The following is a 72,089-nucleotide window of genomic DNA, read 5'->3' as shown; positions in this document are numbered from 1 at the left end:
GTTCATTTTCACGTGTCAAGCCTTACCCATCGATGTTGAACCTTAATGGACGGTCGCCATGAGTTCCCCCAATAATATGAGCCGAAATCATGGGAGTTCCACGTAGTTCCATCACCATGCCAATGGATGTCACAGCTTTCCGGCATCCAGGGCACCCCCAATAATATGAGTCGAGCCCCGAGTACGGGTAGCGTTCATCATGCACCCATTGTCGATGGAAGACATGGAAATTATAAACACATTTATAATTCCCCTTTTCGGGCTTGATATTAATTTTGAATCTTATTCAAAATGAGGTTTTTTTAATTTTGAAAGGTGTCATCATTAATTTTATTTAAAAAGCTCGTCATGTTTGATCGTATGTTTGCCGGATTCATGCAACTTTGTTATTATCATAATAATAACGCACATACTCATTATTTATAACATATCGTGCATATATTATAAACAGTAAACAAACAAAGATGATCAATTGCCCCAATACTAATGGCCCGTGAGAGCTAAACACGGGCCTAAGTCTAATCCTAGGGAAATGCATGGGATGCAAATGCAACTATTACATTAGCTTCCAATATTTACATGTCTTCGATCTTCATAATCATCATCGCCACCATCTTCCACTATACTAATATTGACAAATAAATATCCATGGCAAATAGGGATACATCACATGGGGAGTGGGAACGGGCCATAAACCAAGCCCACTTTAAATTTGATAATTATTAAAATCATTCAACACAAAATATCCTAGCATACACCTAGCAAATTGGGCTTGGGCTTTTGATCATCCTTCATGCATAATATCACATATCATACACCATCAATTAATTATCACAATAATTAATTGATCCAATATTATATATCTTGAACCAATCACTAACCGCCACGATTATAAACTAAATTAACAAAGTATACCAACACCTTTGTCTACTTTCCAATTAATTTATTTATAACCGAATTTCTTGTAAATCACAATTTACTATAAATAATTAAAGTCCAACTTCAATTATTTATTTTATGAGAAAATATTTGCAACTTTTGTAATTTTAAACTTAAGGGCCCAAAAAACTTATTTTTCACCAAAAACATTTTGGCTCATTTAAAATTCACAAATATGTTAACCATCCAATGACCCAACAACTCAAGGCCCATGACACTTTGATATTTCAAAACACCTTTCGAAAACCCTAGTCGTCATCACCGTCGCCGGATTCCGGCCAACAACAAAAAAAAATTATTTTATTTTTAAAGGGGCTGTTCGGGCAGCCCGAGCTGCCCGAAATGGGCAGCCCCTCGGGCATCCCGAGCTGCCCGAAATAGGCAGCAAGTTGCTGTCCGAAATTCCCCTTGCAATGCGTTGATTTTTGTTGCAAAATTTCATCTCATGTGGTTAGAAATCGACCTCAATATAATATTATGTATATGCTACACAAAAACTAGTACCCTTAACTCTTGATACCACTTGAAAGGGATCGATTTTAGGGTGATCAAATGTTCAACGGAAGCAACAAAATGTTTTCAAGCAAGAAAACCGAAATTTTATAAGAAAAAATTGGAACACCATGTGTACTAGCATGTTGCATATACAATAACACAACTATATGACATTCATAGTGTGTTTAGAAATTATACCTATCAACCTCTTGAGGTTGATGATGGCTCCAACCAAGTTGTAAACAACTTGGCTTTTCAAAGGCAAGACAATCTACAAGCTTCCTTCCTTCAAAATTAGGCCCACCACCAACTAGCTAGAGCCCTTTTTATTTTGCACTAGAAAAGTAAAAGGATTTTTCAAGAAGAAAAAAGTTGAGAGAAAATGAGGTAGGTATTCCCTCAAGAATTTCGGCCAAGTGAAGTCTAGAATGGGAGAGGATGATTTGCCTTGGTTGTGAGAAAAGCTAAAAAACATTTAGCATGCCAAGCCTTAGTTATACAAAAAATTGTCTCCCAACCTTTCATCTCCCATGCATGCAAATCTTATTTGATTTTTAACAATTAAAAATCCATGGACTTAATTTAATTATCTCAAACATATTTGAGACTAATTAAACATTACTTGAATTTACTCAAGTCTACTAGTTAAATAATTATTCCAATTGGAATCTACAAGACCCAATGTTATTTAATTAATTCAACACTTGAATTAATTTAATTATTTGGACTCTAATAGGTCCACTAGTGTTTAATTAATTCAACACTTGAATTAATTTAATTTAGTCCATAATAATGTTATGAAAATCACAATTTTCAAATACATTATTTACTTGGCCAACTATTAATTTAAAAACACATTCATAAATTAAAAATTACAATTCTTTCATAGAAGTCATACTTCTATTTTTTTTCTTACGCTTACAAACTCATTTATAAGCCGTTCAACACATTGAACTATTTTAACTTCTCAACGGGATCTAAAAGCTAGCACTTGTGTGGCCCTCAATGGTTCATTGATACAACTATCCGTGGGTTCACATCTCCATGTGATTCGGACTAAACATGTCCTTATATGAGCATACCCCAATTGCCACATTCTTACTTATCAACTCCTTGATAACAAGAATGTCATAACTCAAGTCTGATATTACCCAACCAATCATGTTAAACGCCTAGCAGCATCGCTGACATGATTCCCTAGGTATCAAATGATAGTGCCTGCAAGAACCATTCAATTATGGTTAGCGTACAGTACGATCCCTTCAACTCATATATCCGGACCGATTCGACAACCATTGGTTTATCGAGAGTTGTCAATGAATCGATACTATGTGTCATGTCGTAGTTGCATTGATGGTGTAATCTATGAAACCCTTTTCATAATTATCACCATACTCTGATAAGAGATTTCATAATACATACACAGAGGATATCCATACCCGAAGGTAAGCGGTGAATCCCCGACTACAATGCATCGACTCCTATATGTTTCGAAAAACACCTAACCTTGCCACCTGATGATCCCTTTAGAGTCGGTAAACAAGTCAAAGTACAATGCTAGCACATAGAGTCTCAATGTTGTCCCGGGTCATAAGGACTAATGGTGTACAACCATAAACTAGGACGTTTCCACTCGATAAGTGAGAACCACTTGGAAAGTCCTTTATGGAGGGTTGTTCAGTGCACTCTACCAGGAGCACCTATCTGCATGCTCGGACATCACAATGTCCCCTACCAATGAAACATGGTACTCACATCGCAGATACTAGTCTCGAACTCGAGCGGCCTATATCCTTCTTAACGGCGGCTGAATCAACTAGGAACTGTTTAAAATATACAGTATTCCAAATATGAGTTTCATGATACGCATCACATGAGCATCTCATAGTATTTCTACTATTTGTATATTCAAGGGCTTTATCTATGCAACTAGCATGGGTATACAGATAAAGATGTGCCAAAACAATAATTTCAAATATTATTAAAATAAAGACTGTTTATACATAGAGTTTCATTGTGAATACTCGGCCAACACTTGGCTCGACGTGCACCTACTCTAACATGAACTAAAGTTCTTTCTTGGTCTGCAAGTGAAGCAACTAGAAACTGATACATTTATCAGTCAAACAAAATATACGAAGGATCTGCCTAAGAAATTTGGCATTGAGACATGTTCAGCTGCAAATACTCTTCTGAGTTCATCGATTAAACTAGATAAAGATGAAGGAGGAATATCAATTGAGACGACACTTTACAGAGGTTTAATAGGTTGTTTAGTTATCTAATTGTTAGTCGTCCTGATATTGTGTTTGTTGTTTCCATGTGTGCTAGATTTTAGGCAAATCCTAAACAATCTCATTTTTCAGCTACCAAACGAATATTGAAATATCTTAAAGGCACGCAAAATGTGGGTTTATGCTATGCTAAGAGCTCATCTTTCAATTAATTCGGCCATTCAGATGCGCATTATGCAGGATGTAAACTTGATCAAAAAAACACCAGTGAATCATGTCAGTTTCCAGGAAACAGATTGATTTCATAGTTCAGCAAGAAGCAAACATCCATAGCAACTGAAACAGAATACCTAGTTGTTGGATCCTGCTGTGCCCAACTGCTCTATATTCAGTAACAACTGAAAGACTATGAAGCCATTGAAGAAAAATCACCAATCTTCTGTGATAATACAAATACCATTGCAATTGCATGCAATCCAGTTCTTCATTCAAGGACCAAACTTATTGATGTCACACATCACTTCATCAGAGATCATGCTCTCAAGAAAGAAATCAGAGTGGAGTACATATCAACTGAACAACAAGCAGCTGACATCTTCACCAAGCCACTTCCCGAGACTAAGTTTTCTTACTTTCGCAATATTCCTTGCTTAATTGATTTTTGTTAATATTATTCCCATTATTATATATTCTTATTGTTATTCAGTTTTCCCAGTTTGAATGCAGAATAACAAAGTAGTAAAATATTGAACATCAATGAACAAAATATGAATTTTATTGATAATATTGAGCTGCTATTACACTAACAGTTTCCTATCTACTGCATCATACCAAAGGGACATCCAACTGGATATCTCTTCGGAGGAAGTTCTCCTGAAGCCTTCTGAAAATGCAATTCTTTCCAGAACTATATGCTCCTTCATGAGCAATCAGGTAGTAGAGACCTTCATCTATGGAGAGTTCTGAATTATGAACGATGTAGAGACGCTGCATATATTTGATTTCAGTTGCCTTCTGTTCACTTGTGGCAACTAGTCCTTCTCTTTGGAGAGACTGCAGCTTCTGAATCTTAGTACAGGTGGCAAGTCTTCAATCTCTTTCTTCCAAGATGCTTATAGCCTCTTCTTCTATGCAAGATTGGGTTTCTTGGAACTGCAAGCTTTGTCTATCCTATTGATTCAGATTATCTGCTGAATTATTTTTCCACTAATGAGTTTGATCTTATTTATAGAGATATTCAAACAGAAGAATATGAAGAGACATCACTCAGCCGTCTACATTTAGATTATCCGAGGATGAGATTCTCTTACTTTATTTTATTTCATGCATTTATTTAGGGAGAATGTTGATTTTTAAATTGGTTGACTGATAAGACAATTATCAGTTGGTCTTAAACTGAACTGAATCAGTTTTCAACTGATCACTCAGTTATTGACCAAACTGATCTTATCATGTAGGTTAACTGATTATCAATAAATTCCACATTAAAGGTTGTGGCTGTCAAAATTACTTCATTAATTATAATTTCTTGTAAAGTGATTGACAGCGTAGCCCCGTGTAGTCAAATCGACTTATATACAGTTACACATAACACACACACGTTTTTATTTATTCAAATTAATCTTGGACTAACACGCAAAAATTTGAGCAATCACCAACATAAGTAATCGTGTCGCCTTTATTCAGTTTTTCTTCGCGTCATTTCATTATCTCAGAGCTTCTATTCACTCAGAGCATTCCAACTTTCAGAGTATTTTTCATTGCAAAAAATTAAAACTCGAGCAAATGGCAAGAAAAACACCAGCTTTCATTCTCCATACTACGGCTATCGACTTTGAATCTGTTTTATCTGTAAGGTCCAAAATTAAGATGACATAATCCAACTGCAGGCAAATCTAGAAAATATGAAAACAAAATGATTAATTGATGTTAATTGATAAATTGATTTTGTGACATGTTTATATGATGTTTTAGTAGTTTTTCTACTTACATGTATTAAAATGTATTTTTAAGGGTTATTCGAGTTGCGATCGAGGAACGGAGACCGAGGGTTAAAAATTGAAAATGTTTTTATGAAATAATTTTTTTTAATTATTTAACATATGATGATGTTTTTTCTTATTTTTAAAAATAAGGGGTTTTGATGTGATTTTATACGCCGGGACGTAAATTTTATCGGTGTTGGATTTTCAACAAAAATACGAACGTGTTGGCAACCCAGCTAATAAATTCAAAAATTTTTCTACTCAAAATAATTTTTATATTTTAATTAAGCACTAATGGACCTAAGTAACCTTCTTAATGGGCCCAAGGATTGATTAGTGTATTAATTAAACTATTTAATACACAAAAAACCCTCCCATAACCCTTCAAAACCCCACGCCCCACACCCCATCAGTTTACAAACTCTCACCTCAAATTACGTGAAACACACACACATCATATTGAAGAGAAAAGCATCGATAATCGCTTAGGATTTCAAGCCAAGGCTCTCCTTGTGGTCGTTCTTCAATCGTCAACGAATAATCGTGCGTTAAACACGCAAAGGCATGCTATATTATTCCCTTCTACTCATCTATCACACCATAGTAATTGCTTGAACACGTTTTGCGTGAAAAATAAGGGACACTTGGTTATATTTTCGTTTTTTGCATCAAGGATGGTTTTTAAATCATGTGTGTTGATCCTAAATTATGGTTAACATGATCCTAAGGGGCTGCCATGATTAGGAAAGGTTTAAGTGTGATTTATACATGCTTTAAAGAGTCCTAAGACAAACCAATCATGTTGCACACGCACATAACAGAAGCTAGAACCGAAATCTGATGTGGGTTGATCAAGGGGTACGGTTGCTTGGCTTGGGTTCGGTTGGAACTAGGGCTGTGCTAGGGCCTGGTATGAGTCGGGGAGAGGGTCTTATCCATGCTAGGACTCGAGTTAAGAGGGCTGGGGAGGAGTCCTAGAACGCTAGTGTTGGAACTTTTCAAGTTCGCAGTCTTGATTTTTATGATAACAAAACTTTTTAATTGTGTTACTAATGAACTACCTTAGTTGTGCAGAATCTAGGATCACTCACGATCATCTTTCTCCTCCTATATAAATAGAAGAGCGGTGAAGACTCAAACAAGAGAGGGAGTACATATACAATACTAGAGAGAAAAGGGCACACACTCAGTTGAATATCAGCTTTCAGAAGCACTTAAGCCTAGAGGAAATTCTTCATCGTTGTATCAGCTTAGTTTAGAAGCTACTTTCCCTCAGTGTGTGAGAACATTCTTGTTCATTTCTCACACACATATTTACTCTCAAAACCACCCAAAACAGTCTTGCACAAAGACGTTAAACTTGTGTATGTAGTCTTTCTCAATTAGACGTTAAATAAGTGTTGACTAAAGTTGCTGCTTTCATTCGTAGCTAGGAGTTCAGTTTTTGCAGTGGATAAGTGCTAGCTGAGTGGGCTTGTACATTTATTTGTATAATTCAAAGTCTTCTAGTGGATCCTATCCGTGGAGATAGAAGGGGTGATATAGGAGCAGTTGAAGTCTCCGAATATCCATAAACATATCTTGTGTATTTAACTGATTAACTATTGCTTTAAAATTGTTTTGATCAGTTAGAGTGTTTGTGTGTTCAGTTGTTACCATAACTGAAATACAAGAATGCAAAAACTAATATGTGTTCTTCCAGTTAGTCAGTTTACACAAGTTAAAATATTTTCTAACATTTCAGCTTTCTTTACGAAGGATTACTTCGAGTTTCTTCCGCTTGGTTTAAAACCAAACTCGATTTAATTCATCGATGTTAATATTCTTATAACACGAGCTATTGAAGCTCATTGAAGGTTATTGTGTGCGAAATGCATTCGAAGGCGTGAGCACACACGATCCATCAGCTAGGACTCACACCCGAGAAGAAGCATGCATCGCACGCTGGTTGTGCAGGCTTGCAGGGTTAAGGGGCTCGGCCAGGGGGCTCAGGCTGGGCTAGGGTGACTCCTTAGGGTCCTAGGTGGGTGCACAAGAGGCTGGTTCAATGGCTGGTTCGATGGCTAGAGTCCTAGACACACAAACTTGGAGTCCACTCACAAAATGAGTCTCGGCCACTTCATGCATCAGTTTGTGTGTTTTGGTTTTGGGGCTAGGGTCAGTTTCCTTTGGTTCTTAGGGTCCAGTAGGGTCCAAGGGAGGCTTGGCTCATGATGGTTCGAGCATGGCTCGACAAAAATCGGAGACGGCTCGAGGAGAAATCAAGGCGTGAACTTAAGGTTTCCTTGTTGAAAAATAAATCGAAGCATGGCTCACAGGGGTCGAGTCATAGTTCACGAGGGCTAAAATAATATAAAAAATCTATGTTTTTAATTTATGAATTTTATATTAAAGTTCGAAATTATTCGGGACTAAAACGCCTAAAATACGAATAATTAAAGATTAATTAAAAAGTCTACTATTTAAGCTAAGTAAAATTATGAAAAAAATAATTAAAACTTAAATAATTATTTGGTACATGTTAGAGTCAATGAAATAAAGAAAAAATCAAAAACGTGAAATTTTACGCATAGGGGTAAAACGGTAATTTTACACCCAAAAATTAGTAAACGTCATGGCAGTGCTCTGAATGTTGTTTTATATTCTAAAAATTTATTTTAAATGTTGCATGCTTGTTTTTAAAAGAAAAATGATATTAAATGCATGATTTTTATAAAGTGATGAAAATGTGAAACATTTGAGGAGGTAAAGTAATTGTGATTATTATGATGATATGATGATATGAATGGGGATGTCGTGAGGGAAAAGGCCCCAAAGGGAGCCCATTTACGAGAGTAGGGCCCAGAGGAGCCCGTCTATGGGAGAAGAACCAGAGGGAGCCCGACGATCATATATCCGTATGATGAGAATAGGCCAAGGCTCAGTTGACAGGTGAGAATGTCGCTTATGTCCCCGCCACCTAGTACTGTGGTTACATGTAGATGGATCAATCGACCTAATGAGGAGAGAAAAGTCGCGATTAACGATCCAAATTCAATAAAATGAAAACTTTTTATGCTCATGATGAAAATATATATGATATGTAATGATAAAAAGGAAAAATGTTGAGGTTTAAGTTATGCATGTTCATGAAATTTTATTTTACGTAAAAGTATTTTCCTTGTTACATGTGAGCTATATATGTATTACTTGTTATAAAGATTATGATGTGTTGAGTCTTTAGACTCACTAGGTGTGATTGATGCCGGTGAGTTTGATGGAGGTATTGATAGTTGACTTTGCTGGGCTGTCGGTGCAAATAACCCGAGGACCAGCGAATCTATTTTTCCGCACTTATGATTATGATTTATGTTAAAGATTTTAAAACTATTTATTTATGCTTTTGAAAGGTTTTTAAGAGGTGATAGTATGGGCTATACTTTTCAAATTATTTCTTTTTAGGTTTGGTAAAACGTTTGACGATTTCATGATTTAACTATTCCCTTGGATTTTTAAATATTAGTTCGTTGCTTTATTGTAAAAATGGTGCAAATTTTTTTTATATATTTTTATGTGTGTTCGGCCGATGCAGTAGTTAGGTTTTTAAAAAAATGTAATACTTTTTAAGCAAAACGAGTAGTGGACGTTTCATTATCGGTGACAGATAAAGCAATTCAGAGTGTATTTCTGAAACTTGAAGTTGCTGGTTTGAAGAAATTTCTTGGGCTGGCAAACCAGGTGATTTACCCAAAGGAAATTCAAGAAATCTATGCCAACAGCACTATCTCCGATGACGGTAAAATCATATGAACAATCAGATGTTGACAATGGATGAAGACTTTTTCAGCACCTCTTCCAACTACCCTATGATGGTTTATCTCATTTCTCTAAGATAAAAATTGCTGATATTGAGGAAATGCAGGCTCTGCTATCTGCTGATGGGAAGAAGATCTAGGTATCTGATCCCAAGAAAGAACTGAAACCAGAGATACAGTTGCTGGCTGACATAGATGCCAAGGGTGTTCTCGCCAAGGAAGGCTCATGTGCTGCCCTCACCCTTGAAAAATCTCAGGTATGAGAGCAATCATGAATGGCAGGAGACTGAAATAGTCGACCATCACCTTCAACATACTGAAAAATATGGTTCAGTCTTCCAAACATTCCAATGGTTTTGTTGTGCCACTCAGCTAACTGCTGAAGAAATCTGGTTTGGTATATGACTCAGCTGAGAAGTCATCCAAATTCAAGGTCTTCAATACCAAGAATGTTCAGCAACCAAATATAAAGTTGAACATCTCTCTTGAGCAGTTTATCAAGATCAAGAAGGAGATTGAGATGCTGGCAGCTCCCAAATCAGCCAAGAAGGCCAGAACAAAGGATTTGGCGAAGACAAAAACAATCAAAAGGAAATTGATTGTCAGCGAAACTGAATCGGAGAAAACTCCATATCCGAAAATTGTTAAGAAGCCAAGGTCCCAGAAGACCAAGCCGGTTGTAGTTGAAGCTATTTCAGCTGATCGCCTTATGCCAACTGGAGTTGAACCGCCGATAGCAGTTCCAATTGCATCATCAGCAGAAGAACCTCAGCAAATGAAGACAACTGCTCCTCCAAAGAAGATTATCACCGAATCTGATGAAAAACTGACATTGGTTGGACTTCACGCACCATCTATCTTTGTCGACAGACCAACTGTTCTACCAGTTTCTCGACCTAAGGGTATGGTAATTCGAGAGAAGGTGGATGCCACCACCACATAGCTGAGTATTTCTGATGCCCTAACTGATTCAAAAGGTAATGGCAAGTTGATTGAAGAGCCCAGACCTACCAACCCAATTCAAACTCACATAGATCTTATATGGAATGAAATAAATGAGTTTTCTGAATCGATGTTGGAAACTTATGATGAATGAATCATATATAAGACTGAAGTGTTTGTCAGGCGTTTGAAGAAGACATCAGTTTTAAATAAGTTCATCGCCCTGGAGACAATAGTCCTGAAGACAGTTAAAGCTGTCACAATCGCTCAAGCACTGGAGAGGAGAACCTACTTTTTTGATCTGATGCGGGTGAAAAAGCTAGTTGAAGTAGCAGCTCAGCTAAGAATGAATTATGATCGGATCAGTCCAACTGCCTACAATGACAGAGCAGTTTTTCAGCAGTTGGACTCTGATCTCTTATCGTTGCAAATGTGGATCAAAGCTTGGGAAATGGATCAACAACTGTACATACAGTTAATTCCCAGAGCCCAACATCAGTGGAGCAGGCTGAAACATCTACAGCTCAGCCAGAGCCATCCAAGGAACTAGTTGCTGAACAAATTTATGAGCAAGTGGTTGTTCCTAATTCTCAGGATGCTCAACCATCATCTTCTCCTACAAAATATCCTCCAGTTAGTCTTCAGCTGTATATAGATGTTGAGTTATAATTGGCAAATGTCGACGAACTAATATAATCAGTTGCCACTGACATCCAGCTGAATCTTATAACTGATCAATCAGTTGAAGACCAGAGCACAACAGAACAACCAGCCTCAGAGGCTGTGTTACAAGAAGCTAAAGAACTAGTTCAGTCGGCTGCCACGATTGAACACCAGAATCAAGCTGAAATGGCTCAGTTGCACTCAGACCAAATAGAAGTTGTGCAAGTGCCTACTGAAGAGCCAACCAGCTCAACTACGGCTAAAACCTCTACCTCAGCTCAAGACCCTCAAATGGAAGCAGTTGAAGAAATTTCAATAGAACAAAATCAAACTGAGACTGAATTAAAAAAAAAATTAGCCATGGTAATTTTCAGTGACGAAGACAAGGGCAAAGCTCCAGCTACATCCGAAGTCCCATCTCCTGAAATACCTATAGCTACTGATCTTATGCTTGAATATATCAAGTCCGGTTTGTACAATCAAATTTCAATTGTTTTTTATATGAAGTCAACCCAACTGATGCATACGTTAAAGATTGATTCTATGAAAGAGAGTACTATGAAGAGCCTCCAGCATGTTACTAAAGAGATCACTTCCTTATTTCTCCTAGTAGATCAGTTGAAGAAGGATAGAGTGACCGTACCAGCTCTTTTCCAAACTCAAAACATGCTTATCAATCAGATTGATTTTTTACAAACAAGCATGACAAAGAGAATGGATTTGATGCAGGAACAAATGTTAAATGCTATATCCCAAGTCACTTCAGAAGTCCGTATTTTATCCAACCAAGTTGGTAGTGTTGAAAAAAATGGGAAGAAGAGCAATAGCATCAATCAAAGAAGAGACCGAGTCAACAAACTAATCAAGAATCGACTGATAAAAGAGCTAAGAAATATAGATTAGTTAGAAGACAGTCTCTATTCATTTATTCTTTGATTTGACAAAGTATCAATTAGAAGACAGCCTTTCATTCTTTTATTTAATTCTTTCATTTGTGCGAATCTGTACAGTGAAAGATTATTTGCAAATGGAAGATTATTTTATCTACAAGGTTCAGTTCAGTTCAGTTCTAGAATTCTAAGTTTTTTCGAACACCAAAAAGAGATAAATTGTTGGAATCAGAATTTCGGAGTTTGACAAATTGAGTGTTCGAAGAGTACAGAACTGGTCAACTCAACTAAACGTAACTAAAATTAAATGATTTGAACTGAAGTTGCCTGATTGATAATTAATACGCTAAACAATCGAAGGCAACTGAACTGATTAAAGCTGACTGCAGCTTGGAAGCGAACTGAACTATCAGTTAAGACTGATCAGTTATACAGTTAGTTCATCGAATCGGCTACAGAGTCAACTGATAAATCAGCTCGACATGTCATCAGTTAAAGAACGTAGACAACAACCGACAATTTGTATAAGAGCAGACTGCAACTTGTAGTGGGAGCACCACATATCATAATTCCACAGTGTACAATTTTCATAAGAATGATGACGTGTCTACTCAGGAAAAATCAACGGATATATGACATTTAAACATGTTCAACATTACCGTTGATAGCAAAGCCTATAAATAGCCGAGAAGATGAGCTAAGAAAAGAGTGATAGTTACCGAGTTAGCAAGAACTAGAACAAGAAAATCATTCTCAGTTACAAAAAGCTCATGCTTTATCAGATATATTCATAGCTTTCAGGCTATATTTCGAGCACTAGTACAAGCACAAGCACTTATTGTTACTATATTCGATCTTTTTATATCAGTTGTACTTAGAAAAATATATCAGTTGCGTACTGATAAAATTATAAAGATACGAAAAGTTTCAGTTTGGCAGTGTTTAAGACCAAATTGAAGTGGGTTATTACAACCTCTATATTTAATCAAAGTCTTTTATTGAAAATCATATCCTTGAGATAGATGGGGTGACGTAGAAGCATTTGAAGTCTCGGAACATCCATAAATCTTTGTGTTTTTTTATTTCTGAAGTATCCAATCTGTCTTTCAGTTTATTTCCGCCTTTTAAGTTAACTGATTGACATTGACAACAAGAATATCGAATGCAGTTTATCACTAAACTGATTCACCCCATCGAAAAGAATTGAAAATCGTAAAATGTTTATTCAAGCCCCCCTCTTTAAATACTTTCACTCACCCAATCGATCCTAACACATAGGTCTTATACCCATTGCTTTGTGATGCTTCTCAAACAATGGTCCTGGCAGGGGCTTCATCGGTGGATCAGCAACGTTATTTGCGGTGGCGACTCTCTCTACCGAAATGTCTTATCTTCCCACAATCTCACGGATTATGTGGAACTTCATCATTATATGTTTACATCGATGATGATACCTCTGTTCCTTCGCTTGTGGTACAGCGCCGGTGTTGTCACAGTATACCGAGACTGGATCAACTGTTTGAGGAATGACACCCAACTCTTGGTTGAATTTCCTCATCCAAACACCCTCCTTTGCTACAGCCAATGCAGCTATGTATTCGGCCTCGGTGGTTGAATCTGCTACGGTGTCTTGCTTGTAACTCTTCCAAGAGACAGCACCACCATTGAGCAAATCCAGAGGTCGATTTCAAATCATCCACATCTGATCGGAAGCTAGAATCAGTGTAATCTTCCAATTTTAGTTCTCAACTCCGTATACCAAGAACACATTCTTAGTTCTTCTCAAGTACTTAAGAATGTCATTCACTGCTTTCCAATGCAGTGGACCGAGGGGATTCGACTGATATCGGCTTGCAACACTCAGTGCATATGCAATATCAGTTCGAGTAGATATCATATCGTATATAATATTGCATATGGCAGACGCATATGAAATGCGGCTTATGGTTTTCATCTCTTCATCAGTCTTAGGTAAATATGCTTGGATAGATTCACACCGTGAGACATTGTGAGATATCCTCTCTTGGACTCCTCCGTAGAGAATCTCCTCAGTATGGTATCGATATATGTGGATTGGATGTACCCTAGCATCCTCTTTGATTTATCCCTATAGATCTGTATTCCTAATATATATGATGCTTCACCTATATCCTTCGTGGAGAACTTACCAGCTAACCATACTTTAGTTGATTGATACATCCCTACATCATTCCTAATAAGTAGTATGTCATCAACATAATGTACTAGGAATGTCACTGCACTCCCACTAACCTTCTTGTATGCACAAGGTTCCTCAGGATTTTTGGCAAAATCAAACTCTTTGACAGTGTTGTCAAATCTAAGGTTCGAGCTCCTTGATGTCCATAAATGGATCTCTGAAGTCTGCATACTTTATGCTCACTTCCTACTGATGTGAATCCTTCAGGTTGAGACATGTAAATCTCTTCCTTAATATCTCAATTAAGGAGCATTGTCCTCACATCCATCTGCCATATTCATAGTCATACCATGCTGTTATGGCTAGCAGTGACTTGAACATTACGACTGGAGAAAAGGTTTACTCTCAGTCAATACCTTGCCTTTGAGTATATCCTTTTGCTACCAGTCTAGCTTTGAAGATCACCACATTTCCATCTGCTCCAAGTTTCCTTTTGTAAATCCATTTCATTCTATGGGAACAATTCCCTCAGGTGGATCTATTAATCACCCTCCTTCGTTTGAATAATTGGATTTCATCTCGGACTGCATGGCTTCAAGCCATCTAGATTAATCGACATCAGACAATGCTTCCATGAAATTTCTTGGATCACATCCAGTTCCTTGACCCTCTTCAAGAAGCAGGCTCAACCTATTAGGTGTCCTTGAGATCCTTTCGGATCTTCTAAGAGCTTTTGTTTCTTTGATTGGCTGTTAGGGTGTGGATTCTGCTATTTGTGTATTAAGTGGTTCTCAAATCTCACCGAGTTCTATCATCCCGCCTTTTCTATCCAATAGAAACTCCTTCTCTAATAAGGTGGCATTCCTCGAAACAAACACATTTGTTTCACTAGGATAATAGAAGTAATATGTGACAGAGTTCTTTGGATATCCCACAAAGTAGCACAAATTTGCTCTACTATCCATTTTTTCTCACATTGCCTGCTTCACATAAGCAGGGCATCCTCATATTCTTGAGTAAGAATATTTGGGCGGCTTTCCCATCCACATCTCATATGGAGTTTTATCCACTAGTTTTGTATGGACTTGATTCAACAACCTTTCCGCTGTTTCAAGTGCATATCCCCAAAGGGATGGCGGCAACTCAGTGAATCTCATCATAGATCGGACCATGTCCATCAATGTCCAATTACAACATTCTGACACACCATTTAACTAGGGTGTGTCAGGCGGAGTCCACTGTGATAGAATCACATCTTTTAAGGTAGTCTTGAAACTAAATATTCAAGTATTCTCCACCTCTATCTGATCGTAGTGTTTTAATACTCTTTCCTAACTGTTTTTTTTTACTTCTGCTCTGAATTATTTGAACTTTCAAAGGCTTCAGACTTGTATTTCACTAAATACACATAACCAAACCTCGAATGGTCATCGGTAAAAGTAATGAAGTGGGAATGGCCAAATCTCATGCTAACACTTAGCGGGCTACACATATCTGTATGGATCAAATTCAACAAATCATGTGCACGTTCCACTTTACCTAAGAAAGGGGCCTTGGTCATTTTTTTCTTTCAAACAGGACTCATATGTCTCTAGAGATTTTATGTCTGACGAATCAAACATGTCTTCTCCCACTTGCTTGTGCATCCTTATTTGGGAAATATATCCTAGCCTAACGTGCCATAAATGTGCTTGGTTTAGACTATATTGTTTTCTTTTGGTTGTTATTGAATCGTGTTTACTTGTACATTCACTTATCATTGACAGAACATTTCCGGCCTAGATAATTTCTTATGTCCAAAATTCTTGCAGTGAAACATACATGTTCTGAATTATCGGGTCTTTTGGGCATTTAAGTGTCTTGTGGAGCTTGTCTCTTATTGGGCATGTTTCTCTTGTAAGGGGCAGAACATTTCTTCCCCTTACTTTGTGGGCCATTTTCGTCCCTGACGAGAAGCCCACTAGAAACTACATTTCTCTACTTTATGGTGGCCTCATAAGTCATAAATGTTTGACTAGCTCTTCAAGGCTATCATTTATCTTATTCAAATTGAAATTCACCATAAACCTGTCAAATGAGGAAAAGAATTACAAAAATTGATTTCATGTAGTAACTCATTGGGAATCACCTATTCCAGGCCCACCACCTTCTCAATAAACCCAATCATATGTACACCACGCTCATGGGCCAGATGCACATCTTTCATGTGTGTAGTCATGAGCTCATTTGAAAGTGGTGTGCTTCATTATACGAGTTTCATGCACCATGCAACTTTTGCTATGAATTCGAATGTCAGCAGCATTCAACATTTTCTCAAACTGTCTCTACAGTTCATTTGACATAGAAGCAAGCATATAACATTTTAGCTTGCAATTTAGTGTTCGGTTAGCTTGTTTTAATAACAGAAATGAATTATGTGACGAAATCATAAATATACTGATATGAAAACAAAATAAACGTTACAGAATATTTTAAAATATTTTGTAAGACATAAAATATGAACTTTCGTTTTTACGAATTGCCTCCCACTATTTTGACATTTTCACCACCCTCTGGTGAAAACGGAAAATCCAATTTCCTTATTGAGTACGCAAGGCCCAATTGCGAAATTATGATCCTGAATAATATCAGCCAATCATAACTTCCAAAAAGTAGAGCCCAATTGTAACTCCTTGCAACCCTGGCGTAATTTTGCCTCATATTTGAGGAGGGTCCAATAATATGATCGTCTTTCTCTTCATGTGTCGAGGCCGGCCCACCAATGTTGAACCTTAATGGACGGTCGCAATAAGATCCCCCAATAATATGAGCCGAAGTTATGGGAGTTCCACTTAGTTCACATAAAATATGTTAATGGAAGTCACAGTTTTCCGGCGTCCAAGCCTCCCCAATAATATGAGTCAGACACTGACCATGGGTAGCATTCATCATGCAACTAGCATTGACGGAAGGCAAGGAATTATTAAACTTTCTTTTAATTATCATTTTGATGGGCTTGATTTAAATTTTGGATCTCATTCAATACGAGGGATTTTAATTTTAAAATTTTTTCTCATCATTAATTTTAAAACTCGTGACATGATCGTTTATATAATTGCCGGATTCATGCAACTCTTGTTATTATATTAATAATAACGCACATATTGATTATTTATAAAATATCACATACATCATAAATAATAAAAATTGATCGATAACCGAGAGCTAATTGATCCATACGAATCACATACGGATCAATATCCATAACCTAGGTAAATACATGGATGAAAATACAATATTCCATAAGTTTCCAATATTTTACATGTCTTCGATATTCAAAACTCCTTCCGAGGATCATTCCCACCTTCTTCAAATCTTGATCTCCCACTAATTCTAATATTTACATTAAATACTCATAGCACATTGGGATACGAATTTAGGGGGTGAGAACGTACCATAAACCATGTCCACTTTTAATTATCAAATAATCAAAAATTACAACAAATAAAAATCCTAACATACACCTAATACATTGGTCGTGACTCACGATCATCCTTTTACCATATAATATCATATATTATATAAATTCGATAATATCATATATTATCAATAAATCTTGTATATCGTAAATATCACTAACCGTCATAATTATCAAATTAAATAAACACTTTTATTTAATTTCAAATAATTAAACTTCTTGTAAAACACATTTTACCATAAATAATTAAATTTAAATTATTTATTTTGTAAGAAATTGATTTTATCAAAATTATTGTATGGGTAAAAAATCGTCCATATTTTCATAAAATATCGATTTAACCAAAAATTTTGAAAAATAAGAAAATCACTCTTAGGCCCGAACAATTCAAGCCCACGACCCAACGCGGTGCCCGAGACGTTATCGGGAACCTGCCCATGCCGCCCGATCCAATCGGGTGCTAGCGGCCGCGTTAAGGTCATGCGCGTGCGCTGGGCCATCTGCCCGGAACATTTCTGGGCAGAGCCCAAAAATTTTTAAAAAAAAACTGATTTTTCAAAAATAAATTTTAGATGTGTTTTTAAAAAATTCTTACGTGGTTAGAAATAATATGCTCAACATGATTTAATTTAAACACACGATTGAGAATAACCTAGCTCTGATTCCAATGTTGGGACATCGTGTTCTCGCACCTAAAAAGCAGCATAAGTTTAAAATTTTTTTTTTGGGCTTCGTGTGTTTAAAACATTTATAGAGCATTCAGAATGTGGGGACTCAGGCTCTAACTCGACTATCTTTGGGATTAATTGGATCTTTGCTAGAAAATGTGGGTCATAAAAAAAATTATTTTAATGTCATAAACAATTGTATATAAATCATACACAAGTGATAACTCTATTTTATTTCAAACAAAGTAAGTACATGTCTTGTTTCATTACAATCATACAAACTAGAGTTTATAACATACTACATATCAAATGTAAACACTACTAGTTCATCTGCTACGCCCGTGATCACCACGCTATCTCGATCTCTCATCTTTGTCTCGACCCTGATCCTACCCCACCTGTTGTCATGCACACATACAGACACAACAACAGCCGGAAACTCCGGTGAGAACAAATCCCAGTATAAAACATGTATACATGCATATCATGAAATTTCATACAAAATCATAACACATGATTCAGTAATTATGACACATTAGTGAATACAGATAAAGCAATTCGACTCTTACTCTTTAACTCGACTCATATCTAAATCTAGGGATCCCGGTGTGAATAAGACGTAACAAGTCTCCCACCTACTCTCCCGATCGGGGTGGCGGTACATCTTATTCCTAGACTTTGGCCATGTCTTTATCGAATATCTACAATCGGAGTCGATCTTCTCCTATGCCTCGATACCACCGAACATCTAGAAACTTGGCATATCTGCCAATGACTCTCCTATCTCAATGCTTGTATATAAATCAATATAAAGCATAAACATAACAAAGTATAGAAATCTAGTATGTGATTTGTGGGAAACTCAAACCGCATCTGATTCGAGTTATGTCTCCCCAATCAAACATTGAATTATACCTTTCGTTGTTCAGTCTTTGTCAAGATCGGAGTCTAGAAGTCAAATCTTGCCAATATCAATCTGAAATGGCAATGTCAAATAGCACAATATCAATTCACAACTCAAACCGATACATGTACATATCAATATTCAATCTCGGCACATTTCGACGGCATAACAACGTAGTCTCGCGATACCGGTCATCTCAACAACAATAATCAGTCACAATAACTCACAATCTTCATCATAAACACCTATCAATGCTGAAATCTGCATATCTCAAATTCGATACATGCTGAAAGTTAATAAAAATATCATACAATGTCCGTTCAACGATCCGGTTGCGAATATCATTTCACCATAATCATAAGAACACATGATAGTACTCAAAATCTGATTTCTCCAATCATCTCACTTCAAAACATGCTGAAATGTAAAAATACTTATGTCCTTTCGAAGCTGGTGATGAGAGGAACACGAATCTAGTCTCGGATCGAAAATCGGATGGTGAGATCTTGTGCAAGCTAATTTCTAAGCTAGGAAAACTTTGAAGCTTTCCTGGGGTTGTTCTCGGTGGTCTGATGCTGAAGGAATGAAGAAAATGCATGTTATATGTCTACCAAGCTATGTGTCAAGTTAATATACATGCTGGATTTCTCGCACCACCCTACCGCTGCTGCGCTACCTTGTAGACCGCGGGTGCGCTGAGAGTACTGGATCACATCCAACAATTCAGAAGGAACGACCGCGGGTGCGGTGCATTTTGTACCGCGGGTGCGGTGACTCTACTGTATTACTTCCACAAAATCAGAAGAAACAACCGCGGGTGCACTGGCCTTTGGACCGCGGGTGCGTTGCCCTCTCTGTCCCAACACCGCAGGTGCGGTCACTTTTATGGCGCGGGTGCGGTATGCCTACTGTAAACCTTCAACATTTCATGATAAACGACCGCGTGTGCACTGTCTTTTGAACCGCTGGTGCACTGTCTTTGCTGCCCCACCAATATATTTTGCACTAAAATCGAATCGCAACGTCGCTTCTTTGACCTTCGATAAATACATCAAATCATGCATTAATAATTGCTGATTACCAACTCACATCTCGGGCATTAATTTCTCCCCCTCTTAGATATAAGTTCTTCCTCGAACTCGCAGGCAATCAATCAAAACAAGTAAAAGAAGCAATATAATCAAAAACTGAATAAAGACTCACATCATGTAAATAACTCGGGATATCTTTGTCTCATTTCTGATTCGGTCTCCCAAGTTGCTTCTTCAGTGCCATGGCGACTCCACTGGACTTTCACTAGCGGAATGATCTTCGTTCTGAGCTGTTTTTCTTTCTGATCCAGAATCCGAATCGGCTTCTCAAAATAGCTCAAGGTTTCGTCGAGTTCTGCCTCGTTAGGTTGAAGAATATGAGAAGTATCTGGCATATATCTACGCAGCATCAATACATGAAAGACATCATGTATCCCAGATAGAGAAGGCGGAATGGCGATTCGATAGGCACGATCGCCAATCTTCTCAAGAATCTCGTACGGCCCGATGTATCTCGAAGACAACTTCCCACGTTTGCCAAATCTGACAACGCCTTTGAATGGAGAAATCTTCAAAAATACTCTGTCTCCCTATTCAAACACTAACGGTCTACGTCTGATGTTCGCATACTTCGCTTGTCTATCCTGCGCCGTCTTCATTTTTCTGGGTCAGTTTTACTTTATCAGTCATTTCACGAATCATATCAGGCCCCAGTTCTGGTAACTCTGAGATGTCATCCCAATACAGTGGAGATCTACACTTTTTTTCGTATAAAGCTTCAAACGGTGTCATCTTAATGCTCGTCTGATAGCTTGTTTTTGTACGAGAATTCACAAAGAGGTAGTGAATCTTGCCAACTAGTGCCAAAATCTAGCGCTACAGCTCTTAGCATATCCTCTAATATCTGGATAGTCCGCTCTGAATGTCCATCTGTCTGGGGATGATAAACAGTACTTATTTGCAATGTCGTACCTAGAGCCTGCTGCAGACTGTGCCAAAAGTGTGAAGTGAATCGTGGATCACGATCTGATATGATCGACTTCGGCACACCATGTAATCTGACTATCTCTCTGACATATATCTCTGCCATCTGATCATGTCGATACGTCATTCTGTACGAAATAAAGCATGCAGAATTGGTCAATCTGTCTATCACAACCCAAATCGCATCGCAGCCCCGGGATGATCGTGGTAACTTCGTAACAATATCCATGGAAATGTGATCCCATTTCTATTCAGGAACAGATAAACTCTGAAGTAAACCTCCGGGTTTCTTTCTCTCGGCCTTCACCTGTTGGCAGTTCAAACATTTAGATACAAACTCTGCAATGTCTGATTTCATCTTTTTCCACCAAAACTGTATCTTGAGATCGTTGTACATCTTTCTGCCACCATGATGGATACTGAATCGACTACAGTGCGCTTCTGATAAAATCTATTGTCTCAACTCTGAAACATCTGGCACTACAAGACGGTTATTCACATACAGAACATGATCATGTACCTGATACTCTGAATTATGCCCTGATCTGACCATCTCAACTGACTTCTGAATATTCTGATCAGTTCTTTGTGCTTCTTATTCTCAAAATCAAATCTGTCTCAACTTGAATCGTAGCAAGTCGTAGTGGTCTACTATCTATATCAAATGCTAATCCAGACAAACAGCAATCTTCAATCATATTCGAAACACCTATCGTCGATAAGGATAAAGAACATACCTTTCGACTCAAGGCATCCGCTGCTGCATTTGACTTTCCTGGATAATATTTGATCTCGCAATCAAAGTCCTTTAATAAATCGAGCCATCTACGCTGTCTCATGTTCAACTCTGACTGTGAAAACAGGTATTTCAGGTTTTTGTGATCAGATTAGATTTCTAACTTCTCGCCATAGAGATAGTGTCGCCATATCTTCAGTGCAAATTCAATGGCCGCCAATTCAAGATCATGAATTGGGTAACGAGTCTCGTGTGGCTTCAACTGTCTCGAGGCATATGCAATCACAGGTCCTCGCTGCATAAGAATACATCCTAACCCTCTATGAGACGCATAACAATATACAAGGAAATCACCAGTACCTGAAGGTATCGTCAACACTGGAGCACTGGTCAGTCGTTTCTTCAACTCCAAGAAGCTATACTCACAGGCTTCAGAACACAAATGGCACATTTTTCTGTGTCAACTAGGTAATCGGCTTCGCAATACTGGAGAAATCTTTAATAAATCATCGGTAGTACCCTGCCAAACCCATGAAACTGCGTATCTCTGGCACTGAGGTCGGTCTAGGCCAACTGATCACCGCCTCGACTTTGCTCGGGTCAACAGATATACCGTCTCCAGATATGATATGCCCCAAAAAGACAACTTGTTTCAGCCAAAACTCACACTTTGACAATTTAGCATACAGTTTCTCATTTCTTAACGTCTGCAACACAATTCTTAAATGTTCGGCATGCTCGATCATACTCTTGGAATATACCAGAATATCGGCAATAAAAACAATAACAAACTCATCCAGATACTTCTGAAAGACACGGTTCATCAGTCTCATAAACACAGTTGGAGCATTCGTTAAACCAAAAGGCATGACAATAAATTCAAAATGTCCATACCTGGTTCGGAATGTTGTCTTCGGTATATCAACATCCCGGACTCTTAGCTGGTGATATCCCGATCTCAAATCAATCTTTGAATAGACAGAGGATCCCTGCAACTGATCAAATAAATCATCGATACGAGGCAAGGGATATTTATTCTTTACCGTTGCCTTGTTCAGTTGTCGGTAATCAATACACAATCTCATTGATCCGTCTTTCTTTCGCACAAATAGCACCGGAGCACCCCAAGGAGATACACTTGGCCTGATATATCCCTTGGTTAGCAAATCTTCTAACTGCTCTTTTAATTCTTTCAACTCTATCGGCGCCATTCTATACGGAGCTCGCGATATAGGAACAGTACCTGGTATGAGATCGATGCTAAAATCTACCTCTCGGACTGGAGGTAATCCTGGAATCTCGTCTGGGAATACATCCGCAAACTCGCATACTACTGGCAGATCTGCCAATGCTGGGCTCGATTTCAGTAGATCTACTGAATACACAAGGAACCCCTCTGCTCCTTTCTGTGACAATCTCGTCATCGTCAAAACAGATACTAAAGGAATCCAAAATCTAGAACCCTTACCGTAGAATTTCCACTCATCAGCCATCTCTGGTCTGAATCTGACAATCTTCTAGAAACAATCTACAGTGGCTCTGTACTTGGTTAACATATCAATCCCAACAATACAGTCAAAATCAGCCAATCCAAGTACAATGCAATCTAAGTCAATCTCATGACCTTCAAACTGTAATATACAATGTCTAACCGTAGTCACGGATATAAGACCACTTCCCAACGGAGAAGAAATAGACACTACAGCAGATAATGACTCGACAGGCAAATCATGTATCAATGCAAAGCGCTGAGAAATAAATGTATGAGATGCACCCATATCTATCAATACATAAGAAGGATAACCGCAAAGAAAACAGTTACATGCTATCACATCGTCTGGTTCATCTTGGGCCTGCTCTTCTGCCAGTGCAAATACTCGACCCTGCTGTCTGGGGGGGTTGGCTCACTGTCTGGCTACCTCTGGCTCTGGGCTGGGTCTGTGTAGGGGTTAGCTGAAAGGAATGAACATATGATGCTTGCCTCTCAGGCTGAGTCACTGAACTAGATGCTCCTACACTCTGAGTTTGTTGTACCCTTTTCTGTGGATATACTCTGACGAAATGTCCCTGCTGTCTGCAGATATTGCAACGACCCATCACACCCTGACACTGCTCGGTGGCATGTCTGCCTCCACAATAACTGCAATACACACCGGTATACTCGTACTCTGACCAGGACCTCTCTGTCGTGATCCACTGGAGCTCGACGAACTGCTCCCTGATCTCTTGAACTGTTTGCCCTTTGCTTTCAACTGATCTTTCCTCCCGCTGCTACTGCCACCACTCTCGAATCTGCGAGGGGGTTGAACTGAAGGTTGTGGCGGTCTCGGAGCCGGAGCGACATAAGAAGTGCTTCATTGCCTAAGCAATCCAGCTTCTGCCCCCTTGGCACGGTTCAAGGCATCTGAAAAATTGTTCGGTCTACTGGTATTTACCAAGGTAAAGATATCCGGATTCAAGCCATTGTTAAACTGATCTGCGATGGCCTCGTCATTCTCTGAGACATGAGGAACAAATCGGAGCAATGTCGAAAACTTTGCCACATATTCTTCAATGTTCAGATTCCCTGTCTCAAATTGGCAAACTCGGCACCTTTGTCTTTTTGATAGGACACGGGAAAGAATCGCTGATAGAACTCTGCTTTAAACACTTTCCAAGTGATCTATGTGCCACGATGCTCCAATGCTCTCTTCGTGGTAAGCCACCAGTTCTTTGCAACTTCTTGCAGTTGATGTCCAATGAGTTTAACTCGTCGCTCATCGGTGTAGTCAAGGGATTCAAATAAAATCTCGATGTCATCGAGCCAACTTTCACACTCAACTTCACTTTATGTTCCCTTCAGTGTCGGTGGTCGAAACGACTGAAACCTTTTCAGCAAATTCTCCATCGGAGTAGCGGTCACATCCATCGGATCGTTGGAAGTACTGCCTTGTTCTGGTGCTCAACCTGCTACTTGTTGCGGTACTCGTCGAGGAGGCATATCTGATTATCAAACGGATTAGTACACAATTTATACAATCTGTCTCAGTCCTCCTCTGATCATATACCTTTGATCCAGAATTGGTTTTGATTCAATCTTTGCAAATACATGCTGTAATCAACTCAGGTAACAAGACAACATGTAATAGTGAAAGCAATAAATCATGCTAGCACAAAAAAAGCAAGGAAGAGAATTCAATCTACCCCCGCTCATTCAATTCTATCTCAGTCTAAAGGATCTATCACTCTGATACCACCTGTTGTGGGGACCCGGGCTCTAACTCAACTATCTTTGGGATTAGTTGGATCTTTGCTAGAAAATGTGGGTCACAAAAAAACTTTCTTTTAATGTCATAAACAAATGTATATAAATCATACACAAGTGATAACTCTATTTTATTTCAACCAAAGTAAGTACATGTCTTGTTTCATTACAATCATACAAACTAGAGTTTATAACATACTACATATCAAATGTAAACACTACTAGTTCATCTGCTACGCCCGTGATCACCACGCTATCTCGATCTCTCATCTTTGTCTCGACCCTGATCCTGCCCCACCTGTTGTCATGCACACATACAGACACAACAACAACCGGAAACTTCGGTGAGAACAAATCCCAGTATAAAACATGTATACATGCATATCATGCAATTTCATACAAAATCATAACACATGATTCGGTAATTATGACACATTAGTGAATACAGATAAAGAAATTCGACTCTTGCTCTTTAACTCGACTCATATCTAAATCTAGGGATCTCTGTGTGAATAAGACATAACAAGTCTCCCACCTACTCTCCCGATCGGGGTGGCGGTACATCTTATTCCTAGACTTTGGCCCTGTCTATATCGAATATCTACAATCGGAGTCGATCTTCTCCTATGCCTCGATACCACCGAACATCTAGAAACTTGGCATATCTGCCAATGACTCTCCTATCTCAATGCTTGTATATAAATCAATATAAAGCATAAACATAACAAAGTATAGAAATCTAGTATGTGATTTGTGGGAAACTCAAACCGGATCTGATTCGAGTTATGTCTCCCCAATCAAACATTGAATTATACCTTTCGTTGCTCAGTCTTTGTCAAGATCGGAGTCTAGAAGTTAAATCTTGCCGATATCAATCTGAAATGGCAATGTCAAATAGCACAATATCAATTCACAACTCAAACCGTTACATGTACATATCAATATTCAATCTCGGCACATTTCGACGGCATAACAACGTAATCTCGCGATATCGGTCATCTCAACAACAATAATCAGTCACAATAACTCACAATCTCCATCATAAACACCTATCAATGCTGAAATCTGCATATCTCAAATTCGATACATGCTGAAAGTTAATAAAAATATCATACAATGTCCGTTCTACGATCCGGTTGCGAATATCATTTCACCATAATCATAAGAACACATGATAGTACTAAAAATCTGATTTCTCCAATCATCTCACTTCAAAACCTGCTGAAATGTAAAAATACTTACGTCCTTTCGAATCTGGTGATGAGAAGAACACGAATCTAGTCTCGGATCGAAAATCGGATGGTGAGATCTTGTGCAAGCTAATTTCTAATCTAGGAGAACTTTGAAGCTTTCCTGGAGTTGTTCTCGGTGGTCTGATGCTGAAGGAATGACGAAAATGCATGTTATATTTCTACCAAGCCATGTGTCAAGTTAATATGCATGCTGGATTTCTCGCACCACCCTACCGCTAGTGCGCTACCTTGTAGACTGCGGGTGCGCTGAGAGTACTGGATCACATCCAACAATTCAGAAGGAACGACCGCGGGTGCGGTGCATTTTGTACCGCGGGTGCGGTGACTCTACTGTATTACTTCCACAAAATCAGAAGAAACAACTGGGGGTGCACTGGCCTTTGGACCGCGAGTGCGTTGCCCTCTCTGTCCCAACACCGCAGGTGCGGTCACTTTTATGGCGTGGGTGCGGTATGCCTACTGTAAACCTTCAACATCTCAAGATAAACGACCGCGGGTGCACTGTCTTTTGAACCGCAGGTGCACTGTCTTTGCTGCCCCAACAATATATTTTGCACTAAAATCGAATCGCAAAGTAGCCTCTTCGACCTTCGATAAATACATAAAATCATGCATTAATAATTGCTTATTACCAACTCTCATCTCGGGCATTACACGGAATTATACATTTTTGTTCTCAATGCTGGACTCTAACTATTCCGGTGTTTAGGCGGTATAGCCCTTCTTGTATATCCCTACGAACAGCTCTTCTCCTTTGATCGCCTAATTAGGTCCACGATCGAAGACTATCGATCGAAGACTATCTTCCTCGCTTAGTTTTCACTAAAAAATCCAAACAATTTACGCGTTGAGACTATAGCCTCTGAATTTTCAAAATCCGGATACAAAGCGGTGCGATAGTGGAAGACACAAAAGTGGCCGAAATTTTCCTTGATTTTCAACAAGGTGGTCGTGACTTTGCTTTTAAAATATGGGAAGATTTTGTTAGTTTTGTGCTTATTATTCTGAATCAATAATTAAACAAACACTTATTGATTCTTAATCAATAATTGAGAAAATATGATTTTATTGGAACATTTCATGTTCGCAATCTTGATTTTGATGTTAACAAAACTTATTATTTTGTTCCTAATAGTTTATCGGAGTGCACAGGATACTGTAACTGAGCAGAAGCCAAACTGATCAGTTATATCGCCTAACTTAAGCTTTCGAGAACGCCAACTGATAGTGCCAACTGATTGCCTAAGCTGAATCAGTCCAACTGATGTATCGAAGAACAGTTCCACCGATTGATCAGTTGTTAGGTAATTCAGCAGAAGGCCTTCAGAAGCCCGGCCAGCTGATGAAGTGCTCAACTGATGGAAAGTCCAACTGAACAGTTCAACTGAACCAGTGTAACCAGTAAAGATGACGAGCCAATTGATTTCACCAGACCAGTTCAAAGCATCAGTCAGGAATCAATCAGTATGGAGAACACGACAAGCTTATTCAATGGAATCCAGGTGTGCGCACTGGGTAAAATATATGTACTATCAGTATTACAATTAATGGACGTTGCAGGAAAGATTAAAGCCGAGAGATTCCTGGAGACATGTCGGAAAAGTCGAGACACAAAGTCCTATGAACGAATTGAAGCTCCAACAGATGCAAGTATTGAGTCTCATTGTATAATCAGTTTCCCGTCAATAAATAGAAGATCAGTGAAGACCAATAATAATAAATGTGTGGAAACAGAGAGAAAGGGCACGCACATTGCCTATTAGCATTCAAGAAGCAATCAGCCCAAAGGGAACACTTCATCGTGTTATCAGCTTAGATTAGAAGCACAATTCCCTCAGTGTGTGAGAACACTTTCGTGTTGTACCCAGAAATCAGTTCTCACATACACACACACCACCACCACTCAATTATAGTCTTGCACAAAGACAATAAACTTTTGTATGTAGTCTTTGACATATAGACGTTAAACAACTGTTGGCTGAAAGGTACTGCCTTCATTCTAGGCTATGAGTTCAGTTGAGGCAGTAGTGTAAGTCCTAAGCTGAGTGGTTTGTACAAGTAGTTGTATAAATCAAATTCTTCTAGTGGATCCTAACTGAGGTGGTAGAACAGGTGACGTAGGAGCAGTTGAAGTCTCTGAAATCCATAAACATATCTTGTGTACTTAATTGATTAACTATTGTTTTCAAATTAATTTGATCAGTTAGAGCATCCGTCAGTTCATTTTTCAACATAACTAAACTGACATATGAGAGAACTGATTCTTTGTTTTTCAGTTATTCAGTTTACACAAGCTAAAATGTTTTCTAATTTAACAGGTTTCTTCACTAATCATTACTTCGAGTTTCTTCCGCTTGGTTTTAAAACCAAACTCGATTTAATTCATCGGTGTTAACATTCTTAGAACACGAGCTATTGCAGCTCATTGATTTATTGTGTTTGAAGCATCTTTGAAGGTTGTTGGAACATTCATGTTCGTAATCTTGATTTTGATGTTAACAAAACTTGTTATTGTGTTTCTAACATATTTACTCAAGTGTGAAGTTGCAAACACAAGAAGCAAGCTGAAACTGAATTCTGCACAAACTGAATTTCTGGCAAGCTTCTGTATTTTGATGATATCTCTCAGCTGAATGATCCAAACGACAATCCGCCAACTGGACTGATCAGAAAACTCAATTTGGAACAAGTCGTATTTCACGTTAGTTGGGAAAAATCGAATGTTATCAAGGGCTAACTGATCGCTGAAGTGACGAACTGACTGCACGAAAACAGCAATCAGTTGGGTTTGAGCAGCTGCGGTATTTTGGTCATATCTCTCAGCTCGGTTATCGAAACGAAGCGATTCAGTATGCGTAGGAAAGATAAGACAAAGATCTACAAATCATTCTTATAAGTCAAAGTCTGAATCGAAGCTTACGATGCTGATAAATGACGATGAAGCTACTGGTTCTGCACAAACTGAAATCAGCTATACTGATTTCAGCAGACCAGCTGAAACTGAACCAGCTGCTGAAGAACACATAAAATGCTTCAACAATGCATCTTTAAAACTATGAAATGATAAGTAAATGCAATAAAGAAATAGACACGAATTTGTTTATGGATGTTCGGAGATTTCAAACACTCCTACGTCACCCCTTCTTCCCCTTGGGAAGGATCCAATAGAAGACTTTGATTTATACAACTCATTGTACAAACCCATTCAGCTAGGACTTACCCACTGCCTAAAACTGAACTCCTAGCACTCAAGATTGTAGGCAGCACCTCACAATCAGCATATTGTTTAATGTCTCATATGCAAAGACTACAAATACAATGTTTTACGTCTTTGTGTAAAGACTCACTCAACTAAACTTTTCAGCTCAAACTCTCTGTATATGTGTGAGTGATTGTGTGTGAGGAATTTATCGGTTACAGTGTACATCTCAAATGTTTCCTCACACAAGGGCTTGTGCTCTCAAATAGCTGATATATTCATGCTAAGTGCCCATGCTTTGAATCCACTTCAAAAGCTATTGTTTGTTCTTCAATATGTTGTATTTATAAGCCCCAACATTGATATATACGTTAGACACAAGAATATGACCGTTGGGAATGTTTCTGTACTGTTTCAGGAAGTGCAACGGTCAAATTCGTCTTGCTGGAAAATTTACCGACTGGTCAACTCAACTGGTCAATCAGTTCAACTGGTTCAGTTGGTCTGGTTCAGTTCAACTGGTTCAGTTGGACTGGTTCAACTGGTCTGGTTCAGTTCAACTGGTTCATTTCAGCTGGTCTGGTTCAACTGGTCTGGTTCAGTTCAGCTGGTCTGGTTCAACTGGTCTTCAGCTGGTCTGGTTCAGTTCAACTGGTTCAGTTGGTTGGTCAACTGGTCAGCAGCTGGTTCAGTTTCAGCTGGTGTGCTGAAATCAGTATAGCTGATTTCAGTTTGTGCAGAACCAGTAGCTTCATCGTCATTTATCAGCATCGTAAGCTTCGATTCAGACTTTGACTTATAAGAATGATTTGTAGATCTTTGTCTTATCTTTCCAACGCATACTGAATCGCTTCGTTTCGATAACCGAGCTGAGAGATATGACCAAAATACCGCAGCTGCTCAAACCCAACTGATTGCTGTTTTCATGTTCGTAATCTTGATTTTGATGTTAACAAAACTTGTTATTGTGTTTCTAACATATTTACTCAAGTGTGAAGTTGCAAACACAAGAAGCAAGCTGAAACTGAATTCTGCACAAACTGAATTTCTGGCAAGCTTCTGTATTTTGATGATATCTCTCAGCTGGATGATCCAAACGACAATCCGCCAACTGGACTGATCAGAAAACTCAATTTGGAACAAGTCGTATTTCACATCAGTTGGGCAAAATCGAATGTTATCAAGGGCTAACTGATCGCTGAAGTGACGAACTGACTGCACGAAAACAGCAATCAGTTGGGTTTGAGAAGCTGCGGTATTTTTGTCATATCTCTCAGCTCGGTTATCGAAACGAAGCGATTCAGTATGCGTTGGAAAGATAAGACAAAGATCTACAAATCATTCTTATAAGTCAAAGTCTGAATCGAAGTTTACGATGCTGATAAATGACGATGAAGCTACTGGTTCTGCACAAACTGAAATCAGCTAGACTGATTTCAGCACACCAGCTGAAACTGAACCAGCTGCTGACCAGTTGACCAACCAACTGAACCAGTTGAACTGAACCAGACCAGCTGAAGACCAGTTGAACCAGACCAGCTGAACTGAACCAGACCAGTTGAACCAGACCAGCTGAAATGAACCAGTTGAACTGAACCAGACCAGTTGAACCAGTCCAACTGAACCAGACCAACTGAACCAGTTGAACTGATTGACCAGTTGAGTTGACCAGAGTTGACCAGTCGGGAAATTTTCCAGCAAGACGAATTTGACCGTTGCACTTCCTGAAACAGTACAGAAACATTCCCAACGGTCATATTCTTGTGTCTAACGTATATATCAGTGTTGGAGCTTATAAATACAACATCTTGAAGATCAAACAAGAGCTTTGGAAGTGGATTCAAAGCATGGGCACTTAGCATGAATATATCAGCTAGTTGAGAGCACAAGCCCTTGTGTGAGGAAACATTTGAGATGTACACTGTAACTGATAAATTCCTCACACACAATCACTCACATATATACAGAGAGTTTGAGCTGAAAAGTTTAGTTGAGTTAGTCTTTACACAAAGACGTAAAACATTGTGTTTGTAGTCTTTGCATATGAGACATTAAACAATATGCTGATTGTGAGGTGCTGCCTACAATCTTGAGTGCTAGGAGTTCAGTTTTAGGCAGTGGGTAATTCCTAGCTGAATGGGTTTGTACAATGAGTTGTATAAATCAAACTCTTCTAGTGGATCCTTCCCAAGGGGAAGAAGGGGTGACGTAGGAGTGTTTGAAATCTCCGAACATCCATAAACAAATTCGTGTCTATTTATTTATTGCATTTACTTATGATTTCCATAGTTTTAAAGATGCATTGTTGAAGCATTTTATGTGTTCTTCAAATACCAAAATATTGTACACCAAGTGTTTGATAAAATGCTTCAACTGAATATTTTAACTCATTCAACGTGCATATATTTTAAATGGTTTACAAAATATTTATTCGGTTTCTACGAAGGATTATTTCGAGTATTTTCCGCTTGGTTTGAACACCAAACTCGATTTAATTCATCGGTGTTCAATATTTCAAGAACCGAGCTATTGTAGCTCAACGATTACCCCCCCCTAATCGATCCTATCAAAGGTGCTAGCACTCGATCCTTCATACTTGCTTTTTGGCCAAAATTTTCTTCCATCTTTCCTTGAGGTGGTCGTGAGCTTTTTTGTGAGATTGGGAAGGATTTTTCATTATTCACATATTATTAAAATATTTATCAACTTTTAATAATACATGATATATTAATAACATAAATACACATATTTTATATCACCAAATAATATATATATATATATATATATATGTATAAATTGTATAAATTAAATTATATAACCATTATTTAATTTATATAATTAACTAATAGATTAATTAAATTCTAGACTCCTCTAGAACATTTTTATGATAATTTGTGCATGTGAGTAGTCATCACTACCAGTACAATCATTTAATTAGTAAATTCTAAATTCACTAATAAATTATTTCGAACTCGTTATAACCCCAATCGAAGATCCGAGAGCGCCGATGTATCAAGGATACAAGTCTTGTTCATATATTAGAAAATGAAAATTTCAAAGATCAAAATTTTTCACTTAATATATTGGACAGCTGTCAATTTTAGTAAACTCTTTTACAAAACAGGCAGTTACACTCTCCTTCCTTATTTAGTCATCATGCTAACTTCCATTTCTTCCATTCTATGGAATCAGCTAATAAACTCCTTTATAAACTTCATGTTTGATCTCCATCAAACTATAGTCGCCAAATTTCAACCCCTTGAAATTTGACTATCTCAACGGGAACACAGAGTCTGATGCTTGTGTGACTCTCAATAGTTCAGGGATACAGCTAGCTGTGGGTTCACATCTCTATATGATTCAGAATAACATTTATCATTATTCAGGCTTACCCTAGTTAGCCTCATTCTTCATCAAGAATGTCAGAACTCGTTTTTTATTGCACTCATCGGATCATGGTAAGAGCGTCTAGTAACATCGCCCCGTTATCCCCTAGGTATCACTGATAGTGCCTGCAAGAACCTTTAGTCATGGTTAGCATAAAGTACGGTCCCTTCAACACATATATCCCGATCGAATCTGCAACCATTGTTATATCGAGAGTTGCATATAAATTCGATAACGATGCCATTTTTCTTTAAGTATTAATAGTGGCATGATATGTACAACTAGGAAAACACATTTCCCTAAAGCACATTTCTTACTCTGGTCAGAAACTCCTTGCACTATTAGCTCATCAGATCATATAGGGTATCTTCACCCATAGGCGAACGGTGAATCCCCGACTACAATGCATTTGCTCCTACGTATTTCGGAACTACACCCAACCTCGCTACCTGATGGCCCTCGATGGACTCGGTAAACTGATCAAAGTGCATGTTAATATGTATAGCCCCTACTTTGTCTCGGGTTAAAGGATTAATGGTGTACAATCATAACTGCGGACTATTACACTCGATAAGTGAGAACCACTTGGATAGTTTGAGGGAGGGTTGTTCAGTGTATCATCACATGATCACTCATGTGTGAATGGACATCTCCATGCTCTTGCCAATGAAACATGACTTTTACGTCACATATGCTAGTCTCAAGTTCGAGCGATATTTATCCTTGTTTTAGGCGGCTGATTCGACTAGGAACTTGTTTAGAATATACGGTACACTTCCTAATGAGTTTCATGATTTTACGTTGCAGCGCAGACCTCATGGTACCTATTGTATATTCAAGCAATTTATCTATGCAGCTTGCATGCAGGGTATGCATATGAAGCATAATGTCATAATCGAATAAAATCGTAAAATATTATTAAAATAAAGATTATTTTACATCAGAGTCAATAAAACCGGAGCTATAAGTTGACTTGTCGGGCATCTACTCTAACATTAATGACATGATCGACGATAGTAAAAAGTAAGACTGGTCTCTACGAGATATTAAAAAATACTAGTAGATAGACATGCATCTTATTGGACTCATGAGCATAACAATTTGAACCATTATCACCTATTTAGGTGAATTCGGCTCTACCATGAATATAAAAAAATAAAATTGTGTCTTAACTAATAACTATAACTTTTGATCTAATTATAGACGCTTCATCCGTTTGTGTGAAGAAATATGGTGAATCTCACGTGTTTTGCATATGCATTTGTGGGCGGTATTTTGGATTTTTTTACGATTAGGACCGATACTTTTAATTCAGATAGTAGGCAGCCTAAACTAAGAAAGTGAAGGGACTTGGCGGTAATTCAAAATAACTTAAGGATTTATTTTTTCCCTCTAATAAATAAATCTGTAATAATAATTAATATATAAAAGACTATAAATTATTTTCCAAAGACTTGGAGTGTAACTTCTGGTTATTCTTCTCCCAAAAAGTCTATATTCAATCTTCTTATCCATTGATAATTACTGTCAGATCAAGAAGCAAGATCCCAGTTTAGGTTTAATAATCATCAAAGTGTCAATTTTATATATATTAATCCCACGTCGATCTTTCTAATTGAAAATTTATGAATATTTGCAGTTCAATGGTAGAAATCACCGGACATCCGCTCTACAGCTGCAGAAAGTGCCGGAACCCTCTTGCTCTGGCCGACGATCTCCTTTCCAAAAGTTTCATCGTGAGTTTAAAAGATTTTGCAAGAAAATTTTTGTTCAGGGTTTACTTGTACTATATATTTTTTGCTTTTGTATAAAATATAAATATTTAAATCATTTATGTTTTTTATTTGTTTTATTGTTTTAGTCAATAATTTTGAATTTTTTACGAAAAAATTTAATTTTTTGGATAAAAATCTATTTTGTATTTTGTCGGTGATGATGGTGGGACATGTTAGTTTTGGAATAAGAAATTGGTTCAAGTTTATAAAATCTCTAGCAATTCATTTTTTAGAAAGAGTTTTGGTGCAATAATTTATCTTTTTTACAATTTTAATATTTTTTCTTGAAACACTGAAATAATATGGAACTTGTTACAATTGTTCGATGTCATGTTATGTCAAACGAAAAAGACTAAAATTTACAAAGAAAAGCTATTCTAAAAGCTTAAACTTGAAAATTTAGCCAATTTCGAAGATCAAATTTGCAGTTTTTCCGACGCTGCAAATTTCTTTTGTGTTGTTTTAAAGGCAAGCAGTGGGCAAGCTTATCTTTTCGATCACGCGATGAATATATTGATCGGACCGAAGGAGGAGAGGAAACTTATTACTGGTTATTTCACAGTTGCTAAAATATTCTGTGGTAAATGCAACGAGGAGATGGGTTGGACTTATATCCGAGCTTTCGATGCGAGCCAACGATTTAAAGAAGGGAAATATATTTTGGAGAAAGCAAAACTCATGAAAGAGTACTGATCATGAAACGCTCTGAGTCGTGTTATTTACACTTTATTTTATGTTTATGCACGTCCTAAATAAAATAACAAGATGTCTTAACATAATAAAGCAGGATAACGAGATGCGATCGATGCTTGTTGTAAGATTTATTTGTGTGTATGAATAAATCCCTGTATGACTTGCTAAAATGTCACTTGGGTATGTTTTAAATGTTGTGATGTGGTTGCATTATTGTATGTGGATGGCCTTTTTCGACTAGCCTCGACAGATTTCAAATGTATGCTGAAGTTTTTTTATTGTTCCGAAAGATAAAACCATAAACTTTAAATACAATCTTTACATGTTTAGAGTATTTCACGTTGATAAAGATAGATTTCAAGTCCATCTCATAATGATATAATTTGAAATCTATTTTATTTTATATTAATAACTTGTAAATAAATAAGATGTCTCCCATCCTATCTTATCACGTGAGAGACTATTACTAGTCTTCGCCCAATGCAATGGCGTAACAAATTTTCGGGCTGATTGCATAAGCTCCTTTAGAAAAGTGTGAAATGCATATTATAATTTGAAAATATTATAATTTAATATAGTAAGTTGATATGTTTTAGATTGTAGTTTTATAACTTTTTAATGTTTGGTTTTCATATATTAAGATTTTTTGTTTTTTTTCCTCAAAACAACTAAATCTATCAAATATTATCTATTTGAAATTGTTTGTATCTCACATGGTTCATACAACAATAATAGAACTTATATTATACATATTGAAATCTATTAAATTAAAAATAAAAGACAACAACAAGTATTTTTCCTTTCGTTTCCAAATATTGAGTGTCATTTTGCTTTATTTTTCACATTTTTTTTGTTTAAATTTCTTTCGATCTGTGTAATATATTTTTATTCTCGTTATCGGAGCTACGTAGAAGAGTATCAATATCAAATAAACAATATTCGATAGGGTTATATAATATATATATATATATATATATATATATATATATATATATATATATATATATATATTAAGTTAGTAGGTTAAAACAAAATATTGAGAAGTTGTATTATTAAAACCTAAAACATGTTAATTTACGACATGAAAATTGCAATTTTGTTCATAAAATTTCTTAAAAATTATTAATAAACTAAAATCTTCTATGTTTACTTAAAAATAAATATTTAACCTTAATATTGAAATTTAACTAATTAAATAACCAAAATAAAAATTGGGCCAACTATAATTAATTATGTAGTTTTCCCAAAGTTATATTCTTGTAATTAAAGGAATTTAATGTTGTAAAAACTTTATGATATATATCGTAAAACATGCATGTAAATAGATGATATTCCGTTGATATGGACATATGGTGATGAAAACTAAATTTTTAATTAAATTAAATTATTTGAGATTTTTTTAGATAAATTAATACTCATTTATAGGAATAAATAATCCTTTATGGATGTGTATCGTAAAATAAATATGAATTGTGTTTTGTGAATGACCCAAATAAAATATATGTCTAATAAAATACGACCTGCGAGATCGTCTCACACAAATTTTTATCTTTTATTTTTTATGATATAGATTGACATTGACACTAACTACGATTAAAAAATTTATACGATGTATGATGAAAAAAATATGAATAAGAAAACTTTTCATTTTTTTTTTTGAAAAAAATTATTTATTCACTCAATTCAATTTTCACACAAATTATTTTCAAAACAAATTTTAGTTAATATAATATAATATATTTAATTTAGATATAACAACGTCGAATCACAAGCTTGTTACTTTACAAAAAATTATAGTTAACGATATCATAACAACTCAAATTTTTAAAATTATACAACAACTATAAAACCAAGTTTCGATAGTTCTACCTAACAAATACAATTATTTCTCCCCAATCGTCTCTCTTCCAATAATTATTTTCATTACAATCAATGAAAATTGAAACAATAACCTTGATTACGATACCAATTGTAGGACCGAACATTTGCGGTTATTTTTAAAAAAATTATGTTAGTGATAACAATACAACTCAAAATTTTAAATCGTATATCGACTCAAACATCATATTTCGATTGTTCTAATCAACAAAGATAATGATTAGACGTCAACAATCATTATAATAAATTCAAAATATTAACACAATTGATAAAAATAATATATCTGAATGTTGAAAAAGTAATAGTTGAATATTTGAATGTTGAAAATAAGAGTTGTAAAATTAGAAATTTGTGTGTGATGATGTAGGTAATGATGTATTTTATTTTTGAATTATTTGTAAAGAAATTCTATAAATAGGCTCACCATTTGTGAAGAAATTCACGATTGAGTAGAGAGAAAAATATTATAAAGTGCATTGTTTGGTAAATCTTGAGAGTTTGAGATTTTTACTTTTTTACCATAAATTTTATTTTTTCACAACACATTATCAACACGAAACTCTAAAAGTCCTTCATACTTTTTCAAGCTCCAAACAGAAGAAAAAGGTAACAAAAGTAATAATATTTATTTTATTGTTATTTATTTATTGGGTATATATTTAATATATAATATAATGTTATTATTAGAAATAATAAAAATAAATTTTTAAAATACTTGTTATAAATCCTGGGAGGATGTTAAGACGACATCTCACACTCCCGGTAAGAGATACGACAAGTATAAAAGCCTACAAGGTTTTCAAACAAAATAACTTATGACACATCATTATATAATATGATATGATATACATAATTGTTTAAACATGACTAATATTATATACACCATATTATTACCATAAAATTGTACAAATACATACCTTTATTTTTTGTACACCAATGGTCATAAACGGTAACAAAAAGGCTAGTTTTTGTCCTATAAATATGATCTCACAAACACATTCAATCACTACAACTTTCTCTTCTTCTCTAAAAATTATTCTTCATCAAATTTTTCGAAGAAAAAAGAAGATGGCTTTCTCAAGGTTATTTTTAATTATTTTGGTTATCATACTCACGAGTCTGGTATTTATTGGAGAATATCATCCTCATATGTTTTTTTTTATCTTTACGAATGCTTGTATTTGTTGTTTATCCATTACTTTGTATTGCAATATTCATTAACTAATAAAATGCATCGTAATTTTTTTTAGTACCAACATGTCAAATTTGACAAAGCTCGAATTGTTGCGCTCGACATCAAGAGAAAAAATTATATGCTATGGACTCTCGATGTAGAAATGCATCTTGAGTTATTGGGTTTAAGCGAACCATTAAAGAAAATGGTATATCTTCATCACAAGAAAAAGCAAAAGCTATAATATTTTTGCGTCGACATCTCGATGAAGGTTTAAAATGTGAATATCTCATCGAAAAAGATCTCTTGGCTCTGTGGAAAGGATTAAAAGAAAGATTTGAACATATAAGAGAAGTTATACTTCCGACCGCCTGTGATGAATGGAATATGTTAAGATTCCAATATTTTAAGAAATTCAGTGATTATAATTCAGCGATGTATCGAATAATCTCGCAGCTAAAATTTTGTGGACATGAGGTTACAGAATCGGAAATGGTTGAAAAAACATTTTCTGTGTTTCACGTATCAAATATAACTTTACAGTAACAATATAGAGTGCGTGGATTTGCGAGATATTCTGAACTCATCGCCTGTCTTATTGTGGCGGAAAAGAACAACGAGCTGCTAATGAGAAATCATTAGTCCCAACCCACTGCATCAACAGCATTTCCAGAAGTAAATGCTGTAAGTAAAAATGAATTTAAACATGGAAACCAAAATCAAATTCAAATACAAGGTTTTGGTCGAGGTCGTGGTCGTGGACATGGACGTGGAATTGGTCGTGGTCGAGGCCGTGGTTTTGAGAACAATAGAGATAGTTATTTTTATAACTCATCTCAAAAGGGCGTCACGAACCACCCACAGAAAAGGCATCATGAGAACATGAGTGTTAATAAAAATCACTCGAAAAGATTTGAAAGTTCTTGTTTCAGATGCGGCACTCCAGGACATTGGTCTTGTATTTGTCGAGCCCCCGGGCACCTTTGCAAGCTCTATAAAGAATCTATAAAGAGGAAAGAAAAAGAGACCAACTTCACTGAACGCAGTGACCGTTTGAGTGATTCAACTCATTTTAATGCTGCTGATTTTCTGAATTATTTCTCGGGAAATGATCAATATGTTGGTGGGATAGAAATGAAAAATATTGATGCTGCAGATTTTCTCAATGATTTCTCTGAAAAAATGAACAATATAGTGATAGAATATAAATGTACAATAATTTATTTTTCAAGTATTCATATAATAATGTCTTATTGTATAATTATGATATGTGTTATCTTTAAATATGTATTGCCAATAATTTTATTTCATTGCATATATTTTTTGAAGTTCAAATATAGAAAATGCTATGAGCAAAGCCGGAGTTTTCATACTCGATAGTGGTACAACGCACACTATCCTCCGAGATAAAAGATATTTCTTGGAACTAAAACCAACAAAAACAACGGTGAATACAATATCAGGTCTTGTGTACTTGATTAAAGGATGGTGTAAAGCACAATTTTTGTTATCCTAATGGTACAAATTTTTTGATCAATGATGTTTTATATTCACCACAATCGAAAAGAAATCTATTGAGTTTTAATGATATACATTCCCATGAGTATGATACTCAAACAATGAATGAAATTAATGAGAAATATATGTGTCTTACCACATATAAATCAGGAAAGAAATATGTCGTTGAAAAACTACCAATGCTACCTACTGGATTGCATTATACATATATAAGTCCAATTGAATCAAACATGGTAGTTGATAATTCTTCAATACTGATCAATTGGCATGATCGATTAGGACATCCTGGTTCAACAATGATGCGAAGAATAATAGAAAATACACATGGTCATCCGTTGAAAGACCAGAAGATCTTTCAGAATAATAAGTTTCAATGTAAAACACGTTCTCTTGGAAAAATTATTATAAGACCATCACCAGCCAAAATCCAAACTGAATCACCAATGTTTCTTGAACGTATTCAGGGTGATATTTGTGGACCAATCCATCCACCATGTGGACCATTCAGATACTTTATGGTATTGATTGATGCCTCCAGCAGATGGTCACATGTATGTTTATTGTTAACTCGAAATGTTGCATTTGAAGATTACTTGCTCAAATAATAAAATTGAGGAATCAATTTTCCGATTATACAATCAAGAAAATTAGACTTGATAATGCTGGTGAATTTACTTCCCAGACTTTCAATGATTATTGTATGTCTATGGGAATTATTATTGAGCATCATGTTGCTCATGTACATACACAGAATGGATTGGGTGAATCATTGATTAAACGACTGCAAATGATTGCTAGACCAATGATTATGAAAACAAAGCTCCCTATTTCTGTATGGGGACATGCAATTTTACATGCTGCTGCATTAATTCGTATCAAACCAAGTGCATATCATAAATACTCCCCATTGCAGCTTGCATTTGGTAAAGAACCAGACATTTCTCATCTGAGAATTTTTGGATGTATGATGTATGTGCCTATTGCACCACCGCAACGAAAGAAAATGGGACCTCAAAGAAAGGTTGAATTTATACCAGTTATGATAGTCCATCAATCATTCGATATCTTGAACCTCAGACAAGCAACGTGTTAACAGCACGTTTTGCTGATTGTCATTTTAATGAGGAAATCTTCCCAATGTTAGGGGGAGAACAGAAACATAACGAAAAAAAATTACATGGTATACATCATCATTGTTACATCTGGATCCAAGAACAAAACAATGTGAAAAAGATGTACACCAAATTGTGCACTTGCAAAGAATAGCAAATCAAATACCATATGCATTTGCAGACACAAAAGGGGTAACTAAATCATATATACATGCTGCAAATGCCCCTGCTCGAATTGAAATTCCGAATAAACAAATTGAAGATACTCATGATGTCATTAAACTCCTGAAGCGTGGAATGCCAGTTGGTTCCAAGGATAAAAATCCTCGAAAAAGAAAATTCATAGAGAAACACGATGATCACAAAAGAGAAAATGATGTTCCAGAAGAAAATCATGATAATCACAAAATAGAGAATGATGTTCCTGAAGAAACACATGATGATGAAAATGTTCTGTCAGAAACACAAACTGACGAGAATCGTGAAATATCTATCAATTACATTAATAACTCAAAAAAATGGAACCGAAAAGATATAGAAGAAATTGATGATATATTTTCTTATAATGTGGCAATCAACATCATAAATGATAATGAAGATCATAAATCAAAATCTTTTGGTGAATGTAAAAATCGGCAGGATTGGATAAAATGGAAAGAAGCCATCCAGGTTGAATTGGATTCGCTAAATAAACGTAATGTTTTTGGACCTATATAGTCCTTACACCTGAAGGTGTAAAACTTGTTGGATACAAATGGGTTTTTATTCTAAAGCGAAATGAGAAAAATGAAATAGTAAGATATAAAGCTAGACTTGTTGCACAAGGTTTTTCTCAAAAGCCTGGAATTGATTATGAAGAAACGTATTCTCCCGTGATGGATGCAATTGCGTTTCGGTATTTGATTTGCTTGGCGGTATCTGAAAATTTAGAAATGCGTCTTATGGATGTTGTTACAGCTTACTTATATGGATCACTTGATACTAATATATATATATATATATATATATATATATATATATATATATATATATATATATTAAAATCCCTGAAGGATTTAAGATGCTTGAAGCACAAAGTTCATAACCCAGAGAATGTTATTCTGTGAAATTACAAAGATCATTATATGGGTTAAAGCAATCCGGTCGAATGTGGTATAATCGGCTAAGTGATCACTTGATGAAAAAGAGATATGTAAATAATTCAATATGCCTTTGTGTTTTCATTAAGAAAACAACATCCGGATGCGTAATTATTGCTGTATATGTTGATGATTTAAACATCATTGGAACGAATAAGGAAATTCAAGAAGTTGTGTCATACTTGAAGGAAGAATTTGAAATGAAGGATCTTGGAAAAACCAAGTATTGTGTGGGTTTACAAATTGAACAAAAAGAATGTGGAATGTTTATTCACCAGACAAATTATACAGAAAAGATCCTTAAATATTTTAATATGGATAAATCAAATCCTTTAAGTACTCCAATGGTTGTTAGATCATTAAACATAGAAAAGGATTCATTCCGTCCATGTGAAGATGATGAAGATATTCTTGGTCTAGAAGTATCATATCTAAGTGCTATCGGTGTCCTTATGTATCTTACAAATTGTACAAGGCCTGATATATCTTTCGCCGTAAATTTGTTGGCAAGATTTAGCACATATCTAACAAAGAGACACTGGAATGGAATTAAACATATATTCCGTTATCTATGAGGAACGACAGACTTGGGACTTTTGTATTCAAAAGATGCTAATCCAAGTATAATTGGTTATGCCAATGCTGGATACTTATCTGATCCACACAAGGCACGTTCTCAAACTGGATATGTATTTACTCGTGGAGGCACCGCAATTTCTTGGCGTTCACAGAAGCAAACGCTCGTAACAACTTCATCAAATCATGTCGAGATTATTGCACTACATGAAGCAAGTCGTGAAATGTGTGTGGTTAAAATCAATGACCAACATATTCAAATCTCATGTGAATTATCATTTGACGAGAAGCCTGTGATACTATATGAAGATAATGCTGCATGTGTTGCTCAAATGAAAGAAGGATACATAAAAAGCGACAGAACTAAACATATTCCTCCTAAGTTTTTCGCATTCACCAAGGAGCTTGAGAAGAATAAATGTATTGATGTTCGTCACATTCAATCAAGTGAAAACTCATCATATCTCTTCACAAAGGCACTTCCTACGACAATATTCAGAAAGCACATATATAATATTGGGATGCGCAATCTACGAAATTTGTGAAGAATTGTTCGTGTCAACATGAGGGGGAGTTTACGTGGCTGCACTCTTTTTCCTTTACTATGGTTTTTATCTCAATGGGTTTTTCCTAGTACGTTTTTTACGAGACAGTATAAAAACATATAATGAAGACAATCATTATGATCATCATCACAAGGGGGAGTGTTAAAAATAATATATTTGAATGTTGAAAAAGTAATAGTTGAATATTTGAATGTTGAAAATAAGAGTTGTAAAATTAGAAATTTTTGTGTGATGATGTAGGTAAGATGTATTTTATTTATGGATTATTTGTAAAGAAATTCTATAAATAGGCTTACCATTTGTGAAGAAATTCACAATTGAGTAGAGAGAAAAATATTATAAGATGTGTTGTTTGGTAAATCTTGAGAGTTTTAATATTTTTATTTTTTTACCATAAATTTTTACTTTTTAACAACAACAATAAATTTTTAGATCTTGTATAATTGTTGGTGAGATTATTACTCAAAAACAAAAAAAAAATGTTTGATAAATTATGTTGAGATACTAAAATATTAAAATAATATATATATATAAATATATATATATGTCGACTTGTTGATTTTCTAATCCATGAACTCTTAAAACATAAAATTCTGTTTTCCCACACCAATAAAAAATGTAAAAATAATAATAGTAATAATTTACTTTGGGAAGAAAAATATAATAATAAATAAACAAGAGTAATTATTGACACGTGGCATCGTCACCGGTGTTCTCATGTTTTGCCGCGAAATGAAGTACAGCGCGCGAAGCCCTTTTCATTCCCGGGCTTTTTCAACCTTACAAAATCTTCACATACTCAGACACGCAGTCTTTGATTCTGCAGCTAATCTTCCTCCGTCAACAATGGTGTCATTGAAGAAAAGAACCCAGGCTCCGAATCCAAATTCTTTGAAGCCCGAATCCAGGAAAAGACCCAAATCGAAGCAAGAAGAGCTGGAAGATTACGACGATGTGTGTTGTGAGAAATGTGGGTCGGATCAGTACCCGGCGGAGCTTTTGCTATGCGACAAATGCGACCGCGGATTTCACATCTTCTGTATCAGACCAATTCTTGTTGCGGTGCCTAAAGGACCCTGGTTTTGCCCTTACTGTGCTAATCACAACCAAGTTAGAGGTGACTTTCTCGCATGTTTGTTTTGTTTTTCTTGTGCATATTTCTGGGATCTTTGTGTTAGGAGGTTTGGTTTTGTGTTCGATGAGATAATAGTGTATATATTATTTATATATTTGGATTGCCATTTGTGGTTTTGTTCATTGTAAAGATTCTATATGATTTCCCATTAAAATCAAAGAAACGCGGTATAATTAAGAATTAGCCAAGATCGTTTCTTTTGGTATAGGATTTACCCTTTAAATCATGTTACTTGTCATAATCTATCGATAATATTTCTTTGTCTAACCTTGATTCTGTAACAAACAGTGTAGCTCTGTCTTGAACATCTTTAATCTGTGTAAAGTAATGATCAGTTCATAAAGTTGAGTAATTGTCAAGTTTTTTACTATAGTAATCCTTATCATGCAAGATTAATTTTGACGCATTTGGTTCTACGAATTACTGACGTGCAGTAGTACTTTATCATAAATTAGCGAGCTTTATTGTCCTTGGAATCACAACTCTAATACAGTCTAGAGCTTTTCATATTGCTTGGACGATGTTACAAGAAAATGGAGATTAATCTGATTTTTGGACATCCTTAGCGGCTGAAATGCTAGCTTTACAAAATCCTTGAACGATCTCTAGGTGATCTAATCTCATTGTGGGTTGTTCATTTGCATTTCTTATTCTTGCTTCTTGTACTGCCATTTGACAAGATCTGCCGAGTTAATATTTTTTGTTGACAATTTACAAGCAGGTTTCCCTCTTGTGCAAACCAAGATTCTTGATTTTTTCCGTGTTCAAAGATCCTCTCAACCAACTCAAAGTCTAAGTAAGAGCCATCTCGGTGAATTTACTAGTCCTGGTTCTTGCTCAAGCTTACGATAGCCGACATTCTTAATGATTTATTCTATTTGTAATTTGTTTCACTAGATTGTTATAAGAAACGAAGGAGAACGAGTGGCTTAGTGATGTCTAAGAAAAGTAGGAAGTTGTTGCCTTTCAATCCAAGTGAGGATCCTGTTAAGAGATTGGAACAAATGGCATCTCTAGCCACAGCTTTGACGGTAACTGGAACAGAGTTCTGTAGTGAACTGACTTATGTTCCCGGGATGGCACAAAGGTCAGCTAATCGTGCTGTACTCGAAAGAGATGGAATGCAGGTAATATTAATTCGAGGTTTCATCCTGTGTTTCTTTCAAGTAAACTTGTGTCAGCCGGTTTCATCCTGTATCACTGATTCTCTTTTATTGAAATATTTAAGGTGTTATCAAAAGAAGATGTAGAAACCTTGACTCTTTGCAAGAACATGATAGAACGAGGGGAATGGCCGCCCCTTATGGTTGTGTTTGATCCAAGAGAAGGGTAGGTACCCCCGTGTGAATTGTCATGGTCATATGTTCTATGATGGTGGCTTGATTTGTTTCGTTAAATTGTCACAGATTCACGGTAGAAGCAGATAGATACATCCGAGATTTGACGATAATTACAGAATACGTAGGAGATGTTGACTACCTAAAAAATCGGCAACATGATGGAGGAGATAGTATAATGACCCTTCTCACTGCTTCAAATCCTTCGAAAAGTCTCGTCATCTGCCCCGACAAGCGCAGTAATATTGCTCGTTTTATCAATGGCATCAACAATCATACACCGTATGAATTAACACTTTTTATATATCTTTGACAAGCAGTCAGTATTGCACATGCTCGAAAAATGAATGTCATAGTAATATATTCTGATATCTTTTGATGCAGAGGTGGGAAGAAGAAGCAGAACGTTAAATGTTTGAGGTTCGATGTCCATGGCGAATGTCGAGTCCTGTTGATTGCTAGCAGAGACATCAAGAAAGGGGAAAGACTATATTACGACTACAACGGATCCGAAAATGAATACCCGACTGAGCACTTCGTCTGACGTCTTGTAGGAACTTACCAAGAAACCTGAGTAGCAAATCTTGATCCTCTCATTTAGCAGTGGATTCACTAGTAATAATTCACAAGCGCTGATGGGCATATTTCGTGGGGGTGATATTTCTGCATTTTTTAAATTGAAATATATTTTGAAAATTATACAAAAAAGCTGTACAAGGTATCAATTTCAAGCTGTACTAGGAGCAATCATGTCTTCCGAAGAAGGCTTCAGCTTGTACGAATGAGGCCTACCTCTTCATAATTAATCAAACCCACAACTTTGAGCCCCTTTTTAGCTTGATGTTGTATTTAATTCCAGCTCTTTTAAACGCATTTACATACATACGGCAATGGTGTAAATGAATTAATCAGGATTGCCACAGGCATTATTTCTATAGAACCTCAAAAACCGCAACCATGCTACAAGCATGTATAAATCATGAAAACTCTAACCAATCATGTACAAAGCTACCTGTTTTCAAATGTGACACCTAAATAATTCTTTTCAAATAAATTTACTTGATCTTCAACCGTTAGTGTATCATCCCTGTGGTACAAAGGAGCCTCAATTTTCCAGGAATGACCCGAACGGATACTTGATTGACTGCCCCCGAGACGCCGAAAGCACAAATCAGCTTTCTTGCTCGAAACGGCACACAAAAAGGTAAATGAGAAGTGTCCCTTTCTACAAGCCAGGTAAGTAACCTTCACTGTTGTCAAAATGGTAGACAGAATGGTGAAATTCAATCGTCAATCCCAGCTCATAAATTATTAGTAACCACGTTCCCGTTTTCATATTTGGCTACTGACAACTGCAATTGACCCTACATCCTTGAATGTTCATGCATCATTTGGAGGGACCCAATGGCCAAATAATGCCAAAAATAGCTTTAAATGCCAGCCTAGCTTGCAATTAATTTGCTTCACAAACCAGAGCTGGATCATTGGCAAAAGCTACCATTCATTAAGTGATTATATCCAACTTTTTAGCAGTTCTCGTCTCCTTATCTTAAAGGGTTGCTGGTAACCCATAATTGTGAAATGATCGGATCCGTCCATCCCAGCCAGCAGTAACTATGACAAGTCCGTATGCATGAGAACTCGATAGATTCTGCCAAGAATTCTTGAAAAGTTTGTACTGTGATTTGCTCATTGATGATTCGGCCTCATGATCAGAAGCAGGAAGTTTTTCTTCCGGCCAAGTTGCTGATCCCTTTGAGCTGGAGTCTACGAAAAATTCTTGGCTCAACAAGAAACGGGTGGATGGCGAGAAAGGCAAATAATTAATTGAACTACCAGGGAGTTTTCTTGATTGCAACCTGTCCATTGTGTTCCCGGTTTTCGAGCCAGGCCATGGTATGGCGACAGAAGCATCGGCAGAGAAACACTCCAATGATCTTATGGCTTTAGGGTGAAAAAAGGAATTCTCCTCCTGACCAATGTAGTTCCAAACATAAACACTTGAATCCTCTGAGGCCGAGACAATATGTTTTCCATCTGAAGTAAATGATGCAGATAAATGGATTCCACAAGTTCGAAAGCCTGGCAGGAAGCGAGAGTTGTAGAATTTTTTAATATTACAAGACATAAGAAATCAAATAAGAGTTAATATTTTCTTAGAATCCATGCTTCTAGATCGCGATGCGAGGGAACCTAATAAAAGGAACATAAGCATCATGTACCTTTGTACTTAGCAATTACATTGATTCCATCTATAATTCTGACTTGTGAATCAGCACAAGTAACCAATAATTTGCTAGGATCTTGCGGTAAAAACTGCGGCCACAAGAGATAAAATCGGAAAGAAATTTAACATTTCGAGCTAACATTACAGACCAAGGAAATATCAAAAAGCAACTGAAAGAGACCTGAAAGCCCGTTATCCTTTTACAAGGTGAAGACTTCTTTTTATTTGTTAAGCATATTTGAGTTTCCAACTGCAAGTGATTATCTGACACAGTAACATGAAAGCCATCAAATATCGGTTAGTATCATTCATAAGTAATTATCAATATTGTGACCATACGTTGATTAAGAGCAAAATCAATTTCTAGCACTAAAATGGTTTATCAGGTTAAGGAACAGGTATTATATAATCCAAACAAGCAGCTAAAAAAATAGAATTCTCCAAGATTCTAATGAAAGTTACCTGATATCTCGAAAAACTGACAGGTTCCAGTTATAGAGCCAAAAACACCACCCTATTGAACAAGAAAAGAAATAACAAATTCAGCATACCTCACTAATTTTGAAGATATAGTCATCTAACATGTAGAGCTCCAGCATTTACGGACCTGCCCATCAGGTCGATGCGAGACAGCAGTAATGATATCCTTTGATTCAGTCCATCCGACAACTTGACAACCATCAATTGCCCAAATTCGAACTTTCCCATCTATTGAACCACTGATGAAGTAATCATCATTCACAGGGTTGAATTGAATGCAGGTTACTGCAGAGATAAATTGTTCATGAACCAAAAAATGTAAGGTAACAATATATATACTTCATTTATTACATCATTCTCCAAATTAGAGATGATTTTCTAGCTTTAGAATACCGTAATCACTATGCAAGAAAACCTTGAGGCAATTATTTACTCCAAGCTGCCACAGCCGAACTGTTTTATCAACGGACGATGAGAGAAGACGCTGCGCAAGAAACAAGCAAACACAGAGTAATTAATCAAATTTCAAATGTATTCAATAAATTTGCATAATCGAAACATACATTATTCTTCGACCAAGAGAGATCCAAGATTTCCCCACAGTGTCCTTGAAACACATGCAAAGGCACCTCTTGTAATTGGAAAATCTTTGGAGGGAAAACAATACATGCCGAATCGGGTGTTCTATGCAGAGTATTGGATTTGTTAATTTTATCTTTTTCCACCATGAGCGGACTCAATTCAGAAAGTTCATTCACCGAGAAGTACACGCATGATGGATCCACATCTGGAATGTCCCTTTCATTTAATCTTTCATCGTCCACTACTCGCCAGACTTTCACAAGTTTATCTTCACCGGCGCTAGCCAAATATTGTCCATCAAGACTAAATTTCATCGTCAATATGGTCCCTTCATGAGCCTGGATATCTTGTCTCGTGAAAAGGGCCGAGAGCTCCTTCAACCTTCTTCGACTATGGCGAACCTCGACTCTCCGAAACCTCGAGCCTTGACCTTGACTGAAACTATTCAATTCTACATCATCTTCTTTCACATTTCCATTCATCAAACAAGTAACGGACCGCAATTTACACAACCACTTATTCCTCAATTTATTCACCGTTCTTGGTGTATTGCCATGAACGTCAATTTCTCTTTGCACAAGTTGATGAACCTGGGGAGATGATTGCGAAACTTTTTCAACCTCCCTACTTCTAAATTTACCTAAATTCGCTCCCTGGGTCAATTCTAAATCATCAGTATTCCAACTTGATATAGAAGACTGGCTTGAAGAAAGCTCATCTATGATACCCGAGGTTCTTAGAACAGCTCCACTATTACCCAAAATTCTATCCATATCACCCTTGAAAACGCCACCTTCTGGCCTGTCATATTCATCAAGAAAATTATCTTCTTCTAAATCATTAGAATACAGTCCCATCCATCTAATGAATTTCATTCGGCGATCGCTAACACTTTGGGGAGTATTGATCCAAACATCATATTCCCAGTTATTAATATCAGAAGCAAAATCGGGTTCTGATGCAATGTGCTCCAGGGCATCGAAAAATCGAGATTCTTCGGTGTCATCACTGAAGCTATCCATGATTCCTCGAGTTCAACCCATGAAAAACTTGAAATCCCTCTTCACGAAACTGACTTCCAGGAAACAGGCAATGTGCTTACTGCTTTCTTGTGTAAAAACCTTTGTTTACAAAGAGAAACAATTAAAGTTAAGAAAATAACACAGAATAAACAAATATGAGCACCAAGACCAAGGTTTCAGTAAAATAATAAACAAACAGATAAATAATAAGAGCCAGCCCAAAACATTAAACTAATATTATTAACTAACAATAGCAACAAAAAGAACAATAGATCCAACATGGATCCCAATTCCCACCCATCGAATTTGGCATGTTACAAGATTAATTCCCCACCGTTAAAAGGGAAACATTTTCCAATCTATTTCATTAATTTATGGTTTCATTAATTTATGGCTGCATAAGATAAACCCATCTTCCCCCAGAAAAACCCAGAAAAATTCCGCATATAAAACGGAAACCACAAATAGATTAACATATTTACCCACTCCAACCACAAAATTGACGGGAAAATCTCTAGCAACAGATAAGTTAACAAAAGTATGCAAGTGGTATTCATCAAAATTCGTAGTCAGGCACCTGATATCAAATGGGAAAATCAAACAACTTTAGAGATGAGGGCTGCCTCCGCACGGGTTTGATTCTGTTTTTATGAGATTGAATAGAAGCAGAAAGATCTAGAGGTTGGCAGTGGACACTCTCTAGAAAAAGGATCATCGCAGAGAGATGACCATTAAAAATACGTGTGAGGAGGAGAGAGAGATGAGATTGTAATTACTGAAAAGAACAGGGTTTGAATTGTAAAAACACAAATTGGAATACAAAAGGCAGAAATTCCTTGATATTCGCGAATGGGTGGCCGGAGGAACGAGATTTGGAGCTCTGTTTGTGTGTGTGTGTTCTGTGGGTGTACTAAAGAATACAAAATAATTATAAACCCAATTTTTTTGGTCAAGATTAGGATGAGATCCGTATTCGGAACTCAATTACAACAAATTTAACTCCTCGACTTTATCCTAGCTAAAAAAAAATATTGTGCTTAGATTGTCAAATTTAAGACAAAAACTTGTGCGAGACGGTCTCACGAGTCGTATTTATGATACAGATCTCTTATTTGGGTCACTCATGCAAAAATGTTACTTTTATGCTAAGAGTATTATTTTTTATGTGAATATGGGTAGGGTTGACTCGTCTCACAAATTATGATCCGTGACACGGTCTCACATGATACTTACTCCAAATTTAAATTGGTGAATTTCGAATTATTGGACTTCCTTTTATCGTTTTTGTTTAGAATGGTTGTTTTGATTTTGGATAAAAAATTTAGAGTAGGTCTCATGTGAGACCGTCTCACGGATCACAATCTGTGAGACGGGTCAACCCTACCCATATTCACAATAAAAAGTAATACTCTTAGCATAAAAAGTAATACTTTTCCATGGATTATCCAAATAAAGATCCGTCTCACAAAATACGACCCGTGAGACCGTCTCACACAAGTTTTTGCCAAAAATTTAAAAGATGAATTTCAAATGAAGAGCGTAAACTAAAGATTTGAAATAAAACATATTATTATTATTATTATTATTATTATTATTATTATTATTATTATTAGGCTTTTGTAAGACGATCTCATGGATATTTATTCGTGATATAAGTCAACCATGTCTATATTTATAATAAAAAATAATTTTTTTCGCATAAAAATAATATTTTTTAATAAGTGACTCAAATAAAAGACATGTCTGATAAAATTAAATCATAAGACCATCTCATAAGAGATTTTATGTATCATTATTAAGAAAAGAAAACATATAAAATCAAATTTGAAGATATTCAAATCCATTGGTTTATACATAAATTGGATGAAGGCTTCTCATGTCTTAATTAGGTGTGTAATCGAGTCGAGTATCAAACTAAATGAACTCAATTAAAAAAGCTAAAATACTCGAGCTCGAGCTCGAGCTCGGCTCGACTCGTGTATTAATTTTCAAGCTCGATTGGAGGAGTTGGTATTTACATTTCAGTTAGTATAATCTACACTTGATTTCAGGTATAAAATATATGTCAAATTTATTTATAAAAAAGTGCAAATAATAACAAAATTGAGTGTAAGTATCGACTCACCTATACTGGACTTGAAAATCATATTACTTATCCAATCCTCATCATTAGCCTAAACGGGTCTTCGATCTAACTCAACTAATTAAATCTGTAGTAAATGGTTTGAGAAAAAGTAATTAGAAAATAAGTAAATTTTGATTAAGTCAAAACAAAATTAATTATACTAATATTGAAGATTCGAAGAATATTGAATCAGGTGATATGAATCATAATTCATGGACATAATTATCTTAAGTGAATATTAATTATTAAACTTGTTTAATTAAATATAATTATTATCTATTCGAGGGTAGAATATTGCTAAGAATGGGACGAAACAGCTTCCTTTTTTGAAGTCAATTTCAATATTTTGACAACCAAGTCTCCATTTCAATAGTTAACTTCATTCCATGTTTTAACTTCAAGTATGAAAATCTTTTAGTCCAACATTGTAAAAGTGTAAAATAACATTCTAATACGTATCTAAGTAAAATAAAATTTTAAAATGACAAATTTTACGTGTGATAATTTTTTTACTAACTGCTTCTTTTTTTTTTATCGATGTTATTTACGCTCCAAATTATGTCCGTGCAATGGATTATATGTAACATAAAATAGTGTCAGATAATCACTTTATTCTCATTTGTTACATTTTTTTTAATCAAAACATATCTTAACCACAAATCCTGATATAATAAATTAAAGAATTCGGGTAAATAATTTGAAATTATATATTAATTTGATTGCTTATTCAAGATACATAAGTTTGACCAAAGATTATTTGGAAAAAAACATGAAAATGATAAAATCTCAAACAAGTGCTGAAGACCAACAGATCTGAGGGGCAAATATGTATTCTATCCGAAGTCAAAAAGCAATGCCTTTCAGGGTCTAACTTGAAGGCTGCCCTAAAACAAGAGGAGATAGATTCAAACCCATGAGTGGGCCAACCAAATTGTAGACAATTTTATATACATATACCTAAAACATTTTCACGCTAGATGTATGATCAAGCTTTTGTCGATGTATGAATAGCGGTAATAGTATAATCTCAATTTTTTAAATCTCACGACAGCTCAAACACAATGTTTTGATTAATTATTGCACTTCAATACTGTCGGACAATTATTGCACTTCAATATATATATATATATATATATATATATATATATATATATATATATATATATATATATATATATATATATAGCCCGACTCATTACTTGAATAGCCCAGATCATAGCCAATCTGCCGGGTACTTTCCTTAAGACCCAGGTACTTCTTCTCTTCCCGGGTGATCACCAGATAGCCCAGGCTCTCATACAAGTACCCAGGGACGGATCCAGGAATAAGAGTTGGGGTGGGCTTGAACTCAATATGATAAATTATATATTATTAAAAAAAAGTATATTATATCGTTCAACGAAGTTGTGCCTTACGGGATTTTAAAACATAAAATTCATCAATAATAGAATTTACATCAATATGTTTAGCTAAATCTCGTTCAATATAGAGTGTCAAACAATCGGCAAGAAAGTCATCCTCCATTTTATTGCGAAGTGCCGTCTTCACATGCTTCATTGCTGAAAAAGCCCGTTCAATAGTAGCAGTAGACACAGATAATGTCAAAACAAGATGAATCAATCTAGTCAACATAACATAAACACTTGACCGTCCACTCTCGGTCAATTGCTGACACAACTCAACAAGTGTAGAAACCTTTAAATTCTGCATCACATCGAGTTTATAAATGTATCAATGCATACTTCAAAACAACAATTTCTTGATCTTTGAAATCTCCAGGATAAAACTTCTTCGCAAGCTTGCAAATATCATCACTGTTAAATGAGTCAAATGAATTTTTAGGATCTAAAGCTATACTAAGAGAAAGAAGTTTCACCGATGACTCATTGAACCGAGTATTTAACTCCATCAAAATGAAATCTATTGCTGCATTAAAAACATCAAAGTGGTAATGATGTTCTATTGAATAAACCGTCGCTAATTAAAACCACCGATCCACCTTTTTTTTATTTTTTAATAATTTAGCGACGGTTTTAGCAATAACCGTCGCTAATATTTGCGACGGCTTTTAATAAAACTGTCGCCGATCCAATCGGCGACGGTTTACTAACACCGTCGCAACAGTAGCGACGGTTATCAAAAAACCGTCGCTAAAACCGTCGCTAAATAAAAAAAATTGGGCTGGGCTACAGCCTAGTATAGCCCTAGCGTAGATCCGTCTCTGCAAGTACCCGGGTACCTTACCACCCGGGCCAGCTCGAGAATTGCACCACACTCGAGTATGATTGCTACATGCTGTCTAATCTATCAGAACCACTTGGGCTTGGAGTGTCCTAGAAGTCATCAGAAGCTATAGTATGGGCAACCGACTTGCCATACTTAGTAGGCGACACTGGAATCGAGGTATCTACCCCATTTCCTATTATAAATAGCAGGTATACTTCTCATTTTATGATTCTGAAATCTTTGAACTCTCAAGCACTCACATATATTCTCGCATATATTTGCTTGTGTTCATATTCAACCCGCTAACTTAAGTATTAGAGTGGCTACGCCGGACACTCTTCCGGCGCTTATTCGCGAGTTCTTTTCTTGTTTGCAGGTGTTAACCAAAACCATTATCTTCACTCAATTCTTAAACACTAAAATTTACTGATTTGATTCGTTGGAGCCCCTTATCCGGCTCATTCATTTCGTCAAAAAATATATGTAATTGCTACTAAAAAATGGGGTGCGAATTCTCAAGTCATGAAAAAAATACTACAAAAGCTTGATATATATATTTCAGACCACATAAATCCCAAATACGTCCATGTAAAACCTCACCCCTCAAAATTAAGAAATAACGCGTATTGAATGAGAATATTTTTATGTGACTCTTGACTAGACTTGTCAAAATGGGTTAGGCCCGTCGGGTCGGCCCGCCCCGCCATAAAAATTGAACGGGTTGGGTTGATAAAATAGCAGCCCGTTTGGAGGTGGGCCAAATGGGTTGAGCCCGTTTGGGTTGCGGGTCTAGACGGGTCGAGCCCAAACGGGGCGGGCTGGCCCGCCAAATTAGGATAAATTTTTATATTTTTAAGTTTTAAGTTTTATATAAAAATTGGAATAAGTTTTATGCGCTCCCATGCCTTAGAACAAATATATTGATAATTTACTGTTAGAACAAATATACATAAAGAAAATAAAAAGAGAGAAATTTACAGATATACATAAAGAAAACAAAAGGGAAGAAATTCCTGTAAATTTTATTCATGAATCTTAAAATAATTATTAAGCATAACAGTTGTTTGTGAACCCAAGAGCGGTTTCGTTTGAAGTCCGATGAGTTGCAGTGAAATTTTGTGGATCCAGCGGAGGTTTGCTAATTATTTGTATTGTTGAAGACATAATATTTTTTTAAAATTTACAACCGTCTCTTTCCTCGACTTTATGTTCTCTTCCATTCTCAATCTTCATGTTTGGTTTAAATACTTTACTTTTTATGGATTATGTTGTATGCTTTCTTAATTTCTTATTTCAATATTTTTAAGTATTTTATGAAACTATTTGACTGAAATATATTTTTCTTCTATGTTTACCTCTTGACATATACTGAAAATTAATGGAAATGACTTCTTAAAAAAAATTAATGGAGAAGAATCTTTCAAAAAAAAAAAATATTAATGGAAAAGAAAATATGAAGTTAATTAATGTATATTGTTAATTGTCCCACATCGGTTGGTTGAATAACCTGGAAGTTGTATATATGGGCTTGGATAATCTTCCCCCCTTAAGCTAGCTTTTGGGGTTGAGTTGGTCCAAGTTCCAATCTTAACATGGTATCAGAGCCCGGGTTCCACCGTTATGTGTTGTTAGACTGCCTATAATTAGGTCACCCGTTCTGCCCATAATTGGGTCATTTCTAAACTCCACGCTCCAAATGTTCATTCATGGACGTGAGAGGGGTGTGTTAATTGTCTCACATCGGTTGGTTAAATAACCCGGGAGTTGTATATATGGACTTGGACAACATATACGAAGCATGATTAACCATATTCCTCGTTCTCCCTTTTAAATTTTCCCCTCCTAAAGCAAAAATACAAAAAATAATCCACATACTTTTGTCCCAACCTCAATTGTAGGTGGCAAAAATTTGTGTGAGATGGTCTCACGGGTCGTATTTTGTGAGACGGATATCATATTTGGGTCATCCATGAAAAAAATATTACTTTTTATGCTAAGAGTATTACTTTTTATTGTGAATATCGGTAGGGTTGACCCGTCTCACAGATAAAGATTCGTGAGACCGTCTCACAAGAGACGTACTCTTTGTAGGTGTAGGACCGAGTGATTACCGTTTTACCAAAAGCTATAGCTGGTGGTAATGATGCAACTCAAATCTTTTAAATCGCACAGCAGCTTAAGCACCACGGTTCGATCGTTGTACCAAGCATGGATAATTATTGCACCCAACAGTAGATAACTTAATATTTCTCAAAATCTAGTGACAATAAAATTTTTTTGGACTAAGTCTTCAATGAGAAGGGTCGACCGAATCAATACATATAATAAAATTTAATATTTTTTATGTGTCGATTTGGATAAAAAATCAATCTCGTGAAATTGACGGGTGAAATAGTCTCATATGAATTTTTATGAATTTTTTAAAAGTGTGCTCTATCGATTTTTTAAAAAAGTTACATGGTGACAAACGTGTGATTTCAAATTTTTTTTTTGGTCCTTTTATTTAAAGCTAAACAAATACAATAAATTTGAGATTTGTGTTTAAAAAAAACACACCCAAATATATGATCCAAATGTATTCTAATATATATTTATTAGAAATGTCCAATAAAAAAATAAAAAATATGAGAATTATGAAGTCATTATTTAAAAATATATTGTGGAACAAGATTGGACAAACTTATGTAAAGCGATTTTAATTTATTAGGTCTAACACCGCATTGTCTAAGGTGATAGTGAAACCAAGGTTAACAAAGTCAAAAGTGATTAGTATTTATTACTCTTGTTTCCATTTAATCAACCACATTGGTTAAAAGTGATTATCATAATATTATTTTAATATTTCTTTCCATTGGTTGTTCCCTTTGATTTGGACAAACCCAGAGAGGTACAATGAATTTCGAATATTGAAATTATCTTTTTTAAAAGATAAATAATATTTTAAATTAAGGTGATCTATGATCTGCATCATGACAAAGTTTAAGTGAAATTAAATGCATGTTATCTTGACTTTAATTCCGAATTCGAAAGGCGAGTGGGTCTCTTGTGAGACGGTCTCGCGAATTTTTATCTGTGAGACGGGTCAACCATACCGATATTCATAATAAAAAGTAATATTCTTAGCATAAAAAGTAATATTCTTTCATGGATGACCCAAATAAAACATCAGTCTCACAAAATACGACATCATGATATCGTCTCACACAAGTTTTTTACCTCAAAAAGCTTATTAGTTTGTGGGATCCTTTTCACGTAGAGGATTAGCCAAAACGGAGCAAATCACAAGAACAATTAATGAAGAACAAAGACTCAATTAACATTTAACAATCATGATATCTACTACAAATCAAAACTCTAATCATTTTTTTCAAAAAATATAGTTGTTGATAACGTTGAAACTCTATTTTTTTAATCTGTATAACAATTCAAATCAACACATATATCGCTATCCTAACCGAGAATGATAGAGTCGATAACTATTCAGATGGACACTTGAAAGCTTTAAAAATTTCTCTAAAATGTGTTGGGTTAAACAAGGATAGATCTATACCCCAGATGTATAAAAATTAGCAAGCTAGCAACAGGTTGTTACGAGGAAAAGAGCCTACTGAACTTAAGGTGTTGATAATTCAACAGTTCACAAATCAGTATATTAATTAGAGTGTGCTTAAATAAAATTTATGCAAGATGGAATTTTGCAAGTGGTAATTCTTTTACGTCTCCTAATCTTCTGTTTCAGAAAGATAATACTAGAAGACTTTTACAATTACAATCGATTTGTAAAAATTCGTTTCAAAGCTTAGTAATGACCAATTGAAACTCCTAGCTAACACACACTTAAACAACCTGAATAGAAATGCTCTTATGTTTTTTCAAAAAAAAAAAAAGATATGCTCTTATGTAAGTTACACAAAGGTACGATTAATATATCGTTGCAGCGATATTTATAACCATTATATCGCGAGATTTTATTGTTATATTGCAAAATTTTGTATTCAATATATAGTGAGATTTTGACAAATTGAATTTTTTTATTGAATTTTTGTGTTGTACAAATTGATGTACAAATATAGTTGTACATGTAGCATCACTCTTTCGCAAATACTATTTATGTACATCTCCTCGGATTCAATTTTCATCCTTTATACGTAATCACGTCATATTCGGAAATTGTCGTTCCCAAAAGATTTTGAATAATTTATCATTTATAATAAGACGATATCGATGGACAAATTAGGAATCTTGAGATTGTTATGTCTAAAGTAATGATCATATTTTGAAAGTACATGAAATTTATATGTTAAAATATTTTATATTGAAATTAACATTTTAGTTTATTCCAAAATTTGAGTCTCTCCATATTTGCATGCATGTATCCACGAGATGAAGCGTAGTGAAATGAAACCTACCTAGATATTACGATATTAATAATCAAACATATATAATTCTAATTAATTAATTAATTAATTAATCATATTTCCTAAATTATACACAATTTAAGCATCTCTATGTACATGCATGTAGAGTGTACATTGACCTTAATCATAGTAACAATTATAATATTTATATTTTTTAAAGTTTATAATATATATTTATTATTATATATATGTTTATTATTATTGAAATCTAGGGAATGTGTAAGAATGAAGCACTAAATTAAGCTACAAAATAAGACTGTAAAATACCAAAAATATTCTTTCCCAACTTCAAACAGAACCAGATTCTTTTTTAACCCTTCACCCTTTTAATATAATATAATATAATATCTTCTGCAACTTGTGGGTATTTTTTTTTTAAATATTACACACACACACACAATTAGATATTTTTTTTGAAAGGCACAATTAGATATTTTTTTGATTTATTGTCTTAAGTAAAATAAACATTATATTATTTTCTACATTAAAAATATAAGATGACTAGTCTGTATTCCGACATCAATCTATATTTTGATGTAATAACAAAAAAAAAACTATTGATTGCGCTAAACTACACCAATTTTTTCTTCAAAACACCGATTTCCATGATACCTTTATTTTTGTGAAAATTAAGATATAATAAAATGAAATTCAAATTATAATATTTGATGAGAAAAATAAATTACAGCATAATTATACTATATTTTATTTTTAATCAATACTAAATTTATACTTTGCATACCAATTAATTAAGGGCTACTGATACCAATAAAATTTCTCTTACTCTGTATAATGTATATTTATAATTTTTATATATATGTGCACTTTGCATGTACGTAAATATACACTCACGAAAATAATTTGGGTGTATAAATTATATTTAATTTACATGGAAAAAGATTTTGAAAATATATAATTTGGTTAAATATGTTTCCAACATCGATATTTTATGAATATCGCGATTTAATAATTTATTTAAGTTCTTAAAAGTTCAATAATAATTCCTTTTATATGGTGGCCGACACATTAGGGCTTTTCGACATATTATTATTAAAACTTTATTTTATTCCTGGGATTAATGCTTACTAAATCTCCACCAAGCATTTATTCTTCAATAATTATTGTTCAAATACACACATAAATCAGAATATCACCTTCATCAAAAGAAGAAGAGAGAATTAATTCTTTATTATATATATTTATTCCACACCAAAAAATGGAAGGTTATAAAGAATTCGACTAATAGGCCAAAGATTCGAAATATCAAGAAAAAGAACAAATGGCAATTTTAAATGTACAAAATAAGTAGTTTATTTCCGTAATTTTTGATGTACAACAGATACAAATTCAATCATCTAAAAAAATAACCATAATTTGTGAAAAATAATCTCACATTAATTTGATGCGACATTACTTTTTAAAATATTTTTTCAGTTAGACGAGTCAATTCTATCCATATTTAAAATAAAAGGTAATTTTTTTTAGAGTAGGTCTCATATGAGACCGTCTCACGGATCTCAATATGTGAGACGGGTCAACCCTACCCATATTCACCATAAAAAGTAATACTCTTAGCATAAAAAGCAATACTTTTTCATAGATTACCCAAATAGAGATCCGTCTCACAAAATATGATCCGTGAGACCGTCTCACACAAGTTTTTGTCTTTTTTTTAATGAGTGTCAAAATAGAATATTTGTCTCATAAAATTAATTCGTAAAACTGTTTTACATTAGTTTTTGTGTTGAAATCATAGATATGTATGATTTGTTAAACTATCTTATTATTATGATTATTTTTGAAATGAAAGAGTTAATAGTAGTAAAGGAATTTTGCTTGATATATAAAGAATCTTGAAGTCCAGCCACAAGAACAAGGAATCGGGACCCTCACTTTCAATTAAATGTTTATTTTTAATTGAATTTTCATATCCGTCACATTCTATATATACTTTTATCAAATTCTGTCACATGTAAACCCAACATAATTATCATACTGATTGTCAAAAGTAACTATTTTCAGTTGGAATTGTAATTATTTTCTAGAAATTTATAGATCTATCACCCATCTTATTCTTACAAAACACTATTATTTAGTGACCTACACACTTGGGTCGTTAGATCTATTGAGAAAAATTCTTAACCGGTGATACTCCATAAGAGCCTGGGTCATGGATGACCAGAGATATTAAATGAGTAGCCCAAATCAGAGTCAATGTACAAGATGATTTCTTCAGAAGTCGGACAAGTGGATGTCCGGGATCTCTTCTCCCCGGGTTACCAAGTGCCCGGGCTCTCATACAACTTCCCGGGAGGTTTTCTATCTGGGCTACCTCGAAAAGCGCACCTTACTCAAGTGCATCAGTATGGACAGGATTATGGAGAAAGAAGTTTTGAAGTTTTGAAGCCGAGCCCTTGGCCAGGATTACGGAGAATGAAGTTTTGAAGTTTCTTTGGAAGAATATTGTGTGTCGATTTGGAGTTCTTACGAGACTAATTTCAGATAATGAGAGGCAGTTAAAGGGAATAAAGATCGTAGCTTGATGCCAGGAAATGAAAATCGCTCAGTCTTTCACTTCTGTTGCTTATCCTCAAGAAAATGGTCAAACAGAAGTTGTAAACAGAATTATTGTGAAAGCCTTGAAAATTAGGCTACAGGGAAAAAGAAATGACTGGGTGGAGGAATTGCCTACTGTTCTTTGGGCATAAAGGACTACTACCCGCTTATCAACTCAAGAGACTCACTTTAACTTGATATATGGTTCTGAAACAGTTCTTCCTGTTGAAATCAGACAATCTTCTGCCCGGGTAGAATCTTACCCGGATGATAATGATGAATGCCGGGCAATGGAATTGGATCTAGTAGAAGAGAAAAGAGAGTAGGCTATGATCTGAATGTGATATGAATATGGCCGGGCATGGCGTTTAAAGGACGGCTAAGAAAGTTCAAAAAGGCACTACAAGGAATGATGAACAAGGAAGAAGGGCTTGTGATGCGTGGGATGACGTTGGGAGGCCAAAGGAACATTATTCAAGGTTCTTTCTGAACGACCGAGGCTACACGGACGTGTACACGGACCTATACACGGGGTCGTGTTACACTTGAGGAAGAGAATTCTCGAGCCTACACGGACCCGAGCACGGACCTGTACACGGGGTCCGTGTCTATTGTTTTCCCGGAGAGTAATTTTGCCGAGCATACACGGACCCTTACCCGGAGGCCTACAAGGGGTCCGAGTCCTATACGTGTTGGCGAGAATTTGTTCCTAAATTAGAGTTTTAATTATTTTGGTAACTAGATTTGATATCTTTGAGATTTGTGGACAATATATACTCGAAAATCTATCATTGCAAAAACATTGAATAATTATTGATTGAGTTTATAAAAATTTCTTTGAGAATTCTCTAAAAAACAAGCTTAAGTTTCGTTATAACTTTTGCGTCGTATCAAATCAAACTTATCAAACGATTTATCTTTTGTGGCGTTTTTCAATCGAATATTACGAGGGTTGCCAAGGACGGGTTCTTTGGAGGTTATCTTGAACGCGATTGTTTCTACTGTTGAATAATTGTTGCTAGACCGCGTGATCTAGAGGCGATTATCACACCTATCAATTACTTGTTTCAAAGATCGGGACAAATCAAAGATCTCGTGGACGGGATCGTATCAAGTGGTATCAGAGCTTTTGGTTTGTGATTCAAGTGAGCGTATCCGTTCAATTCCTCGTAGGATTTTCAATACCGGTTTTCGTGTAGCGATTTCTACGTATTTGTTGAATCTACAAAAAAAAAGAAAAAATTCGCGATTACTGTTCATCCGCCGGAATTACTATTCACTGTACTGTTCATCCACCGATTTACCGTTCATCGTATCGGATTTACTGTTCATTTGCCGGAGTTACTGTTCATTCGCCGGGTTTACTGTTCATATTCGGATTTACTGTTCATCGCAATCGGATTTACTGTTCATTTGCCGGATTTAATGTTCACGTACTGTTCACCCGAAAAAAAATTTGATTAGGGTATTTGTTGGAATTTTAGCGCTTATATTTCAGCGTTAAGTTTTCCCTTGTCATTTTGTTGCATTCTAGTCGATTTCCAAAGTTGCTTATTCTTGTGTGGTCTAAGTGAGTCGAATTTCAAGCGTCACAGGAGTGATCTCATAAGTTTGATGCGTAGAAGCCACGAGACTTAAGCGCCCCCTTGAGAATTCTCACTTAGAGTGAAAATATTTGGGTGGAGTGATTTTTGAGGTTTTGTGGTGAGGAAAAAAAAACGAGTGCGAGTGAATTTTCATTGGAGTGACTAGTGAAAATTTGTGGTGAGGAAACTTTATTCTTTTATTGTTTTATACTAACATTTTCTTGCAGGTATAATGGTTGACGATCGTCAATTTCAAACAATGTTAAGGGGGTTGGATAAAATGTGAGAGAAGGAGTTTAAACCCGTTCGTGAGAAATATAGGCGGTGCGGAATGGATGATCCACGTGAAGTTGATTGGGCTAGGAGATTCAAGGAGAGTAGAGCACCACGCCTGGTATCGGGCGATGATAGGAGGTGCAAATCGAGTGGTAGGCCTGGAAGTGACTCGTGGAAGGAGTTTTTGACATCCGCACGAAGGTCGAGTGAAGAGAAGAAGGTCAAGACTAGACCGAAGTTGGTTTTGAAGCATGGGTATCAAGGTACATCTAAAATCTCAAATGTTAGTACTTATGATATTCAATGTATTTGGTGTCTAGAGTTTGGACATGATATTATCCAATGTCCAAATGAGGAGGGGAATGTACTGGATTCTAGAGTTGAATGTGAATCTAAGGACGCAGTCGAGTGTAGAGTTGGCGTGAGCATTGTTGTTGAACCTAAAGTGGAGGTTGAGAGAATTGAGGAGTTTGGTACTCCACTGATTTCTGACTTGAGCATAGAATGTTGTGCTGTGGAGGGTGAATCCTTAGATGGTGAATTTTTTTCTAATGTGTGCGCTATGGAGGAGAAAGAAAAAAGCAGTAATAATTTGTTGCACGTATTTTATGATTCATCATGTACCTTTCTTGATCAACCTATTTCAATTGTAATTACTGACGATCAACTGCAATTTAATTGTGAGAGTGTAAAAGAATTTAAAATGGCCGAAATAATGAGTGATAAAAAGAGTGAGATGACCATATAAAGAAAAGAAGAAAAAATGCAAAAGAGGCCAAAAGAAGAGAAAAAGAAAATAAATTAAAGGCCCAAAAGAGTGAATATGAGCGTGTAATTTTGTATAAATCTCTCCAAGTACCTTTGTACCAAGATGAGATTTATATACATAGTGATGATATAGCCGGTTCAACCCCGAGCAGGATTAATTCTTCTTTACAGGACTTTGGCGCCCTTGAGATGAGGAGGCAAGTGAGTGTCGAGGATGGATGGGTTCAATGTGTTGATCCACATATCAATCGAGGAGAGATAAAAATAGTTGCTAATGCAACAACTATGAGGTATGAGCTACTTCCCCCTATTAATTATGTGAGTTTTAGTTTTCATGAGTTTGATGGGAAATTTGCACTTGTGAGGTATAAGAGATGTGATTTGGATTTAACTTTTATTTCCAGATTTTATGAGTTTGATATTAGTGAGGAACCACATGCTTCAAATTTAAATGTTAGTGATTGTAATTTTTCAAAAGTTGTCAAATTGAAGAGTCTTTGTTATGACAATGGATTATATGCATTATACTCAAATCTTTGTGATTTGTTAAATGTTTACATTGGTAGTACATCTAGTGTGTCTTATTTGCATGATTCATACTTGTTTGATGATGTATTTGGAAAGATGATGAGTGAATATAAGAATTTTTATGTTCATGATGAATATAATTTTAAGGAGATTAAATTGTTCATGTTATGTTCATTTTATGAATTACTCGCCATTGAGGAGTATTGTTGTGATTTCATCATTGATATAATTCATGATTATATGTGTTGATTGCATATGAAGATGTATGTTAAATGGTATAGCAAAGAATGCATTGCCTATAGGGAGAGAGCACTTGAGCTTGATTTCTAAAAGTTGCTTGAAGTATTTCTTATTCCTAGTGAGCTATGGTCGTACATGTGTATGGATATTATTTTGGTGTTGACTTGGTCTAAGAAGGGAAGAAATCTTATATTTGCGATACTTGGTGATATTTTATCATTTGGTGTTATTTATTATTTGTTATGTGGTGAAATTGAGTTTATAGGAAAGGCAACAATGGTGTTGAAATTTCTAGTGCGGTTGGAGCAAGCAAATGATAACACCTACAAACTTCAGTTTAACGGTAAGCATGTTGATAATTTAATTCTTTTTATTACTGAGGTGCTTCATTTTTGCGTAGGTAGACAAGATTTGAGGACAAATCTTTTTGAAGATTGGCCGGGCATGGCGTTTAAAGACGGCTAAGGAAGTCCAAAGAGGCACTACAAGGAATGATGAACAAGGAAGAAGGGCTTGTGATGCGTGGGATGACGTTGGGAGGCCAAAGGAACATTATTCAAGGATCTTTCTGAACGACCGAGGCTACATGGACATGTACATGGACCTGTACACGGGGTCCGTGTCCATTACACTTGAGGAAAAGAATTCCCGAGCCTACACGGACCCGAGCACGGACCTGTACACGGGGTCCGTGTCTATTGTTTTCCTCGGAGAGTAATTTTGCCGAGCATACACGGACCCTTACCCGGAGGCCTACATGGGGTGCGTGTCCTATACGTGTTGGCGAGAATTTGTTCCTAAATTAGAGTTTTAATTATTTTGGTAGCTAGATTTGATATCTTTGAGATTTGTGAACAATATATACTCGAAAATCTATCATTGTAAAAACATTGAATAATTATTGATTGAGTTTATAAAAATTTCTTTGAGAATTCTCTCAAAAACAAGCTTAAGTTTCGTCATAACTTTTGCATCGTATCAAATCAAACTTTTCAAAAGATTTATCTTTTGTGACGTTTGTCAATCGAATATCACGAGGTTTGCCAAGGACGGGTTATTTGGAGGTTCTCTTGAACGCGATTGTTTCTACCGTTGATTAATTGTTGCTAGACCGCGTGATCTAGAGACGATTATCACACCTATCAATTACTTGTTTCAAAGATCGGGACAAATCAAAGATCTCGTGGGCGGGATCGTATCAAGCGTGAGAGATATAGGCGATGTGAAGGAGAGGAGACCTATGATAGACATGGTGATAAGAGTAGACGAGGTAGTGGAGCTGAAGGAAGTAGAGCGTTGTGTCGTTAGGGATGTAAATGATCCAAACCAAGCCGAACAGTATCAGGCTTGAGCTTGGCTAGTTTAAGATTAATTCAAGCTCGGCTCGAGCTCGAGCTTGATTCGAGCTTTTATCATCTGGCTTGAGTTTGGCTCGTTTAAGATTGATAGAGCTCGAGCTCAAGCTCGAGCTTTATTCGAGCTTTTATCATCAGGCTAGAATTCTACTTGTCTTGAAATTACTAAGCTTGTGAAAAGCTCTAGTTCGACTCGTTAAAAGCTCGTTTATCATGTTAATCAATACGGGCTCGAGCTTGGTTTATTAATAGCTCGTTTATCATATTTAACAAGACTGACTTGAGCTCGGCTCGTTTTCGAGCTCGTAAAACATACAATTGAGCTCGAATTTGAGCTTGATTCGAGTTTGTTAAAATTAAATATATCTATGAACTAATTTTATATTAGACATAAAAGTTTAACTTTTATTAGTACTAATATTTTTATTTGTCAACTCAACAAATGAGTCAAGCTCGAGCTTACGAGCCACCTAAACGAGCCGAGTTCAAGCTCGCGAGCCTATTAACGAACACGTTTGCGAGCTCACGAGCCGAATACGATTAGGTTTGAGCTTGGTTTGATTAAGTTGTCGAGCTCAAAATCGAGCTTGAGCTTGGTTTGATATGATTAACAAATGAACTCAAACAAGCTTTTTATCGAGCCGAGTTCCGAATAGCTCGCGAACGGTTTGGTTTGTTTACATCCCTATGCGTCGTGATCTAGAGGCGATTATGACACCTATCAATTACTTGTTTAAAAGATCGAGACAAACCAAAAATCTTGTGGGCGGGATCGTATCAGAATGGAAGCTTACCGAAGCAGGGTTATGAAATCATATAACAAGAGAGTCTGAATCCGAGATTTTCAAATAGGTGATCTGATGATGAAAAAAGTCAATCCAGCTGGAGATGTTGGAAAATTTGAAGCTCGATGGGAAGGACCTTTTAAGATAACCCGGAAGGTTAGTTCGTGATCATATTATTTAGAGGATGCTCAAGGACGCTCTCTCAAGCAACCATGGAATGTATTTCATTTGAAAAAGTATTACGCTTTAAAAATGTAATTATTGTTTGAATATATAATGAAAGTTCTTTTCTTCTCAAAAAATGTATGAATATTATAACCTGGGAGGTACAAAGCCCCGGTTAATTTATAAGTCTCGGGACATGATCCCCGACCCAAGGCTCCGTACCTTGGTTATTAATAAGCTCAGGGCTCCGCACCCTAGCTCAGGGCTCCGCACCTTGACCATTCCAAAGTCCCAGGACATGATCTCCAGCCCAAGGCTCCGTACCTTGTTTATTAATAAGTACATGGCTCTGCACCATGGCTCGGGGCTCCGCACATCGACCATTCCCAAGACATGATCCCTAGCCCAAGGCTCTGTACCTTGGTTATTAATAAGCCCAGGGCTCTGCACCCTGACTCGGGCTCCGAACCTCGATCATTCCCAAGTCCCGGGACATGATCCCCGGCCCAAGGCTCCGTACCTTGGTTATTAATAAGCCTAGGGCTTTGCACCCTGGCTCGGGGCTCCGTACCTCGACCATTCCCAAGTCCTAGGACATGATCCCCGGCCCAATACTCCGTATCTTGTTTATTAATAAGCCCAGGGCTCTGAAATGGCTCGGGGCTCAACACCTCGACCATTCCCAAGTCTCGGGACATGATCCCCGGCCTAAGGTTCCACACTCTGGTTATTTATAAAATCCAGGGCTCCGTACACTGACTTAGGGGATTTTACAAAACTTAGAAAAATTTTGTGATTTATCATTCACAAGAAGTTCGTGATTAAATTTTTCTAAGTCCGTTTATATTGCAAATGATATTCATTCGCATGGAAATACATAATATAAATGAATAAAATTTCATTGATAAAAACCCGAGGGCAAGAATTACAAAAAAATAGAAGAAAATCACAATCATACTCCATATCTATTGGGCTCAACCCCGTCTGCTCTTCTTTTTGGGGTCCCCCCTTCTCCTTTTCTGCATCCTTTGGAAGGGATGCTATGGCTCGGTCAAAGTTAGGGAAGTCTTTCCTATCCTCAGGCAATAGCACGGCCTCTTCAAATTGCTCCCGGAATTTGTCAAAGCCGGTCTTAAAGAAAGGACATGCCTGATATTTTGACAGCCGCCTTGAACTCTGGAGATCGGAGGAAGGAGGCACGCCACTTTGTCTTTTTGATAGTCAGCCGCAACCAGGGAAATCTCAGCTCTCTCCGCCCGGGATTGTTGTATCTCTACATGCTCGGATAGTGAACGATTCCTCGACTCCAAGACAGATACAATACCTTGTAAAGCTCCTCCCAGGCGAGGCCCTCATCGGTGTCATCTCTGGCCTTCGTCAGATCTGCCTGGACCTTCAGGATCTCCTGATTGGCCATATCCAAAGCAACACGGAGGTTGGCCGGATGATTGAGCTCGAGAAATCTCCTCTTTCAATTGCTCTTGAAGCTCTTGGAAGGACCGAGCTCTATTATTAGCAATAGTGTCCGCTGCTTCCAACTCTTCAAAGGCCGAAATCACCATTTTAACACCATGTTCACAAAAAATTAGCTAAAAAAAGAGCGAGAAGAGAAGAGAAGAGAAGAGAAGAGAGAAGAGAGAAGAACTTACGGAAAAGATCCGGTTTGATCCCTGAAAGAGCTTGGGGGTCGGGAGGGAGTTCTTCAGGTGCACCTCCTCAACTGGAATGAGCATCTGTTTAAAAAGATTAAGTCCAGTTGGCGTGGCTCCTTCTGTGAAGATATTGGCCCGGGTAGGCAGATTGGGCTGCTGAGATTCTTGGAGTTGTCGGCTTTGGAGAGGAGGTGTGGATTGTGTTGCATGGGAGGTGGTGCCCTGGTTTTCTCTTTGGTTGCCTTCAACCTGTATAAGTTCCGGGCTTGTCACAGCCTTTCTCTTCCTTTGGATGAGGAGAATATGGTCTTCAGACTCTTCTTGGGAGTCCGCTTGATTCGCCTCCCGTTGTTGTTGAGTTTCTGCCCGGACAGATTCATTCATCCGGGCCGCCTCCTCCTCAGCTAGTCTCTTTTTCTCGGCAGCCGCCCTTCGGGCTGCAAGCCTATTCTCCTTCACTGCCTTCTCGGTTGCTCATTTTTTGGTAAAGGACTCCTGCATTTTGGAATCTGTAAAAACAGAAAAAGAGAAAAAGAAGGATGAATACTCAAAATTTACAGAAAAAAAACAAAGATTAAGTGCAAAGAGGGGAAGTTACCGGGTTGAGCACCCGAGGCAGCAACTTCTTCAACTACCCGGTCTAAGGGGTCTTCAGCCTAGGCATTCAACCCGTATGTTATTAAATTTTCCTCAGAAATGAGGGTGGAAGAAGAAAATTTCTGACCTTCCACCAACTCTTGGCTTCGAGTGTATGGTTCTTCGAATTTATAGGACCGTGGAAGAGCAGATTGAGTAGGAAAAGAAGGGAGGAAGCCAGTCAGAAAATAAAGGGGAGCCGGGAGTTGAATATAAAAGTAACATCCTTTCCATACCTTCTGAGAAGAGGGTATATCATCAAGGAATCGAGATTTGAGCCGGGCAGACATGGAGGTTGATTGGCCCTATCAGAAGGGCCGAATATTAAAATTTGAAAAGTTGAAAGGATGGAGCTGAGAGTCCTAAGCTCCTCATCCGTTCCCGAGCGTAGAGTGCTACTCATAGAAGCAAGCTATGGAACTCCTGGAGTCTCAGATTGGGGAGGGGAGAAAGCCAAGGATTTGCTCTTGCCTTTGCTCTTTTTCAGAGCTCGGGAGGGCCCAGCAGAAGAGGGTTTTGATTTTTATGATTTGAGGTTTTGAAGAAAACTGGGTAAACGAACGTTTTGTGGATGGAGAAAGAGTTGAATCGGAGCGCATCGTGGTGGACTCATACCCAGATGAGCCTTGCGCGTTTGAGGTAGAATCAGACATTGTTTTTAAAAGAAAAATGGCAGAAAACTTACAAAGGTTGATTGAGCGAAGGATTGGTGGTTGGAAATTCGCCGGAGTGAAGGAGTGGCACACGTTGGAGAAAGTAAGAGAGTGAGGAGAAAATTTTGAATTTTTGAAAGTGACAACTAAAGTAGGTATGTTGTAATATATAGGCGAAGGGAAATTATATCCACCATTGATCTAAAGGTGAATCGGATGGCTATGATGCATCTTGGAAATTGTGCGGGTATATGAAAGGACGTGCATGAAAATCAATGCGTGTCAGACTGATCGTGTTCTCGAAATACGAAATGTTTTTGACCGTTCAAACTCCAGGACTTACGTCATCATGACTTCATCTCAACTACCCGAGAATACTAAACGACAAAATTATTCAAAGTCCAGGAGACACGAGGCCCCATAATATTATTCAAAGTCCGGGAGACATGAGGCATCGGCATCTTATTTAAAGCCCGAGAGACTTGAGGCTCCGACACCTCATCCCATCTCTCTGAAATATGAAGCCCCCGATGCTTTTATAGTCCGGATTTATCATCTTTCTGTTGGAGTCCAAGCATGACTGTTCGAGACATCGAGTATGACTCTAGTCCGACTATTTAAGAGATGGGTGGTGATACCCCCATAAGAGCACGGGTCATCCTTAAATGAGTAGCACAAATCAGAGTCAGTGTACAAGATGATTTCTTCAGAAGCCGGGCAGGTAGATGTCCAGAACCTTTTCTCCCCGGGTTAACAAGTGCTCGGGCTCTCATACAAATTCTCGGGAGGTTTTCTACCCGGGATATCTCGAGAAGCACACCTCACTCAAGTGCATCAGTATGGGCTACCTAATGCTTGGCAATCATTACTGTAATGCCCAAGAATTATAGAATTGATAAACCAAGATTGTTAATCTTCGTTAATGTAAGACTCGAAAGATATGAGAATGCATGACATGCAATGAGGGAAGAAAGATTTGAGAAACCAGGTGTTGCATGATCAGAAAGCTAGAATTTAGAAGTTTGCACGACCGCACCCGCGGTGCTAGCACGACCGCACCCGCGGTGCATGTGCAGAAAATGAAGTACAAATCCCGTAGACACACCGCACCCGCGGTATTAGACGGAGCGCACCCGTGGTCTTGCAAGAAGCGCACCCGCGGTATGAGCTGCCGAGAGAATGGCTAGGATCACCGCTTGAGCGCACCCGCGCTCCTTACACTCACCGCACCCACGGTCATGCGTGTTGCATGAGAAATGATGCCACGTTTTCCAGCCTTGCATGCAGTATATATATTAGGATTGCACGTGGCTTCTCTCCAAATTTCAGAAAAGGGTCGAAGGTTTGAAAGGAAAATCCTTACGCCTTTTCGATTGGTGATTTCGAAGAATCCAGGTATCAGAATTCAAATCCGACTTCAGTTCTGTGCTCCTCTCGACTCGAGCTACACAAGGACGTAAGTTTTGTTACGTTTTGAGATGTTTTGAAAGTATGATGTTACTAGAATTGCATGTGATTCAGATATGGCGTTTCTGCTACCGTAGACATTGTATAATCGAAGTCAGATTTCAGATTAGAATGGTTATGCAATTGTTATGAATGAGGAAAGATATTGATTAATATCTTGATATCAGAATGGTGTATCATTGATTGTGAACATACCGGTATTGAGAGTTTGAGTTCTGGTATTATATATAAGATGTTCAGATTGACAGGTTTATTCAGATTGTATTGCTATGCCGTCAAAACATCAGTTGAGTTAGATTGATCAGATTCAGATATGATTTTGATTAGATTTTGATATTATTGATATGACTCAGATTGTATCTTATTCAGACATTGATCAGATTGTATACTGAATTGAGTATTGATCAGAACAAATTGTGAATTGAGTTATTCACTGATACTATGTATTCGATATTGTCTTTTCAGATTTGATATGG

The 72,089-nt window shown here is 36.4% G+C and overlaps 2 protein-coding genes and 1 long non-coding RNA gene across 4 annotated transcripts; 2 read left to right on the top strand and 1 right to left on the bottom strand.

Moving 5' to 3' along the window:
- The first annotated feature begins 34,392 nt into the window (after nucleotides 1-34,392).
- Nucleotides 34,393-35,671, top strand: LOC140816616 (uncharacterized). Its single transcript, XR_012114605.1, has 3 exons — nucleotides 34,393-34,519; nucleotides 34,603-34,699; nucleotides 35,301-35,671. It is a non-coding gene; the product is annotated as an uncharacterized lncRNA (long non-coding RNA).
- Nucleotides 35,672-44,176: 8,505 nt separating this feature from the next.
- Nucleotides 44,177-46,608, top strand: LOC140815935 (histone-lysine N-methyltransferase ATXR6). The gene is made up of 6 exons (XM_073174979.1): nucleotides 44,177-44,511; nucleotides 45,251-45,325; nucleotides 45,427-45,656; nucleotides 45,758-45,858; nucleotides 45,936-46,148; nucleotides 46,251-46,608. The coding sequence occupies exons 1-6, from the start codon at nucleotides 44,241-44,243 to the stop codon at nucleotides 46,408-46,410; spliced, it is 1,050 nt and encodes a 349-aa protein (XP_073031080.1). The 5' UTR covers nucleotides 44,177-44,240; the 3' UTR covers nucleotides 46,411-46,608.
- A 143-nt stretch (nucleotides 46,609-46,751) lies between these two features.
- On the bottom strand, nucleotides 46,752-51,011 carry LOC140815934 (uncharacterized). 2 transcript variants are annotated; one of them, XM_073174978.1, is made up of 9 exons: nucleotides 50,755-51,011; nucleotides 49,137-50,276; nucleotides 48,967-49,057; nucleotides 48,701-48,858; nucleotides 48,556-48,607; nucleotides 48,275-48,357; nucleotides 48,089-48,182; nucleotides 47,726-47,948; nucleotides 46,752-47,633 (listed from the first exon to the last, which is right to left on the bottom strand). In XM_073174978.1, exons 2-9 carry the CDS (start codon nucleotides 50,175-50,177, stop codon nucleotides 47,579-47,581), a joined length of 1,797 nt encoding a protein of 598 aa, XP_073031079.1. In that variant the 5' UTR covers nucleotides 50,178-50,276; nucleotides 50,755-51,011; the 3' UTR covers nucleotides 46,752-47,578. The 2 variants fall into 2 exon arrangements, with proteins under 2 accessions (XP_073031079.1, XP_073031078.1); XM_073174977.1 differs by having other exon boundaries at nucleotides 46,752-47,948; nucleotides 50,755-51,000.
- Between the last annotated feature and the right edge of the window lie 21,078 nt (nucleotides 51,012-72,089).

The sequence above is a fragment of the Primulina eburnea genome, chromosome 16 (genome assembly GCF_022965805.1).
Source record: "Primulina eburnea isolate SZY01 chromosome 16, ASM2296580v1, whole genome shotgun sequence".
In the NCBI taxonomy this organism is placed as follows: domain Eukaryota; kingdom Viridiplantae; phylum Streptophyta; class Magnoliopsida; order Lamiales; family Gesneriaceae; genus Primulina; species Primulina eburnea.
Note: the sequence above shows the minus strand (reverse complement) of the source record. Positions and strands in the feature narration are given on the sequence as shown.

What these genes read in the sequence shown, in the direction of transcription:
- LOC140815935 (XM_073174979.1), top strand. Translation starts at nt 44,241, where the DNA reads ATGGTGTCATTGAAGAAAAGAACCCAGGCTCCGAATCCAAATTCTTTG. An exon ending in TCGAAAGAGATGGAATGCAG is followed by an intron (nt 45,657 to 45,757) that starts GTAATATTAATT and finishes GAAATATTTAAG; the next exon opens with GTGTTATCAAAAGAAGATGT. An exon ending in GGCATCAACAATCATACACC is followed by an intron (nt 46,149 to 46,250) that starts GTATGAATTAAC and finishes CTTTTGATGCAG; the next exon opens with AGGTGGGAAGAAGAAGCAGA.
- LOC140815934 (XM_073174977.1), bottom strand. Translation starts at nt 50,177, where the DNA reads ATGGATAGCTTCAGTGATGACACCGAAGAATCTCGATTTTTCGATGCC. An exon ending in TTTCTTGCATAGTGATTACG is followed by an intron (nt 48,859 to 48,966) that starts GTATTCTAAAGC and finishes TTATCTCTGCAG; the next exon opens with TAACCTGCATTCAATTCAAC. An exon ending in CGCATCGACCTGATGGGCAG is followed by an intron (nt 48,608 to 48,700) that starts GTCCGTAAATGC and finishes CTTGTTCAATAG; the next exon opens with GGTGGTGTTTTTGGCTCTAT.